Source organism: Eufriesea mexicana, unplaced genomic scaffold (genome assembly GCF_001483705.2).
Source record: "Eufriesea mexicana isolate 0111107269 unplaced genomic scaffold, ASM148370v2 scaffold278, whole genome shotgun sequence".
In the NCBI taxonomy this organism is placed as follows: Eukaryota; Metazoa; Arthropoda; class Insecta; order Hymenoptera; family Apidae; genus Eufriesea; species Eufriesea mexicana.
Genome location: NW_016908433.1, coordinates 196,059 through 265,828, shown reverse-complemented (window position 1 = coordinate 265,828; position 69,770 = coordinate 196,059). Strand labels below are relative to the sequence as shown.

General features: G+C 40.9%; 1 protein-coding gene and 4 non-coding genes across 5 annotated transcripts; 4 read left to right on the top strand and 1 right to left on the bottom strand.

The window, feature by feature from the left end:
• Nucleotides 1–19,078: 19,078 nt before the first annotated feature.
• On the top strand, nucleotides 19,079–19,176 carry TRNAY-GUA (transfer RNA tyrosine (anticodon GUA)). Its single transcript has 2 exons — nucleotides 19,079–19,115; nucleotides 19,141–19,176. It is a non-coding gene; the product is annotated as a tRNA-Tyr (tRNA).
• Nucleotides 19,177–19,262: 86 nt separating this feature from the next.
• On the top strand, nucleotides 19,263–19,360 carry TRNAY-GUA (transfer RNA tyrosine (anticodon GUA)). Its single transcript has 2 exons — nucleotides 19,263–19,299; nucleotides 19,325–19,360. It is a non-coding gene; the product is annotated as a tRNA-Tyr (tRNA).
• A 93-nt stretch (nucleotides 19,361–19,453) lies between these two features.
• TRNAY-GUA (transfer RNA tyrosine (anticodon GUA)) lies at nucleotides 19,454–19,554 on the top strand. The gene is made up of 2 exons: nucleotides 19,454–19,490; nucleotides 19,519–19,554. It is a non-coding gene; the product is annotated as a tRNA-Tyr (tRNA).
• Nucleotides 19,555–19,767: 213 nt separating this feature from the next.
• Nucleotides 19,768–19,860, top strand: TRNAY-GUA (transfer RNA tyrosine (anticodon GUA)). Its single transcript has 2 exons — nucleotides 19,768–19,804; nucleotides 19,825–19,860. It is a non-coding gene; the product is annotated as a tRNA-Tyr (tRNA).
• Nucleotides 19,861–26,777: 6,917 nt separating this feature from the next.
• On the bottom strand, nucleotides 26,778–33,896 carry serp (chitin deacetylase-like protein serp). Its single transcript, XM_017911502.1, has 5 exons — nucleotides 33,848–33,896; nucleotides 29,561–29,959; nucleotides 28,863–29,184; nucleotides 28,412–28,711; nucleotides 26,778–28,098 (listed from the first exon to the last, which is right to left on the bottom strand). The coding sequence occupies exons 1-5, from the start codon at nucleotides 33,894–33,896 to the stop codon at nucleotides 27,570–27,572; spliced, it is 1,599 nt and encodes a 532-aa protein (XP_017766991.1). The 3' UTR covers nucleotides 26,778–27,569.
• Between the last annotated feature and the right edge of the window lie 35,874 nt (nucleotides 33,897–69,770).

Genomic DNA, 69,770 nt, shown 5'->3' with positions numbered 1-69,770 from the left:
ATATATATTATTTATTATAAGTACATATTATGTAAATGTATATATATATATATTGAAATTTGGAATTTTGTTAAATTCAAGAGTCGATGAATTTTTTGATATTCATAGTAAATTTGTATTCTTAAATTGAGAAAGAAGTCTACTGCTGATCCTGAGATAGAGATCTATATATTAATGTATATAAGAGTTAAGAACTCGAATGTTACTGTCGTTCGAATTCTGTAAGATAAATTTCTTAGAACAATAACGTGATCTCCACGGTGTGGTGTGCATAGCAATTGAAGGTTGCACAAGGATCGGAACAACTATTACAACGAGTATTAGCTGATAGTTTCACTGACCAATAACGAAGGGGAAGTCGTGATCCTAAAAAGAACGAAACCAGTATACCTTTCTAATTATTGATCATGAATATAACACGGTTCTTCAGTGCCATGATACACAGGCTTCGAAAATCTGCTAATTGGCCTAATGCAAGTCAGTTATTGAAATTTTCAACTAGTATTTATTGATATTTATTGATATTTTCGACTAGTTGATATTAAAATAGGAAAAGAAAATTGGTGCTGTTTGCAATTATTTTCCATTGAATTTCAGGAATTTTTCATTTATCGTTGAATAAGTGAGAATAATTGGATGTTGTTGCTAATAAAAATATATTAGGGAAGGGCCATAACACATGGGATTCAAAAATTTACTAATCAACCCAGTGCAGATCAGTTATAGGTCTACTATTAAATAAAAAGAAAATAGTGGTTAATGAAAACTCAGTGAAAAATCAGTGGTTAATGAAAAATTCAATTAAAGAGTTAATTTAGTAGAACTTAAAACTTTTTATTTAATATATGAGCTTCGTTTTGCAATTAAAGACTTTCATATAAGTTTCATTAAGCACTTATTAATTTATCATTTTCGTAACAAAAACATATTTGTATATGCATTTTCGTTGATAATAAATATAAGAGACGTCGTTTGATACGATACATCGATACCTTTACACATAGCTATTTCAAAGATAAAGTATCTTCCCGCGTCAACAATGCAAAGCTTAGACAACCGTCGCCACCTTCTAGTCGATGCCGCAACGAACGTATCGGTAACGAATGGCGGAATATTTTCGCGCGTAAAAGTGAAGCTTTCTATGTCTCGACGAAACGTTTCGCGAAGTCGTGTTAATATGATAGACGTTTTAATTGTTGCAACCAGTGAAATATTTATTCAAGAGCAATAATGCTCAGTGTTAGCTGTTATTTCGGAATATCGGAACTGTAGGTTACGTTCGTAACATTGTCCAAATATTTACCAATGGGCTACAGATCAAGTTCAAGGAATTGTGATAAATTTATCAAGATCAAGATATCTAACTATGAACATGTGTTTGGTGGTAATATACCACTTGTGAAAAGAAGTGAATTTATACAGTGGAAAACGTATAACGATACATGTGCGGCGTAAAGTGGTGTGAGTGCATCTCGTGAAATGACACATGTGCAGCATAAAGTGGTGTGAGTGCATCTCGTGAAACGATACCCGGGCGGAATAATGTGGTGTGAGTGGGACTCGTGTATTAGGGACAGCATAGGACCATATTAACGATTGTAGATTATAGGTTTCGATTGTTTATTAGGAAATTCGGGAAACATTGCTCGCAATAGACAGTATTTTAGTGGCGTTCCTAATTTTTCACAAATATACACGACTCAATTATGAAATATACTGACGAAAATACAAGTGGTCGTCAAAACGTGCTGCAAGGATACACACTATCATTTATATCATCTAAATCTCGATCGTAGAATAGCATTTTTCGGTTTATTACACTGAATAGGCTGTGGTCACATTACTCTATCAATCTTTTTCCAATTTTAATTATTCTTCTTCTAAAAATAGTGCCGAAGGTCCGAGCACATGACGGATCGTCCGACAGATGAGGATACTTCGGCAAATGGATCCTAGATTTCGAGTGTCGGCTCGAAAAACTTCCACCTATCCTATTAGAGTAGGATGTTTTCTATACGGTGAATAAATTTTTTTTCAATTTCGTTCATTCGTTTTCGAAAAATAGTGCCGATAGTGCGGGTGTGTGACAGGTCGTACTGCGCAATTAAATATTCTGCCTTAGCTCTCTTAGATTTCGTGTCTGGCCTAAAAAATTTTCATCTATCCTGTTAGAGTGGAATATTTTCTATACGGTGAACAAATTTTTTTTCAATTTCGCTCATTCGTTTTCGCAAAATAGTGCCGAAAGTGCGGGCGTGTGACAGGTCGTATTGCGCAATCAAATATTCTGCCTTAGCTCTCTTAGATTTCGAGTCTGGTCTAAAAAATTTACAGCTATCCTGTTAGAGTGGAATGTTTTCTGTAGGGTGAACAAATTTTTTTTCAATTTCGTCCATTCGTTTTCGAAAAATAGTGCCGAAAGTGCGAGCGTGTAAGAGGTGGTCCGTCGGATTAGGATACTCTGGCTAATCTATCCTAAGTTTCGAGTGTCGCGTGGAAAATTGTTATCTATCCTGTTAGAGTAGGATGTTTTTTATCAGGTGAATGAATTTTTTTTCAATTTCGTTCATTCGTTTTCGAAAAATAGTGCCGATAGTGCGGGCGTGTGACAGGTCGTACTGCGCAATTAAATATTCTGTCTTAGCTCTCTTAGATTTCGTGTCCGGCCTAAAAAATTTTCATCTATCCTGTTAGAGTGGAATGTTTTCTATACGGTGAACAAATTTTTTTTCACTTTCGTTCATTCGTTTACGAAAAATAGTGCCGAAAGTGCGGGGGTGTGACAGGTCGTACTGCGCAATTAAATATTCTGCCTTAGCTTTCTTAGATTTCGTGTCCGGCCTAAAAAATTTTCATCTATCCTGTTAGAGTGGAATGTTTTCTATACGGTGAACAAATTTTTTTTCACCTTCGTTCATTCGTTTTCGATAAATAATGCCGAATGTGCGGGGGTGTGGCAGGTCGTACTGCGCAATTAAATATTCTGCTTTAGCTCTCTTAGATTTCGAGTCTGGCCAAAAAAATTTTCATCTATCCTGTTAGAGTGGAATGTTTTCTATACGGAGAACAAATTTTTTTTCAATTTCGCTCGTTCGTTATCGATAAATAGTGCCGAAAGTGCGGGCGTGTGACAGGTCGTCCGTCGGATTAGGATACTCTGGCTAATCTATCCTAAGTTTCGAGTGTCGCGTGGAAAATTGTTATCTATCCTGTTAGAGTAGGATGTTTTTTATCAGGTGAATGAATTTTTTTTCAATTTCGTTCATTCGTTTTCGAAAAATAGTGCCGATAGTGCGGGCGTGTGACAGGTCGTACTGCGCAATTAAATATTCTGTCTTAGCTCTCTTAGATTTCGTGTCCGGCCTAAAAAATTTTCATCTATCCTGTTAGAGTGGAATGTTTTCTATACGGTGAACAAATTTTTTTTCACTTTCGTTCATTCGTTTTCGATAAATAATGCCGAAAGTGCGGGGGTGTGGCCGGTCGTACTGCGCAATTAAATATTCTGCTTTAGCTCTCTTAGATTTCGAGTCTGGCCAAAAAAATTTTCATCTATCCTGTTAGAGTGGAATGTTTTCTATACGGTGAACAAATTTTTTTTCACTTTCGTTCATTCGTTTACGAAAAATAGTGCCGAAAGTGCGGGCGTGTGACAGGTCGTCCGTCGGATTAGGATAATCTGGCTAATCTATCCTAAATTTCGAGTGTCGCCTAGAAAATTGACATCTATCCTGTTAGAGTGGAATGTTTTCTATACGGAGAACAAATTTTTTTTCACTTTCGTTCATTCGTTTTCGATAAATAATGCCGAATGTGCGGGGGTGTGGCAGGGCGTACTGCGCAATTAAATATTCTGCCTTAGCTCTCTTAGATTTCGTGTTTGGCCTAAAAAATTTTACAGCTATCCGGTTAGAGTGGAATGTTTTCTATACGGAGAACAAATTTTTTTTCACTTTCGTTCATTCGTTTTCGATAAATAATGCCGAATGTGCGGGGGTGTGGCAGGGCGTACTGCGCAATTAAATATTCTGCCTTAGCTCTCTTAGATTTCGTGTTTGGCCTAAAAAATTTTACAGCTATCCGGTTAGAGTGGAATGTTTTCTATACGGAGAACAAATTTTTTTTCACTTTCGTTCATTCGTTTTCGATAAATAATGCCGAATGTGCGGGGGTGTGGCAGGGCGTACTGCGCAATTAAATATTCTGCCTTAGCTCTCTTAGATTTCGTGTTTGGCCTAAAAAATTTTACAGCTATCCGGTTAGAGTGGAATGTTTTCTATACGGAGAACAAATTTTTTTTCACTTTCGTTCATTCGTTTTCGATAAATAATGCCGAATGTGCGGGGGTGTGGCAGGGCGTACTGCGCAATTAAATATTCTGCCTTAGCTCTCTTAGATTTCGTGTTTGGCCTAAAAAATTTTACAGCTATCCGGTTAGAGTGGAATGTTTTCTATACGGAGAACAAATTTTTTTTCACTTTCGTTCATTCGTTTTCGATAAATAATGCCGAATGTGCGGGGGTGTGGCAGGGCGTACTGCGCAATTAAATATTCTGCCTTAGCTCTCTTAGATTTCGTGTTTGGCCTAAAAAATTTTACAGCTATCCGGTTAGAGTGGAATGTTTTCTATACGGAGAACAAATTTTTTTTCACTTTCGTTCATTCGTTTTCGATAAATAATGCCGAATGTGCGGGGGTGTGGCAGGGCGTACTGCGCAATTAAATATTCTGCCTTAGCTCTCTTAGATTTCGTGTTTGGCCTAAAAAATTTTACAGCTATCCGGTTAGAGTGGAATGTTTTCTATACGGAGAACAAATTTTTTTTCACTTTCGTTCATTCGTTTTCGATAAATAATGCCGAATGTGCGGGGGTGTGGCAGGGCGTACTGCGCAATTAAATATTCTGCCTTAGCTCTCTTAGATTTCGTGTTTGGCCTAAAAAATTTTACAGCTATCCGGTTAGAGTGGAATGTTTTCTATACGGAGAACAAATTTTTTTTCACTTTCGTTCATTCGTTTTCGATAAATAATGCCGAATGTGCGGGGGTGTGGCAGGGCGTACTGCGCAATTAAATATTCTGCCTTAGCTCTCTTAGATTTCGTGTTTGGCCTAAAAAATTTTACAGCTATCCGGTTAGAGTGGAATGTTTTCTATACGGAGAACAAATTTTTTTTCACTTTCGTTCATTCGTTTTCGATAAATAATGCCGAATGTGCGGGGGTGTGGCAGGGCGTACTGCGCAATTAAATATTCTGCCTTAGCTCTCTTAGATTTCGTGTTTGGCCTAAAAAATTTTACAGCTATCCGGTTAGAGTGGAATGTTTTCTATACGGAGAACAAATTTTTTTTCACTTTCGTTCATTCGTTTTCGATAAATAATGCCGAATGTGCGGGGGTGTGGCAGGGCGTACTGCGCAATTAAATATTCTGCCTTAGCTCTCTTAGATTTCGTGTTTGGCCTAAAAAATTTTACAGCTATCCGGTTAGAGTGGAATGTTTTCTATACGGAGAACAAATTTTTTTTCACTTTCGTTCATTCGTTTTCGATAAATAATGCCGAATGTGCGGGGGTGTGGCAGGGCGTACTGCGCAATTAAATATTCTGCCTTAGCTCTCTTAGATTTCGTGTTTGGCCTAAAAAATTTTACAGCTATCCGGTTAGAGTGGAATGTTTTCTATACGGAGAACAAATTTTTTTTCACTTTCGTTCATTCGTTTTCGATAAATAATGCCGAATGTGCGGGGGTGTGGCAGGGCGTACTGCGCAATTAAATATTCTGCCTTAGCTCTCTTAGATTTCGTGTTTGGCCTAAAAAATTTTACAGCTATCCGGTTAGAGTGGAATGTTTTCTATACGGAGAACAAATTTTTTTTCACTTTCGTTCATTCGTTTTCGATAAATAATGCCGAATGTGCGGGGGTGTGGCAGGGCGTACTGCGCAATTAAATATTCTGCCTTAGCTCTCTTAGATTTCGTGTTTGGCCTAAAAAATTTTACAGCTATCCGGTTAGAGTGGAATGTTTTCTATACGGAGAACAAATTTTTTTTCACTTTCGTTCATTCGTTTTCGATAAATAATGCCGAATGTGCGGGGGTGTGGCAGGGCGTACTGCGCAATTAAATATTCTGCCTTAGCTCTCTTAGATTTCGTGTTTGGCCTAAAAAATTTTACAGCTATCCGGTTAGAGTGGAATGTTTTCTATACGGAGAACAAATTTTTTTTCACTTTCGTTCATTCGTTTTCGATAAATAATGCCGAATGTGCGGGGGTGTGGCAGGGCGTACTGCGCAATTAAATATTCTGCCTTAGCTCTCTTAGATTTCGTGTTTGGCCTAAAAAATTTTACAGCTATCCGGTTAGAGTGGAATGTTTTCTATACGGAGAACAAATTTTTTTTCACTTTCGTTCATTCGTTTTCGATAAATAATGCCGAATGTGCGGGGGTGTGGCAGGGCGTACTGCGCAATTAAATATTCTGCCTTAGCTCTCTTAGATTTCGTGTTTGGCCTAAAAAATTTTACAGCTATCCGGTTAGAGTGGAATGTTTTCTATACGGAGAACAAATTTTTTTTCACTTTCGTTCATTCGTTTTCGATAAATAATGCCGAATGTGCGGGGGTGTGGCAGGGCGTACTGCGCAATTAAATATTCTGCCTTAGCTCTCTTAGATTTCGTGTTTGGCCTAAAAAATTTTACAGCTATCCGGTTAGAGTGGAATGTTTTCTATACGGAGAACAAATTTTTTTTCACTTTCGTTCATTCGTTTTCGATAAATAATGCCGAATGTGCGGGGGTGTGGCAGGGCGTACTGCGCAATTAAATATTCTGCCTTAGCTCTCTTAGATTTCGTGTTTGGCCTAAAAAATTTTACAGCTATCCGGTTAGAGTGGAATGTTTTCTATACGGAGAACAAATTTTTTTTCACTTTCGTTCATTCGTTTTCGATAAATAATGCCGAATGTGCGGGGGTGTGGCAGGGCGTACTGCGCAATTAAATATTCTGCCTTAGCTCTCTTAGATTTCGTGTTTGGCCTAAAAAATTTTACAGCTATCCGGTTAGAGTGGAATGTTTTCTATACGGAGAACAAATTTTTTTTCACTTTCGTTCATTCGTTTACGAAAAATAGTGCCGAAAGTGCGGGCGTGTGAGAGGTCGTCCGTCGGATTAGGATACTCTGGCTAATCTATCCTAAATTTCGAGTGTCGCCTCGAAAATTGTTATCTATCCTGTTAGAGTAGCATGTTTTTTTTCAAGTGAACAGATTTTTTTTCAATTCCGTTCATTCGTTTTCGAAAAATAGTGCCGATAGTGCGGGGATGTGACAGGTCGTACAGCGCAATTAAATATTCTGCCTTAGCTCTCTTAGATTTCGTGTTTGGCCTAAAAAATTTTCATCTATCCTGTTAGAGTGGAGTATTTTCTATACGGTGAACAAATTTTTTTTCAATTTCGCTCATTCGTTTCCGAAAAATAGTGCCGAAAGTGCGGGCGTGTGACAGATCGTCCGTCGCATTCGGATACTCTGGCTAATCTATCCTAAATTTCGAGTGTCGCCTAGAAAATTGACATCTATCCTGTTAGAGTGGAATGTTTTCTATTGGGTGAACAAATTTTTTTTCAATTTCGCCCATTTGTTTTCGAAAAATAGTGCGGAAAGTGCGGGGGTATTACAGCTCCTACTGCGCAATTACATATTCCGTCTTAGCTCTCTTGGATTTCGAGTGTGGCCTAAGAAATTTACATGTATTCCGTTAGAGTAGGATGTTTTGTATAGAGTGGCGTAATTTCTTTTCTATGTGGACTATTCTGTTTCGAAATATAGTGGTGAAAACCCAAATACATACATCCCGCGATGTTCTTGGATGTTCCGCGACGTGCAGGTATGACCAAGGATGCCCTAGGATGACTAAGGTTGTCCATGGATATTCAAGGATATCCCGGAGTGGCCAATGGTTTCCCAGGGTGGCCAAGGGTGTCCCAGAGTGTCCAGTAGTGACCCAGAGTGTCGAAGTGTGTTCCAGAGTATCCCAGGATGACCAGGTATGTCCCACGTTTCTCTATGCTGGATGTCAAAACAGTGGCACTCGCGATTCCTGACTGGATTTCAAGGTACAAGGAGGTAACCTTTAAGAGTCTTGACTGGATTGCGAGTACTGCGTAGCTCTTGGCTTGGCATCGTTTGTCAAGGAGGAATTATTTTGGAATATCTATAGATACTTTGATTGCATTCATTGAGGTAGGTCGCAAAATGTTCGTCTTGGACAAACGATACCAATTTCCAGGTCTCACCACGTGGAGGTGGCTACGCAGTCGAGACCCATGCCTATGTACATTATTAAAATATAGTATAAATGATTACAGAAGGTTACAGAAGGTTACAGAAAACAATTTTAAAAGGCAGTATAGATTATAATACAAAATTTGTTGCAAAATACGTTGCATAGAAAATTAAAAAGTATAGCGTGTAGAACATCTGCAACAAAGGAAGAGCAATTAATAGTGAAACAGAAATAAAAGATGGGAGGAAGAATTGATAGTTGCATGTAATTATGGTGCTATAAAGTACGAAATAATTGTTTAAAAGCGGGATACGGTTACCACTTATGGCGTTTTACAAGTCACGACAATATTGAAGAAAAGCACGCAAATAGCCACATATGGCACTATGTTTTTTTTTACTTTGGTTTCTTCTATCTTATATTAAAACGTGATAACTTTTACTATGCATAGTATGCACAGTATGCACAATATGTACAGTATGCACAGTAATACTGCATAATTAAGCAAAAATAAAAAATTCCTTCAAATTATAATGAAGTAAAGTAGCGAGCATAGTGACAGAAAGACTATTGAAAATAATATGAAACATACCGAGGTCCTCTTGCTGAAAATCCTAAATAAATTTCGAGATTAGTGATAGCTGAGGTGCTGGGGTGATTCTATTTTTCAAATGACTGAACAAAAATTCATGTCAAGAAAGGCTCTAGCCTGATCCAAGAAATATACCACAGAAATATATTATTGCACGAGTGCTATTATACATTAGTACATTAGCACTCGCGGTCACTATGCTCGCTATGAGAATAATAAAATACAACCAGTCACCTGTGCCGTTTCGGACCTTTCGTCCTACGACATGATGGGTAACCAGAGGAATCGTAAACATGCGACTTACCGGTCGTTGATCTCTTCTTCATATCAAAGCAGCTCTGGATAGACTGTCGCCTTTGTCCTGGCACCAGCGTCACTGTGTCCTTCCCTTGCCACGTCGTCAATGTAGCAATGTCAACATTGCTAATTCCTTCTCCTCTTCTTGGAACAGTTTCACAATACACACGCGATGTCGCGCACACGTACGAACTTGCTTCGGCCGGTATCGAGGAAAGATATCGCGTGTTAACTCATACGAACGAAAACGATTTAGTCGGATTAGGTTATTATTTAATTGTTATAAAAGTATTTAATCTTCACTGACACTAATGAAATTAAAAAAAAAAGACGTAGAATATTTATTTCATATTTTATTATTTTATTTCTTGATTTAATATTTATTTTTATATGGATAATTGGAATTAAAAAATGAATGAAATAACTAAACGAGTAATTAAAAATTTAAATAAATGAATTAAGTAACTAAATTATTTAATGTTAAAAGTAAATAAATGAAATAAATGAATTGGATGATTAAGAATTAAAAATAAACAAATAAAGAAATTAAATTAATTGTTAAAAAATAAATAAATCTAACGAATCATTAAAAATTAAAAATAAAGAAATAAATAAACGAAATAAATTAAATAAATGATTAAAAATTAACAATAAACAAATAAATAAAGTAAATGAATTGTCGAAAAACAAATAACAAATAAATAAATGAAATTAATTGTTAAGAAGTAAATAAATAAGTGGAATGAATTATTAAAAATTGAAAATAAATTAATATATAAGTGAAATAAATTATTAAAAGTAAAAATTAAACAAACAAATAAATGAAATTAATTGTTAAAATGTAAATAAATAAATAAATGGAATGAATCATTAAAAATTAAAAGTTAAGAAGTAAATAAACGAAATAAATTAAATAAATTATTAATAATTAACAATAAACACATAAATAAATTAAATGAATTGTTAAAAATATAAATAAATAAATAAAATTAATTGTTAGAGAGTAAATAAGTAAATAAATGAAATAAATTATTAAAAATAAAAATTAAACAAATAAATAAATGACATTTATTGCCAAAATGTGAATAAATAAATAAATGGAATGAATTATTAATAATTAAAAATAAATAAATGAAATGAATTAGTTATTAGGAGTTAAAAATAAAAAATAAATGAATTGAACGAATTAATTAAATAAATTATATAAAGACAGGAATTAATAAATAAATATTTAAAATAAATTATTAACATTTTTAAATAATTGAATTATTTAAATGACTAATAAATAAAGTTATTGGAAAGTAATTATTATATAAATCATTAATTATGCTATTATTAATATGAAATTATTTTAAAAGTTGTTTACTATTTTATTTATATTTGTTTACGCGGTTCAAGTGTCGATGTATATGTCACGACGGCCGCGGAGCAACTGACGTGGCTCTGACCGCCGAGTACATATATGAACCGAGTATATCCTTGGCCGAGGTCAAACGGAAATTCTCGAACTTCACCGATTTTCCAAAGATTCGTGAACTGTGTATGATATTTATTACAGTTCATTGCAAATATATGCTTCCTATAATTCGCAGTAACAGTATGTAGACCAATTTACATATGTACAACTACTTATATATATAAAAACGCCATTTTCTTCCTGGTAACAATAGTTTTTAAGGTATAAGTTTTTAAAATAATATTTTAAAGTTAAAAGAAGAAAAATAATTGCTAAAAATTATATTAACCAAAGAGATCCTATACGCTATACCTATGACCCATCCTAATTTTTGGCTTATCTATCCTAGATTTCAAGTGTGGATCAGAAAATTTCGATCTGTTATGTTAGAGTAGGCTATTTTCTAACTAGTGTAGAAAATATTGTACGAGAAATTTGAATCTTGGCTCAATTTTACGGTATACTAGGTAGATTTCATTTTATCGTTCATCCTTCAATTACCGTAACATTTACCCTTCGATTGAAGCACCATTGATAAGACAGGATGATTTCACTTAACCTGCAACTCGACTTCTTCAAAATCTCGTAATGATCTTAAAAATGGACGAATGTCAACAAAAATGGTACTATATTATGATCCATAATCCCAATTAACTATCGAAAACAGATTTGTTTCAAAATCAAGCTTCTCTAAAATGTCTTTCTGCCGTTTTTTGGGACAAGGGCCCCACGGTGCGTCGATTTCTATCGTGGATTCGAGAACAAGGCAATCTTCCAAGCCTCCAATGACTGTCGTTTAATATTCCCGGTTCATCCGGCTGGTTCATCCCGCGGAGAGGTCGAGAGACAAGAGTTCTCGTATTGCATGGCACCCTGGGGCCAGCCATGGCTAACTTTCGCTGTCAAACGTCACGTAATCCAGGGCCGTGGCGGCTGGAGACGCGAGTGGCCAGCGGATTATCCGTGCACGGATCCGCTGGCACGCGTAAAACATGAGAATGATCCCGGCATTATGGCACGGCCACGATTTTGCAACGTGTTCCGTTACACGCAGCTCACGAGGGATCCTCGTAAAGTCGCCTGTGGTCTTTCAGGACTCGCGGACAGGCCAATGATAAATTGCCCCCGGCTTCGTGGAAAACCTCTCCCCCAGCTGAGAAAGAATCTCCTTTAGGAATCGGAAAGGTAATCAAGAGAACGAGTAGGTTCCGTGGAAATAGCTCTCCGATGAGTCGATGCATCTGCTTGTTTTCGCTGTGTGCAGGTCACGTGCTCTCTGCGGTTGCGTATTTTTATCGGTAGTCAGCCACCATCTTGACTCGTCAGCGGTGAAGGATGATGGATGTCACAAGAGATGGAAAATATCGAATATTAACCACCAAATTACAATTAAAAGAGTTTCGATTTTAGACAAAATTATTTAACGCCACCTACCAGGGCCCAAATTATCGATTAAAAATTTGTAATTCAAAATTTTGCATTCGACGTTGTCATTTTGGTCATTTATTTTTCCCATTCTTCTTTGAATACATTATACTTATAATTCATTTTTCGATATCTCTACGTGTTTCATTCTTTTTTTTTGCATTTCCATTTTTCCATTTTAGGTTTAGTGTCAAATGCAAGAGATTCTTTGTGTAAAAATAAGTCGAAGAAATCTTCTTTACTTGTTTCGCCAATTATTAGGTACCCCATACGATATTCCTAAATAATATTAATTAAAATAACACGAGTACTTTGCGGTCTTAACAAAAATCAGTATTAATTCTATAACCACTTATTTTCATCAATTTCATATTTTCAATATTAATCTTTGCAAGCTATACTAACATCTACGAAATTCGAAGAATTTCCAAAAATTTGTATCCAATTCCATCGTGGATGGGACAAACTGGTTAACCAAAATACCTCTTCGGTGTGCAGTTCTTCATAATTAAATCGTAGCCAATCTCTCAATCAAAGAAGCTCTTCTCCCGCCTCTATCTCCAGGCTATACGATTCCTGAACACAATCGGCTGGTGCACATTGTTCCTATAATGATGCAGGAGATAGCCTGACAGCTTCGACAAGTCAAAACGCTTTGTGTAACTTTTAGAAAGTCCTATCTACCATTTCATCGAAGCAGACGTCGCTTCATCGACTCTATTTGGATACAAAATAACCAAGCTTCGAGGCCTGATCTTCGAAACGCAGAGGGAACATCGATCCTCATCCTTGTTTCGAGCTCTCGAAGCAACGAAAGCAATCGAAGGTACACGAAAGCCATACAGTTTCCAGTGAAAGTATCGAAGTGGCCACGAGGTCGCATAATTAATCTGCTACAATTACGTACGACCGCGAGATAACTCCTCGACTATCGGCCTTGCCGCCATTTTGTCTTCTCTATCAGCGAGGTTACGCGGTGAAAGTGATAATAAATATCTCGGTTTCTCGATAACGAGATCGCGTCGTTCTTGTTTCTTCATTTTCTGATCAGTCTTATCGCCACGGTGCTATAAATGAATATAATAATTAAAATAATATCGAACGAAGAAAATGGAGACGCTATGGGATCGCTCGGTTGCTTCCGTTTCGCAACTTTCACGCCGAGCAGCGATTCACGCACTTGCGCAATCCGCTTTTCGTTATTCAATTTATACGAATTAGAGAATTACGCGTTTCCAGATGCCTTCGAGGATAATCGCGCGTGTCGTAACGCACGTGGGTATCCCGTTTAATCTTCGGCGTGCAGGAGAAAAGATTGTGAATCCTCGGATCACGGTTACGGATGAGAGTTGAAAGTTGAAAGCGACACTGACTGGGAATAGAGAAACGAAGTGTCGATTGCCTTCCATTCCGTTTTGGTATCCGATGCTCGAAACTCATAGAGACGTATCGGATAGTCAAACGCTGATTTCCACCCGGAGAATTATGGGTTTATCGATTTTCTGGATCCAAACATTTAGTAGTGGACTTGGAGCAAGGAGTTTTGGTATTTTAAAATATTATTTATTATTATTTATAATAAATAAGGAATAGTAGTAGTATTTAAATAAGAAATAATAAATAATAAAGAATAATAAAATAATAAGAATAAATAAGAAATAGTATCAGTGATCTTTGATACGTTTTATGATCGAAAATATTAAAGGATGTTTGATGCACAGTTTATTTTAGCCTATAAGTGTGAACCTGAACTTCAAGTTCAATGCAATTTCGTGATTTAAATAATTATAGATAGTGGTTACACTTTTGGCTATGTTTTGTTTGGCTATTGATGTTTAAATTGTCCCGCGCTACGCTACGTACCCTAGCGGTCACGTGACGTAAGATGGCGCGCTAGGAAAGAGGTTATATCTTGCTGAAACTTAACCTTAGTGATCCAAAGTAATTTAATTTATTTACGTGTTCTATGACTGCGAATAATTAAGACGCAATTGCTACGCTAATTATGACAGATCTATAGACTCGTATTACTTTTAACTAAGGATGAGGTTAAGTTTGATAAATAATAATATAATCGGAATAGAAAAGGTTTAGCTTTCGCTATACGTGATCTAACATTCGCTGACTTAGTTTTCACCATTTTAACACTGATTCTTACACTACTGACTTATTCCATTGCTCACTGTTTCCAGGTTATCCCTTACACTCGCTGTCTTCCAACTGACTTTACTCTACCATTCCTTGTTTCATCCCGAAACATTCTACATCATTCTAACTGTAAATTATCACCCTAACTGGAAAAATGCTCCTAGTCGCGAATGTGAGTCATCTAGCTTACGACTGAACGTTCAATGAACCACGGATATCGTATCTCCTCGATCTCCGAGTACCCCTTGCATCTTCTCGCAGCGGAGAGTTTCATTTATGGCGCCGCATATTTGAAATACTCCGTCGTGCGAATGTAAACGCAATTACACCACTTCCTGCGACAGCTTCGATCCCTTTCACCGTGGCTGTTACGGCCTGTAGCGGCGCGAAATGTCTGCGGATAACAAAAAGACGGTTAGAAGCAGGGAACTGGCCGCCTTGTCCCTCTTTTCGCGTCCCCATGATCCTGACAGTGAAGGTATCTCGAGGACGAGACCTTATTCGATCGATCACGCGATCCTCGAGGCTGTCGCGGGCTAAGGACGACCAGAACTTCGTAACCGGAAACGTCGCGGATCGACGATGGATCCTTGTCGTTCCGCCGCGATCGTTCCACGATCGAAGCTTCCAGCTCGCGGCCGCAGGCGGAGGAATGCGCGTGCGCGTTTCACCGAGGCGTGGTGCATACCTCGAGGACAATGCAACGTGAATTCGAGCGGGTCGATCCCGGTGAACGATACCTGGAAATGGGTCAGAGGGTTTTTCGTTCACCGGACCGGCTGCGATTTTCCTCTGCAGCCCCTTCCAGCCGCACGGGGTCGTCGACTTTTCACGTTCCGCGGTCGCGAATCGGGATCGAAGGACGGCTCGATCGTTCTTTTGTTCCACCGCCGTTCAAACTCGCTCACCTCACCACGGCAAACCTTGATCGACCATTACTTTTACCGATTTCGCGCGGAAAAAACGCGATGACGCGACGTGGCGGCTCGAGCATTCTCCGTGAGCGCGATATGGATCGAGAATCGAGAGGTTTCGAGGTTATGTTGCTGCCAGGAAGGTCCCAGTAGTTGATCCAGATGAAATTTGGGGAAAGAGAGCAAGTGGAAGGGCGAATCTTAAATTTAATATTTCAATTTCGGGTATTTTAATTTATCGTGCACTAGTAAATCGGATAATTCGATTACCGGAAGTATAGTCGATTGACAATGAGTTTCGAAGATGCAAATCTTGTCCACGAAGCTGATTAAGGAAGTTTTTGCTATTATAGAATAGTATAGAATAGCTTCTATATAGAATAGAAAAGTATTATATACAATAAATAAAGAATAGATAGTAATCAGGTTAGGTTAGGTTATATCTTAGTGGACAAAGCAACACATATTATACTATTTTAACATAAACAATCGATTAAGTGGAACTGAAATTAATGAAGTATTTGTATTCGGAAAATTCGAGTCCTGTCTGTGAAACTAACAAAAGAATTTTTGTGCACTATGTACAATAATAATTAGGTTATGTTAGATTACATTTTATCGAATGAGTCTGCGAGAGCCTGCCTACACCATTTTATTATAAACAATTGCCTAATCGAAACGGAATAAGTAAAATATTTCTTTGTCTATAAAGAATCTTGTGCATAAAACCAATGAAAGAATGTTTCTATATTACGTACAATAATAATTAGGTTATGTTAGGTTACATTTCATTGAACGAGCCTGCATACACTATTTTAATACAAACAGTCGACAGAATCGAAGTGAAATTAATAAAATATTCCTTTTCAAAGTACGAATCCTATCCATGAAGTTAATAAAAGAACTTTTCACTGGGACATAGAATAGTACCTAGAGTACGTTAGGTTATATCTTATTGAACGAGGTTGCATATACTATTGCGGTATAGCGAGTTGGGAATGACTCTAGCAAAGAAAATAGTATTAAGAGCGGTATCGGGTTTAGGGTGACATCTGGAGTGCAGACGGATGAACAAACGACCACGTGCAAGGATTCTATAGATGAGATATTTATGACCAGGTCGAGTGCAAACAATGAACGAAAGTCTAGGAATGTGTCCAAGTGTCTAAAGTACCTGGCCCACCGAGGACGAGGTCGCGTGGGAAATGAATGATCAACGAAGAGAGCTTGTATATAGAAAAGAGACAGCGTTAGATTATAGGGTGCAAGGGCCCGGGCGAGGCAGAGTGCGTACAATCGTCATAGTGAGTAGAGAATCGTGTGTTTGAGAGTTAGAATTGAGGGAAACAGTGTAATATCTTAGTTTCGTTATAGCATATAGTGTAGTATAATTTAATATCTTAATTTAATTTGTTATTAAAAGGTAGTCGTTGTTTATTAACACTAGAACTACCGATCTTTAATGGGTACCTAACTATAACGTGCACAGATTATAGTAATTATCAGCGATACGATGAATATAAGTGAATATATTGATTACACTTCTTTCTTAATACGAGTTGATACCAATTTTATTCTTAAAGCAGGTGTACGTGTTCAGTGATTGCAAAAAGGAAAATTCTGGGACCAGTCATTTTGACCGGGTTGGTAGTTCTAGTGTTAAATGTGCAGATATCTGTGTGCATAAATTTACCTAGCATTAATCCTGCAATTTTAATAGAAACAACCGAGTGATTCGAAGTGAAATTAATAATTTCAAAACGCGAACCTTGTGAATAAAGTCAGTGAAAGAATTTTTATATATCACGTAGAACAGTGCTGAAATGAGGTTAGGTTGCTGCAAAAGGTGAACGAAGCTGCAAGAGCCACTGTATTTTCCCGGAACTTTATCCGATTTCGAGTCGTACATAGTCTGTACAAGAACCCATTTACACGCTTCTGTGGCCAGCACAAAAAGACGAAACCACTGCGAACCACAGGTGCCATGACTGGCCAATCCCGGAACCAGAATCTCTTACATAGTCGAGCGCAAGGTGTGCCAGGAAATTTATTAACTTCCCGTGCAGACCCGGCCAATTCTCCATACCGATTCTACTCGACAATCGAACCGTGACGGCGCAACGATCGCGATCGATCGATCAGGCTATCTCGGGGCCCCGATGACAGATCGGAAACGCGGGAAAACGCGCGATTCAAACGCGATCGAGAGGTGGGTCTTTCAGCGCGGGGAAAACGCCTATCTGCATAATCACTTTCCACTGACTGAGTTTTCCCTGCTCGGGCGCGTCGATCGCCAATGTTTCAGCGATTTATTCCTCGTTAAACCGCGGGACGACGGGGATGGGAATTTTTGCTCGGCGGGCCGTAACGATCCCGTAACGCCGGTAGCGGAATACGCGGTTTATTATTATGCGTTACGTCGTCGGGCTTCCATTAAACGCGTCCCGCACCGGAACGCGGCGAAGAAACCGCGTTAACGGGCCTGCCGATTTCCGCCAGCGCGATGCCTGCGGAATAACGCGACCCCCTCGACGCCATTTTTCCTACCTCGCTGCGAAAGTCAGCCTCATAATTGAAAGCGGAGATCATATTTTTAGTTTATTTCTTTGCTTTTACAGCCGGATAACGCGATGAAAGGCGAGCATGCTGGATGTGGACTCCGTGATCGTTGGATTGGAGATTTCAGATCAGGATAAATGAAAGTGAAGCAAGAAACTGAAGTCAGAAAGAATCGTTTGCTGTTGGGTAAATCGGCAGCTCGGGTGAGTAGTTGAAAGTAGATTTGAGGAATATTATGTTTTTGTTGCACGATATTTAATTAAGTTGGTTTAATATGTTTTTTGGGGAAAAATTTTGCTAATACGACTCGGTGTATGAAGGAAAATTTGATTTTAATATTCGACGGGTTTGCATGCGCGTGAAATTCATTTTACAAATTATTTAGAAAGATGTTTTATTATTCAGCAGGGATTATTTGCCTCGGCCCATTTTTCTGCTGGAAAATGAAGCAATTCGCGAGTATAATGCGATAATTTATTGCATTATGTATTACAAATGAAATTTAATATTCGATCTCGTATTGTACTGTCTTTTTATTCCGTTCTGGGAATAAATGTGTATGCTTCCTGCAATTGCGAAGGTCACGGTCTGAAATAAAATATTCCATGTTGTATGGAACTTTTCTTTTATTTCATTTCGCATTTAAATGTGTATACATGTTAGCCTTTTGAACATCGATTATACATCTGACAGTTTACGTCATTTTCTAAAAGAATTAAAATTTAGCAAATTCCTATTTTGCTATAGTGTACAGTGTCAAAGTAGACATAGACATAGACATAGTCTATTAATTCCATAACAGAAACTATAGAAAATAAAATAAAAATAAATAGCAATTAATAACAAAATAAAGTAAATGCAATTAACAACTGGACCTTAACTATGGTACACCATATCAAAGTAGGATACTTCCTTCCAACGGATATCATCCACCATTAACCCCTTGCACTATGATCTAATTACAAAAATCTTTTCATTCTAAAATTGTTCAATTTTAATTATCTGTTACATACATACTCCGTTCACGATAAAATTCCCCAAAATTCTTAAGACTTATTCAAATTTCGCGCCAATTTTAAATACAACTTTAATCATGGCGTTTAGAAAAATTGAAAGACTCGCTAGTTAGACCCATCGTTGTGGTACAAGGGGGTTAAAAACGTAATCGGAGAAGAATGATCTCATTAGGTTTTTTCCCGCGATCATCGAGCGAGAATAAATCCCATTAGCATAGGACAGATCGCAGCGGCTGAGTCTCGTGCCTGAGAAAAGACATCCATAGGTCAAATCCGGCTCGAAGGGGTTTTCACCTTGTCGAACAGTGCGAGAGGCTCCTTTCTCTTTGACGCTTCGGTAGCAAACGGTTCGACTTATATATGTCGCTGAAGACACGACGATTACCAGCCTTCGATAGCTCAGTTGGTAGAGCGGTGGACTGTAGTGGTCGGAGAGGCTCCAAAAGAGACATCCATAGGTCGCTGGTTCGAATCCGGCTCGAAGGAAATATTTTTGTACAGTCTCGTCTCTTTCGCTAACGATCCGAGCACGCGCCGCTCGACTACAGTTCCAATCGAAAATGTTGCCAAGACCTTCGATAGCTCAGTTGGTAGAGCGGTGGACTGTAGTCGGTTTTTAAAGTTCGGAGAAGACATCCATAGGTCGCTGGTTCGAATCCGGCTCGAAGGAATTATTTTTACAAAATTATTTTATTTATCTCGGCTTGTGCGACACTCGTTCCTAAAAGATTCTGTATGAAAAGGAAGTAAAGGGTTGCAGGCACCTTCGATAGCTCAGTTGGTAGAGCGGTGGACTGTAGTTGGTTTGATTAACGTAGTCAGAGAGACATCCATAGGTCGCTGGTTCAAATCCGGCTCGAAGGAATTCCCTATTTTGTCGGTGGGAATTAACCACATTATTTTTTCACGAAAATCGTGGATTTTTTATTTTTTTTCGATATATTCATGCACGGTAGTATAGCAATCGACGTTATTATTCAATTATCCTTACTGCACTTCAAGGGGTGGATCAGTTTAAATCATTAATACACGCAATATGGAAGTTATTACAAACTTTTAAGCACGTATCATCAAGAACCTTCGATAGCTCAGTTGGTAGAGCGGTGGACTGTAGAGGTTATGTTCATGAGAGTCATCCATAGGTCGCTGGTTCGAATCCGGCTCGAAGGAAATTTTTTTTTTCTTTCAAAATAAATCATTTTCCAATTATAATTCACCATTGTGACAATTTATCGATTCCTATTATTAAATTATCTTTTATAATTAATTTAAAATAAAAGTTTGCGCTTAAAAATTGAGTAAACGATTTTTAGGTTAGGATCGGCTTTTCGAGGAATTTAAACGTTGTAAATCAATCGATTTTCAGATTCCTTCAATTCTTGCTGGTTTTATTTCGTCATTATACACCCACAGGATGGGATTACGAGTAAAATTTCGGATACCTGATACTCAGACCAGGTGTAGTCCGATTCCGATTTGGATTTCGAGATTGCGTGCCAATTAGTGGCAAGTGAAACGGCACGTCGAGAAAATTCAATCGTTTTCGATCGACATCCCTCATCTCGCCCCTCCCCTCTCTCGCTTTTTCTCTCTCTCTCTCGGAGAATTTCAATTAGCGCCTCACGGACTGCGTCGCAGAGTAGGGAGAGGCATCGAGACGAATAACCGAGCGATAGTATTCGGCTACCATCGCCCACTGACCTAATAGCAGCGAATTTCACCGGGTTCCATTTCTTCGAAGGCGCGGCGTGCGAACGACAGTGAAAAGTTTCCGACGTGGAATTCCTGATATCGTTGTCGTCGACTTTCAAATGGCGGACACCGGGCGCCAACCGATCCGATCGCTCAAGGAAATTTAATTATGGGATCAGTCGCGGAAGAACCTCGCTCATGATCATCGACGATAGACGCGCGATGCTTATCGGTGAAATTAACGGCGCGATGTCTCAGGGTCGAGCGGTCCCCCGGCCGCCATTGTGCCCGTGAATACTAGCGCCGCGTATCGATCAGATAAGATATCGTGGACGGATCCGCGGAGAAATCGGGTCGAAATCGAAATGTCAAGGTGATTCTGCGCTTCGAAGTCGTTCGTGGAACCTCGGGTCCTTGTCTCTCCGTGCCTTTGCACTTTTCACTTTCGTCCGACCCTTTCCACTTCCTCGACCCGGCTCTCCGGTATGGGCAGATAAATCGATACATCGCTCGAAAAAATTCGCGTTTAATCGCGTGGTAGAGTGGTAGAATATATCTCAACGGAAAGAACGAAGTATATTTACAGGAAAGATAATAACAATGAGCGTAAAATGTTATATCGATATCATAAATCAGTCCTCTCTTTTATCTCTAGCTCTATACTAGGTTCAACTAGAACTGGCAAAAAATACGAACTATACAGGGTGTCCCAGTAATAGGAAGAGGGTGATTCTGCATCCAGAAACGAATCGAAAGAGAAGAATAAAATTTTTTGATTTCGAGAAAATCGATTTTGAATAGTCACATCGGTTCTAACTCTATGCTCTATACTTGGTTCAACTAAAACTAGCAGAAAGTACAAGTAACTATACAGGGTCTCCTAGTAACAGAAGCAAATCGAAAAGGAAGAATAACATTTTTTGATTTCGATAAAATCAATTTTGAATAATTACATTGGTTCTAACTCTGCTCTATACTTGGTTCAACTACAATTATCAGAAAGTACAAGTAACTATATAGGGTGTCCCAGTAATAGGAAGGGGGTGATTCTGTACCCAGAAACGAATCGAAAAAGGAGAATAAAATTTTTTGATTTCGAGAAAATCGATTTTGAGTAGTCACATCAGTTCTAACTCTATGCCTTATACTTGGTTCAACTAGAACCAGCAAAAAATACAAGTAATTATACAGGGTGTCCTAGTAACAGCAACGAGTCGAAAAAGAGGAATAACATTTTTTGATTTCGATAAAATCAATTTTGAATAATTACATCGGTTCTAACTCTGCTCTATACTTGGTTCAAGTAGAATTATCAGAAAGTACAAGTAACTATATAGGGTGTCCCAATAACAAGAAAGGGCTGATTTTGCATCCAGAAACAAATCGAAAAAGAAGAATAAAATTTGTTGATTTCGAGAAAATCGATTTTGAACAGTTACATCTATTCTAACTCTCTGCTCCATACTTAGTTCAACTAGAACTAACTAAAAGTACAAGTAACTATATAGGGTGTCCCAGTAACAGGAAGGGGGTGATTCTGTATCCAGAAACGAATCGAAAGAGAAGAACAAAATTTTTCGATCGACTCTTCTTATCTGCATTCCCATTTTCGTAAAGTCAACAACTTTCCATCGATTCTCACGTAACCTCCGTCTCCCCAATGACAATGTTTAAGATGTTTTTACGCGCACGCGTTCTTGCACAATTTCGAGACATCTCTATCTACACCGTTTCTATTTATGTTTCCAATTGTACACGGTGTTCAGAAACGGCGTGGAAGAATGCTAACGAGATTCCTGCATGATCCGACCGGCATCCTGTGGAAGGAGCCCGAGCCAGGGACGGCCTTGCCACGGCACCGGGATACACAGCTTTCTCTACTTTCGCTTACGCGAGATTTTCAGACTGCTACCGGCCAACTCGTGGCGATTCTTAACGGTGTTTATCGCCTTGGCTCGCGTGCATTCCACCGGAGGAGGCCTGTCCCGGAGTCAATGGAAGAGGAAACGGCTGGAAGGTCCTCCATCGTGGAATCCATCGCCAACGTACGTCCAACGTATCGTCGAGTTATGATCGAAAGCGTAGACGATACGATAGTAATAATGAGATACGATTTGAATAGACTTTGAATTGGAATTTTTGATTTGCGACGATTATTTCTAGTGAAATGATCGTTATTTGGAATTAAATTTGATTTACAACGGTGTAGAGAAATTTTTGTAAGTTTGGAATCTGTTATGTAATGACAGTAGGTGATGATATAATAATTATTCTTTTATCCTTTATCGACTTATGATAGTGAGTAAACGATGAGAAGATTTTTATTTTTATTTTATGAGTGAATTTGTATATTTTTGATTGGAGGCATTATTATTTTGAAATAATTTTGGTACGCGATGATTGATAGAAATTTTGGTAAATTTGGAATCTGTTATGTAATGACAGTAGGTGATGATATAATAATTATTCTTTTATCCTTGATCAAGTTATGATAGTGAATAAACGATGAGAATTATGGGCGAATTTGCATATTTTTGATTGGAAGCATTATTATTTTGAATTAATTTTGGTACACGATGATAATAATAAGATAGAATTTTGGAATATTTTTTGCTCGATTATTTCCATCGAAATGATCGTTATGTGGAATTATATTTGATTTGCGACGGTGAAGAGAAATTTTTGTGAGTTTGGAATCTGTTATGACAGTAGGTGATGGTATAATAATTGTTCTTTTATCCTTGATTCAGTTATGATAGTGAACAAATGATAAGAAGCTTTTTATTCTTTTTTATGGGTAAATCTGTATATTTTTGATTGGAAGCACTATTATTTTGAATTAATTTTGGTACACGATGATTGATAGAAATTTTGGTAAATATGGAATCTGTTATATAATGACAGTAGGTGATGGTATAATAATTATTATTTTATCCTTGATCGACTTATAATAGTAAATAGATGATGAGAAGCTTTTTCTTGCTTTATGGGTAAATTTGCATATTTTTAATTCGAAGCATTATTAGTTTGAAATAATTTTGGTTCACGATGATTGATAGAAATTTTGGTAAATTTGGAATGTGTTATATAATGATAGTGGGTGATGGTATAATAATTATTCTTTTATCCTTGATCAAGTTATGATAGTGAATAAACGATGAGAATTATGGGTGAATTTGTATATTTTTGATTGGAAAAATTATTATTTGAAATTAATTTTGGTACACGATGATTAATAAAAATTTTGGTGAGGTTGAAGCCTGTTATGTAATGACAGTAGATGATGGAATAGTATTTACAGATTTTTTATTCTCGGCTATAGTGCATGATCGGTGAGAGCTTTTTACATTCTTTATTTTCGATTAAAATGTTTTTAAATTCGAATAAATTTATATTTACCGAGGATTTTAGTCTCTGTTTGGTCTCCGAGATACCGTCATAGCTAATTTGAAATACATATTATGTAATAAATACATATTCATTAACAGTCTCGAACCTGTTGTATATTAACAACAAAAACGGTGGAAAGAATGCGTAGACTTTGGATCCTCGATCAGAAATTTATCAATTCGAATTTATTATAATACATTAAGAGTCTCGAAAATTTGTAAAATACAATTTGCACCATGCTAAATATTATAAATAGAAATAAATGTCCTCCAGCAAAGCAATTATCAATTTATATAAGTTATACAATGTTCGAAAAATATTTAGACTCTGTCGAATAACACAGAAAAATAAAAATATTACGACACGATTACCAATTTATCTCAATATTAATTTATCAACAATTCCGACAATATTTACAAAATATTTAAACCCTGTTAAATAATCTCCCAGTAAAAATATATACATGTATATATATATATACTGTGTCCCAAAATTCAGGCAAGATTTGAATTTTGTGCCATTTTCTCGATAAAGTATTCCCAACCAAGAAAAAATGACAGTCTAACAGCAGTCAGTTTAGGTTTCCTAAAAATGGAGGCTGCACGAAAGAACAAGGCATCTTCGTTGTTCAGCAATATTTACAATTTTTAATTAAAAACCTGCATTTTCCATCAAAATTACTTCTCGCGTGAATTTTGGGACACTCGTTGCATAGAGTGTTTTCCAGCGAAGCGGTGATGAATACCTGTAAAACTTGATTTATTAAGCCCGTCAGAAATCCCTAGCCGATAGTCTGGACCCCGTCCAAAGATTATTTATCAGATGCGAGATTAACGACGGAGCGAAATAAACGCACACTCTCTGGGAGATTTATGCGACCGAGATACCGGAATTTAATTGCGACACTCTGATTGCCCCCGCAGTACGTGGGTGCGAACGATTCCCCCGATGCGCCTGGAATTAATCGAGGAAATCCCTCATACAGACGCACAGCGTCTTCGCAATCGTCGATAATCTCTGCTCCATCCTACTACGACCCTATTACAGCCTCGCGATTCTCTCTACCGTATTCCCAGTCTCCCCATCCGCAGGCTCCAACCCCAGATCTAGACCCCAGACATGTCTCGCGCCACCGGGTCGTCATCCCTATCGCCACCCGCGGGATAATCGTCGCTCGAGGGCTCATTCTCTGATCAGAGCACGATCTCTGAACGAGCAACACCTTGCAGACTCGTCACGGAATGAAGACTATGCAGAACCGGCGACGAAAGAAAGGCTGCATCGGAATGCAAGCGTCGCCTCGAGCCAGCGATCGTCGTCCGCTTGGTATTTCGCGAGGTTACCGCAGTTTCCCTCTCGCGAAGTGTCTCTTGTCCTCTCTGTTGCACAGGAAAATAACGGAACCGCTTCATCACTCGTCCGACTAATCGCCGGCCATCGTAATTCCGCAGTTGCTCAACGAGCTTTCTTGCTGCCTCACGATCAACCGCCGTTTCGCTTCTGCGGATTGAGTTTCGTGAAAGATGCAGACGCAGGGTTTCTCTCTTTGCCTTGGCTAGGGTTAAGCAAGCTTAGTCTAAGCGATCGTCGTGAATCGACGCGTTACTGCGAATTGGCAGCTATGTTTTCTCTCTTTGCCTTGGCTAGGGTTAATTACGCTCAACCTAAGCGATCGTTGCGAATCTCTTTACGCAAACTTGAATTCCACAGAGATGGTCGTAAATCCAAGTTTTCCGGAAGGTCGTTCTGTGGTTGTATTTCGTTCGCCCAAGGAGACATGTCTCTTTCAGGAATCCAAAATTTCCGGGTCGAATTGACAGCGAGTAGGAGACCTCGGTCGTTTATTATCAGGGATATCGCGAGGAAACAGGTTCCAAAGGTCTGTGGGGTACCTGGAGAGACAGGAGACAGGGTACCCACTGGTCTCTTGGACTTTTGATCGATTCCAAGTTCTTTGGACGGCGACAGACTTAGCCGGAGCCGCCGAACGGTCCCAAGTGGCGGACCTTGAGCGGCCATTATGGGCGTCAGGCCGCGAGCTGAGAATTTCGCGGCGCTAGCTGGATGGAAAGGTCCTTTCTCGCGACCGACCTACAAGCCAGAAGAATGCAGTCGCCGTTTTCTCGGCCACAGCGTTTAAACCTGTCACCTCGCCGCGATGCGGGCCACGTACGCGCCGTTCCAATTTCCAGTGACGAAAAGCTGCCAGCAGGATTTCGTAATTCACCCGGCGAATTCGCCCGAGACAGGCCGGCCTTGATCTTAACCACCCTGGATGACCCCGATTTCGCCCGACCCGAACTGCCTGGCAATTTTCACCTCGACCGACGCGATCCATCCGTCGCGTACCAATGACCGAACTGGCCCAGTACGTTCCTTATGCTTCGAAATTTTTAATCGATCGCGACCTTTGATCGTGACAGGACCTTCGTCGAGTGATTCGCGACTCGTCGAACGCAGGAAGACAGATTTGAAGGGAGACAGAGATGACAGGAGACGTGAGAGAGCTACTTTCTGTCAATCCTTACATAGTTGCGATGATCTATGGTCGATGGGAACTTCTTCCAGTGAGTCGTAATTTGTTACACGTCGAAAGGTACCGACAGGACTCTTTGGCCCGAGTGAAGGATGAAAGGAGAGCGATCTGAGAGTAGCTGGGAGACCAAAGGGTACAGAGGGAGCGGGGTAGCCTAACTCGTTTGACGCGCCAGAGACGGATCTGGAGTAAGACGTAGTCGGAAAAACGGGTCGGAAGAAGGTCTCCGAACTTGACAACGAACCTGTTCCACTTTCCTGGAAGCGGAATGAGGGATGGGGAGTGAATGAGACACGCTGGCGTTCCGCTGGTTTCTCTTTTATTAAAGGTTCCATCGAGAACGGTAAAACTGATAGTATCACTTAGCTTTAAAAATATACATACACGATATTTTATATTTATATATATATATTTATTTATTTATATATATATATAAAAGGTTTGGCTGACCCTTAGAAAAATAAGGGTGTCCGCCCTCTGTGACAGGGGAGTGTTTTGGCGGTCGCTGAGGGATCGTCGATTTTCCGCAGCCCGACCTTCCAGCCAAATCCGTCGTGTCCTCTGTCGAGGTGCCAGGGATTCGTTTCTCTCAGGGACAGGCTGGCACACGCGTTTATATTACACACGATAGAATCCGGACCTTTCATTACCGTTTTCCATTTTCTTTTTGCTTCTTCCGTTCCGTCGCGTTGCGATCGCGTCGTTTCTCTCCAGGTCAGGTTCCAGGGGCCAGGGAGAAATCGTCGTGGGCTGGGGAAAGAGAGAGACAGAGAGGAAAAGATAGCGAGAGAGAGAGAGAGAGAGAGAAAGAGAAGAGAAAAGAAGGTGGCTGTCTCGTCGTCGTCGCGTCCTCGAGCTACTCGAAACTTATCACAGATCGTTGGTGACGTGATGGACGGTGTTCGTCGGCGAACCGATCAGCAGAATCCTCGTTTTCGTCGACAATCGTGTTTTCCAGGCTTCTCTCCTCCTGGTCCAAGTTCTCAGCTATTCGAAAAGCTGCCAAGGGCTCCGTTCTCCCGTCGAATCGGCTACCCTGTACCGCGAAGGAGCTAGCCGCTGTCAACGCTCCCGATCGAAACCGACGACCCCGGGTCCACCGTGAAACTCGCGAAGGCTGATCGACCAATTGCAGGACGAGCAGGGAAGAAGATAGACAGAGAGAGGGGAGAGAGGGTGAAAGGTGAACGCCCAAGACGACAAGGCAAGAGGAGAATCATAGGGTTTGACTTAGACGAGAAGGAGGAACGCGACTCTGGGCCTAGAAGAACCCGTCACCGGTTGGATCGTTCACCCATGGGTAGTTGTTAGGGCAACGTACGCAGGACTGGAGGTTAATGGTCTCTCCAGGCACCTCTTTCGAGGTGAGCTTGCAGGTGTGAGGCACCCAGCAAGCCGGAGGTCCGTCAACCACGCACTTCTCCTTCCAGGGCTCGAAGCTCTTCGACTCCGTTATCGTGCGTGGGTTCTGGATCCATTGGATCACCTGGGTCATCGTCACGAAGTAGACGTCGTTGTGATTAGCCAGGATCTCGTCGATCCAGTAGAGGAACGCGTCAAGGAACTCGGGGTTGTTCTTCAGCCAGGCAGCGTGGAAGTAGAGACCCAGTGGGGCGCGATTCTGCTCGTAATGGCGGTCGAAGTTGTGGTTCAGGAAGTTGTAGAATTGGTCCCCTGTCAGGATGTTGCTGCACGAGTCCACCATGGCGCAGCCTGGCAGGTACTCGTCGTTCTGCGGGTCCTCGCGCCGGTCCAGCTCGTTCATCACCATCTCCCAGACGGCGTGAGACCTGGACAGGAAAATTCGTCGTTCGATAGCCCAAGGTACAGACCAATTCTCTGCCAACTCTCCTTCACGATTCACCGCTGTCAACGTGGCTCCCCGGTGCCTATTTTCTGTCAAATACCTCGAATCGACGGCTCAAGCAAACAGCTAGACTGTAAGCGTTCTTGGAATAAAGCGTGACGGCAATTGGGTCGATTATTTCGAGATACCGACCGGTAATTGAATTAAATTAGCGTGGCCGTCGAAGCGAGAAGTTCTTAATCCGATTAAATCGATTCATAAAAAACGCCGGTCTTTCTACGTCGAAATTAGGTTACCTCGTGGGACAGTGCTGAAGGTTCCCGTGGCAACGGTGAGGCATTCTGAAGTACATCGTGTAAGGCCACAGAGGTGGGTTGTTCAAGGCCGCAGTGATGGTAGAGTCGTAGAGGAACGCCTGTTCCTCCATCATCGTGAACTGATTGTTGCCGCCGACTCTCAGGTAGGGCGCTCTCACGCCGACCACGCTGTTGTCTGTCAAGTTGGCGAACTTCTCGGCGATGATCCTCATGCCGGCCATCTCCTTCGCCCAGTCGTCCACCGTGGCGTCTGACCAGAAGCGTTCGTCGTCGTTGTGACTTGAAACACGAGCGATTTATCCCGCGATTAACATAACACTCCACGTGATCCGACACGGATCCTCCGTGCTCAGCGACTCGAGCAAGGCCGAGGAACGCGCTGGGAGGAGCGGTGGGAAAAATGGGATCTTTTTCAACGGTGTTTTCTTACGAGATAGAGTGAACGGCGATCTCGTGTCCTTTCCTGTGCATTTCCTGGACAGCCGAGTAGTTGGTGTACTTGTGGGAGACGAAGAAGGTGGCCTTGATCTCGCAACTGTTCGGGTTCTTGCGTTTCCCGTTGAAGATCTCTTTGTACAGGCCGATGTTATTGTTGTTGATGGCGTCATCGAACGTGATCGTGATCATCTGAGGCACGTCCTTGCCCGGCAGGTCGCCCGGGATCAATGTGCCGTCCTCTGAGCAGAAGCAGTCAGGGAGCACGCACACGACAGGGTCGCAGGGTGGCGCTCTGTTCGGGTCGTTGTCCATGTCTGCAATTTTTCGTCCACCCACCCTTCGTCACCTCTTTCCTCGTCAATCGTCGTTTAGGAATCAACAACGCGATCAGGAAGTGAGAACATCAACGAGTCTTGACATCTCTTAGGATTACAGAGTGAAAATTGGCTAGCAAATTCGATATACGGGGTCGAGAAATGAATAAAATCCTTGATTGACGTGCCAAGGAATGCATATTAATCGGATGTTAAATCAGAACTAGAATCGAACCTCGATAATTCAATTTCCACCTGAAAGATTCGATAGAGCGAGAGAGACCAAGTGGGGAGAAAAATGTACAATACCGTGATTTCAGCGCGAAGCTGGTCGAACGAGATTCTATATTAGGAAGTTTCGTCATGGCAGACTCACCGCAAATGTTTTCGTCAGACCCATCGGCGCAATCCTTCTCCCCGTTACAGAAGAGGCCTCTCTCGATGCAAGAGCCGTCGCCGCAAGCGAGGAAGCCATCTTGGCAGAGCGGCTCCTCGGTGTAGAGCAGCGGCTTGGCCTTCCTTTCCTTGTTCTTCAGCTTGCAGTTATTCACCGAGTCCTTCCAGTCGCAGGTCTGCTTGTCGATGTCGAAGTACAGCCCCGCGGGACACCTGATGGCCTGCAGGCCCGAGCTGGTGCACTGGATCACGTCGCGACAGTTGTCACCCTCTCCTGCCACTAATCTGAACCACTCGCCTGCATCCTTGTCCTTGCAGATCTCGCTCTCGAAGCTCTCTTCCTTCTTATCTTCCTGTCGCTTCACTCGGTTCGATCCCTCTAGAATTACAGCGGTTTTGACAGCAGTTTTGACAGCGTTTAGGGGTGGATCTCGATCGGGGGGTTCGAGAGAGACGGAGATCGTAGATCCTGTTCGAGGAGCTTGTTACAGATAGATCTAGAAGTCGCTCTACTAGCGAGGGAGTTATTAATAGGTCACTTGAGTCGAAGGGATAGCAGACTCGATGCGGTTTTGACAGCGTTTAGAGGTGGATATCGATCGGGGGGTTCGAGAGAGACGGAGATCGTGTATCCTGTTCGAGGAGCTTGTTACAGATAGATCTAGAAGTCGTTCTACTAGCAAGGGAGTTATTAATAGGTCACTCGAGTCGAAGGGATAGCAGACTCGATGCGGTTTTGACAGCGTTTAGAGGTGGATATCGATCGGGGGGTTCGAGAGAGACGGAGATCGTGTATCCTGTTCGAGGAGCTTGTTACAGATAGATCTAGAAGTCGTTCTACTAGCGAGGGAGTCATTAGTAGGTCACTGGAGTCGAAGGGATAGCAGAGTTGATGCGCCAAGGTTTCGCAAGAGACGTGTATAGACACGTGGTGCCTAACTGGTAGACGGGTGATCTATCTAGTCGGTATCGTCTCGTGGATCTCGCGGAGCGAGCGCTTCGTGCGAGATTCTATTTATTTCCAAAGCTGTTTACATAAAACTCGCCGACGACAAGTTTGCAAGTGGGATTTCTTCGGTGAAATTTCGAGGCAGCGCGATTGCGTAACCGCAAGGATATCAGCCACGAGATTATGGAAAGTGCGAAATTAGCGCCGGCACGAGGCACGGGCTGACGGTTATTTATTCTCCGACTGATAGATCCTCGTCTTCTGTCAGATGGATCGCAGACGAGCGTAATTTGCATAAAACCGAAACTTCCCTTTCCTCTTCGACTATAGCGCTTCCAGCGATTGGGCAAGCTTCCAAATGCACGCACGATTCTTCGGGATTTCTAAAAGTATCCGGTTTGCCAACCAGTGGTGTCGAATTATTACTAGTATACTTGACAATTCTTTCTTTTCCTAGTAATACTTTATCCACGTTGAAATCATTCATATATTTAATTCAATAAAATTAATTTTTTCGTTTAATTATTTTTTCAAATGTAGATAAAGGGGATGGAGTAATTGCGAAGATGCCAATGATCGATTTTTAAAATAATTTAATTAAAATTTGTTATTTCGATATATTATTCGATTACGTTCTTTTGTTAAATTAAACTTCGAATGGAATTACTTTTTCGTCGGTGAATTGGATGTTTGAAATGTAGAAACGGTGAATGGAATTATTATTAATTAACGAAGTAATTTGTTACGTGGGAGCCGAGGAGGAAGCGAAAATCGGTAGCGTAATAGTTTACCTAACAGGTGGGAACATTCGATTCTCGATCCAGTCGATTTTCCAATATTTGTCTCGCTTACGCAACCGAAACGCTGTTCCCCGTTCTCGTTGATCAGCATTCCGCTCGAAGCAGCTTCGGAAATTCGCGACACGTGGCATTGTTTTCGTTTTCGAGCTGGCTCACGGTCGGACAGGCGGAAACGCTCTGCTCGAGAAAGTGGAAGCACGAACGGCTCATTTTTAACGCGCCGGGAAACACGTGTTGCTTTCCTCTATTTGCAGTTTCGGCCTCTGGTTAATTTTACATCGACGCGGCGAACGGAGAAAGCTGTTTCACGCCTTTCCAACGACAATGTCCTGCGATCCTGGACTCGCAGCGCCAGCTCGCGTTTGCTTCCCCGTGGATCGTTAGAGAAGAGACGTCGCTGGTTCGACCTGTTGCGCCAACGATCGCTACCTTTTCGAGAGAAAGTCGAATCCTGCCGAAGAGGATCGGCGCTGAAAGGCGATTCGATCGGTTCTGCCGAGCAGGAAGCGCGTCGGAGTCACGCGAGGATCGGGAAGAATTCGGAGGAAGAGGAGTTCGGGGGAGAGAATCGGAGAAATACCTATCCGAAGATCGGTTTGGTTCGAAGCGAGACGTAGGAAAGTGAAATTGCGGTGGAATTTTAAAAAGCGGTATGTCAGCTCGAGAAGACGAAGAAAGTGAGAAGCCAACGGGTCGCGGAGACGTCTAATCACCGGATCTCCTTGAGAGCCGTCGAGTCTACAGGTCGACTCAAATTCGAAGGTCGACCGATCGATAACGATCTCTTCCTTGGTTTCGTAGACTTTCCATCACGCGTTAACGCTTGCCCGACTCGCTTCGCGGATAAATCGTTCCTCGAGGTCCGTTTCAAAGTTGGTGGCAAACGGTTGTTACGTGGACATTCAAATGGGACCGAGAGTGGAGCGAGCAACCGGTTCGCAGCATGCATCGAGAATGTAAGCCACTGGTTCATTCGGATCGAAAGCGAGCATCTTACAGGTGCTTTCAAAACCAACGGTCGACAGAAAAAGACTCGATTCACGGTCAAATATAGCGGCACGAATAAACTCTACGAGATTTTGCAAACACGCTACAGGCCCTTCCAGAACTAACTATACACCCCACTGAGTCATTCAAATTCGAGTGTTCACTGTTACTCGATCTACGGGAATTTTAAGAACGGAGAAACTAATTTTAACACGGTTCTACGATGACGATATAGATTTCTACGTGGGCCTTGGGCCCCAACTACACTGCCCAAGGCCCGAATAGTCTCCAGGAACTTCCAAGACTAAAAACAGAGACATTGAGTAGCGATTTAAAATTAAACACGACGATAGTTGCTATCCGAAATTGCGAGAAAATTGTATAGAAGAACCGACCATTCTACAGGCCCATTCAAAAATGGAGATAGACACTGATCAGCCGTTTGAGCAATTTTGCACGAGACAACGCGAGGCTGGAGAGCGAAATACCATACAGGCGAGTTCAAAAGCGAAGGCGAACCAGAAGAACGGGCTGAAACGGAATATCAATGGTCGAGATCGATCCGGACAGGCCTCTGAGTCCCATTGGACCCGCGGGCTGGCGTCGGCCGCGCGCAGCGCCGCGACAAACGGGGAAAGTTGCGCCCCCCACCCCGCTTATTTTCCAGGGCACGGCAGTGACGTCACCCATCCGGGACCGGCCCGAACCAGAGGCTTTCACGCTCTAATCTCTTATGCAACCTGTCGTCCCTGTCGACCGTCAGAATCCGATATTCCATCCGATAATTTTCTCCCGTCCTCCGAACCATCCTCTCCCGAAAACTCGTCGTCCATTGTCACCGTGCCACCTCCACGATCCGAACCACGGAAATATTCTAAAAGAACCATAGCTCCCTACGTCACTAGCCATTTCTAGCCTCACGTGCTCGAGCTCTCGCAGCCTTAATTCCGAATTTCACGCGGTGATTCAGCCCAGCTTTTTCCTCGCACTGTCTACTCTAACGTTGGTCAAAGGAGCGAGGTAATCGGAGAACAGTTTCGGTGAGCAACGAGTCCATTGTTCGCGTCTGCGTAGCCCGTGAGGTCTATGGTGCAACGTTCCGGGGAGCTAACCAGCTAGGAGGCCTCTGACGCGGAGCAACGTGGTCTGTCCGGACGTTATGTGTCGCTCGTACGCAGTCCCCAGACGATTTTCAGGAAAATATTCCCGCTGGAAAAGCGACGTGCCTTTATACGATAGCCAGGGGACCGAGCACCGACTCCCACCGCGCGCGGCAGACGGCGAAATTCGACTCCATATTGGAAATTCCCGCACGAATTCGAATCACGACTGCCACCATGTTCCCACTCGCTGCCATGTTCCATAACAGACTACCCTACTCCGGCACTCGCCTGGTACCTCGGCAACGATATCGGCGTGATCTTTCGACGAAGCACCAACCCCTTCCCGTCATCCCTAACTCATCGGACCCCTCGTAGTCGACGCATCGATCTGTCCATCGCCATCGAGAGCCATCGAATCCCTTACTCACCGGCGAGAACGATGGCTGCCAGGAACAGCAGCACCAGCGAGGACCTCATCCTCGTGCTGACGCAAGGAACGGCTCTTCCGGTTCCCAATCTCGAGGTTCCCGGTGGTGGTCTCGAGTCACGGGCCTGCTGTATCCACGCGTGTACCCGTCTCACTCGAAAAGAGGATCCGATCTGTCCAACAGAGGATCAGCTCGCGAAGTTGCACTTCCGGAAAAGGACGATAATCGAGGAACCAGCGCTCGCGGGCGCCCTGGGACCCTTGGCTGCGCTCTCGGGTAGATCGAGGACGTGTCTCGCTTCAAGGACGCGGACCTTGAAGGCGTAGGTATCGCTCACGGACTGACTCAGGCCCGCCACTCGTCGGGCTTTATATTTCCACCACCACGATGGGCCCCCCCTTTCCTGTTCTTCGCCCGTGGCTGCTCTCTGCCGATCCGACGAGCGCTGCCTCGCTCCTGCTCCCGGACCCAATGGCGTAGGAGTGTATAGTCCGCGCGAGGAACACTGGGAACCCTCGAATAGGCATATTCGGGTCCGTGTCGGTCCCAAAAATCTACCTCGGGACAAATGGTGGCACGGCTGACGATTACTATCATTTTCTCTGCATTTGAATCACGGTGTACAGTGGACTTTTCGCAATCATTTGATCTTGGGCTTAGAAGATTCGTGTTAAATGGAATTTGGTAGCTGTAAATTGGTAGATAGAGACTTGGATTAGGTGATTGCAACGGTTTAGTGGTGATTTTTGAACTAGTTAGGATTATTGAATAACGAGGTTGCGTACAAGTCCACTGTACTTCTCACGCCGGCTATACGTTCGGTGACAATGGGCGCAACGAGCCTACTCCGCCCGTGGGATGTGTCGCCTTGCTTTTCAGAGAGCACTGCACGACGTGTTGGAGGATTGGGAGTAGGTACACGGGACGTGGGGGGAAGGTTGTAGGAAGGATGGTCCTTTCGGGATTTTATTTCTCCAAGAAGGTAATACGTGGGTGGTGGCTTTTGTTGTCATAGGTGGTGCACTTCGGACGCTGGTTTCTTTCTGTCTGCATCGTCAAAATAGTAGCTCTCGTGGTTCGTTAAAAAGGGACCAACCTGTTCTTTTTATTACTAGAGGAAAGTAAGGTACATTCGTAATTTAAAGATAAATTAAAAAATTAAATTTAATATATTTCGAAAAATTAGAAAATGACCATTTTATTTTGCATCGAGAAAATTTATTTCCTGGTATGAGAAAATTTATTTTTCATAGATATTTGACTACAATCGTTTGCAAAGAATTAAAATTAAAAACGGACATTGTGCTTGGAACGATAAAATTATTTTGTTTCCTATCTTTTGCTATCTATCATTATCTTATGAAAATAGTAGCTCTCGTGGTTCATTAAAAAGAGACCAACCTGTTCTTTTTATTATTAGAGAAAGTCGTGGTACATATGCAATTTAAAGGAAAATTAGGAAATTAAATCTAATACATTTCGACAAATTAGAAACCAGAAAACCATTTTATTTTGCACCGAGAAAATTTATTTCCTGGTATAAGAAAATTTATTCTTCATAGATATTTGACTACAGTCGTTTGCAGAGAATTAAAATTAAGGTTAGACATTGTGTTTGGACGATAAAATTATTTTGTTTTCTATCTTTTGCCAGTAGGTGATATATAATATTGTATACTAGTGAACGTTATATGCTTAATTTGAAAATTTTTTCTGTAATTGGCTATTTAACAATCGTCTGCCAATATTTGATAATATTCTTATAATATTTGATATATCATATTTAGAAAATATTTACTCGATATTTACTTTTAAAATGGCGCTCGAATTAAAGAGAAACTAAACGTGTGCACGTCAAAGTGTACGTACGTAAATATCTCCGAACAAAGATCGTTAGAATGGAAGTTAGAGCTGGGAAACTCTCGTAAAAGTTTCGTCCCGTTCATATCAAACGTACATATGACTGGTGGATGCAACGGTATCTCAGAGGAACTGTCTAAAAAGCCGAGAAATTATTTATAACTCGGGACTTTCTTCCATATTTCACGAGTCGAAAGTCTCGGAATCGGCGTTTGATCGGTTCGAATTCACGGTCGCGATTTCCTGCCGCGAGTTGCCGCAACTGCTCGACGATTCCGGGCGATAAAATCGGCCGTTGCATCGATACTCGTGCTCACGAGCTCGGAACGATCGTTGCAGAACGAGGTTCCAGGGAAAATCAGAGTCGATCGGGTCTTCGTCGATGTAAATACGTCCGCGCGAGTTTTCCGGGCGCCATTTTTCAACAATGGCGGAGGAATAGCGACGAGTACGATTCGCCGGATTTTTCGCAACGAAGGTTTTTGCGTAACGGAGAAAATGCGAGTTTTCCGTTGCGTCGGAAACGCGAGCGCGCACAACGTGGAAAGTGAAACGAGCTCGGATGCAACTGCACTCGTTCAGCCGTAGATGCAACGTGGCTGCGATTCCAGGAGCTGTTGCGGTCATTTGTCTTCCTAATTCGATCCTGCAGTCGTTAGGCGCCTCGGCAAGCAGGCGTCTTAATGATCTACCTGCTCGAGGCTCGAACCAATGTGCAAACACGCTTCTCGAAACCCCTTTCGCTTATCTCTCTCGTTTGCCACGGAACTTGGTAGAGCTTTGGAATATTCCTCTGGGCGAATCCCGAGCGAAGGTACCAGGTCTTGGAATAAAGAGGCGAGATTTGGGGTATGGGAGTAGTGAATGGGCTCTGAAGATAATGGGTTTAAGAGGAATAGTTCTGTTGGATCGTTAGAAGTGGAAGATAACGATGCTCGAAGCTTCTGATCCTTGAGTTCGCGAGGGAAATGACGAACAGCGTGTCAGAAGACATGTCTGGCTGTCAGATGGTTCTCGTGGAGTGAGTCCAGGTGAGCGAATCTTGGTACCCGCGTCTTTATTTTGGATTCCATCTTGGAATTGTTGGAAATGATTCTTGGAGTTCGTAGAAGGGAATGTCGACAAAGTGTAACGTGTCTTGATGTTTTTGGGGAGTTTAGATAGTTTGATTGGAGGAAGGTTGAGGTTAGGAAGCTTCTAGGAAGACTTGGTCTAACCGGTACATTCGATAAATCTCATCGTTGTTCTATGTAATTTGGTGTAAATTTAGAACTCGAGCTTGGAATAATAGTAGCTGGCCTGACATGTCTTTGGAAACCTATGTTCAGCTTAATGTAGAATGGGGAATGATCCTTTCATGAAAAAGACACAGTCATTCTTTAATTGGCTAAGTTGTTAGAGTCTTCGCCCCTAACGAATCACGAAAGTATTCATACCTATTTAATAAGACATTTTAATCGTTACTATGTTACATCAAATGAGAAATATTGAGACTAGACTCAAGAACATCCTAATTTTTGCAAGTGACTACTCATTTGTTCAATCTTCCAAGTCGAAACTAAACTAACAACTCTAGTAGTCTTTTCACTAATCCTAAATCGACGTCTGGCTACTTATGATTCACAGATCCATCAGCATCGTCCACCTCTATTCGGCATATCGTTAGATCCACAATGTTCATCTCTATTTCTACAGGCATTAGATCCAGAGTATTCTTCACTTGTGATACTCCAATATTTGTCAGATCCAGGTCGTTCTCCACGTCCATTTCTCCAGAAATCATTACATTCAGCGTGTGCACATCTATTTCTCAAATGATAGTTGGATTTGGAATGCTCTTCAAGCCTATCTCTCCATAAAATTGACAGATCCAGAGTATTCATGCCTATTCCTCCAACAATCGTCAGATCTGGGATATCTTCCACCTCTGTTCCCCCAAAAATCGTCAGATCCAGAGTGTTCATCTCTATTCCTCCAACAATCGTCACATCTGGAGTATCCTCTACCTATGTTCTGTCACAAATAATAAGATTCAGAGTATCTTCCACGTCTATCTCTCCAAAAATCGTTAGATCCAGGGTGTTCACCCCTATTCCTCCAACAATCGTCAGATCTGGAGTCTCCTGCACCTAAGTCCTGCCAACAATCGTCAGATCTAGAGTCTTATCCACCCATGTTCTGCCAATAATCGTCAGATCTGGAGTCTCCTCCACCTCTGTACCCCCAACAACAGTCAGATTCACAGTGTCTTTTACGTCTGTCTCTCCAAAAATCATCAGATCCAGAGTGTTCACCCCTATTTCTCTAACAATCGTCAGATCTAGAGTCTCCTCCACCCATGTTCTGCCAACAATCGTCAGATCTGGAGTCTCCTCCACCTTTATTCCTTCAACAATCGTCAGATCCAAAGCGTCCTTCGCGTGTATGTCTCCAACGATCGTGAGATCCGTAGTGTTCTCGAAGCGCAGGGTTCCCGGCTGAAAATGTCAAAGCGGGGAAGGGCCCGCGTGGCATTTTGGGGCTGGTGACGAACGCCTGGTAGGAAGTCTGTGCACGCGCCTATTGCACCATCCTCGTCCGTCTGTGGAATCGCGACGCGAGCCGGCACGTAAATGCCAAACGCTCTCGAATCTTTCGACCGTTCCGCAGGCAGGTTGCCAGGCGAATCGATGACTCGCGTCGCGAGATGATCGCGGGCCCTGCCGCATGGAATTTACCCTTTCGCGAGGCTATTCGATCGTAATAATCGACCTCTATCTCGTTCTCTCCTCCGGCCTCGGCTTTCTCGCGATCGAACCCTCTCTCGCGGTGTAATTCCACGTCGTGTGACGAACAGATGAATGGATTCGATTGTTTCGTTGCCTCGTCTGCTCTGCAATTAGGCGAGCGTGGCCCGTCGCGGCTGCAGATCCATGGACGCTTGATCCGCCGCGACGTTGATGGAATTATTAGGGTGATTGGCAGCTTCCTGAGACCGAGCACGAGGATTCCATACACGTCGTTTGATCGACTGTTTCCCGTGACAGCGTTTTGGCAATTACGTCCTTCGACCTGATCGCGATCGGACTTGTAATGGAACGTGATCGATCGATCCTTGGTATCGGTGAAACGATCATTTTCAGGGTAATAACAGTGACACCAACGACAACTAGAAAGGTGTAAAGAAGATCTAATTTAACACTGGATCTGCCAAGAAAATTTTTTTGACAGTTTACATGGGATATACTAATTTCCAAATTTAATCTTTACCTTACACAGTTTGCGAATGTATCGCAAGCTCAAGGTCACTCGAAGGTCACTGATATGAGACACCTGATTGACCTTGATCTCGTATCTCGTTACACCAATGGAAAGAAATAGCCAGCGACCTTGAAACAAATTTCGGTACATATCGTGACATTTATATTCACCGAACTGAAAAAGTAAGGTTATCAGGTATCACATTCACCTTCAGTCTCTATGAAAATCGTTAACGATCCGACACAGGGATCACTGTCGTTACCTAGAAACTCGCAGGTAAATCGCACGCATCACTCACAAACGCCCGCGCGGTCGATTGGATGGGAAGAAAAATGGAAGAAAGAAAAAAAAAGTGAAATCGTCTATGTCACTTTTACGCTCGGCTCATGTTGGCACATCGGTTCTGCGAACAAGCACGTCACGGAGCCGTGTATTCGTATCGAAATTTCATTGTGAAACGACGCGAACCGGCTCCAGCCGCCGTGGCGTTTATCGTTAAATTCAGCCGCAGGAATTTGCCCTTTGCGAGGCGGAGGAGCTGTGCAGAAGCGACGTCGAGAAATCGTGTGTGCGTGCACAACAATTCTATTATTCGATTATTCAAATGGTACTGGCACGGGTACGAGCGAAGCCATTTCCTTCTGGAAAAGAACGGCGGGGAAAGAATGGCGGATCAACGAGCGGATCGAGAGCTCGGTGAAGGTCGAGGGTTTAGGAAATTCTGCTCCCTTCCAAGAATTCCAAATAATTCGTCGAATAAAATCGACCAGCTAACTGGGAAGAACGTTCGCAGGTTACCCATCAAAAGAATCCGATTCCCAGAGATCGCGACTATCTGTGCATCCGATCTTCGTTACTTCCTCGTGAGATCTATGGATCTATAGATCCCGCAAGCGAATGGTTATTCAAATCGGCTGCGAGGAAGTGCACGTTCCTCGTTCGATGATTCGCGTGATTGAAAGCAGGTCTGTTATTCATCGGTGTCGTGGGGTGCATTTAGAAAGCGATCAGAGACAACGATCTGCATTATGAGTCACGAAACGCGTGATGGCACGTTCCGTCGAATGGACGCCTGCGTTTCGTGGAATATCCCATTGAATGAAGCGCGGTACTAGCACTCGTGTTCCCCGGGAAGGGGTACGAGATAGCATCCGTGTTCTTTGTATCCTCGTTCAACCGCGGAAAGAACACACGTAAGTATCGGTGCTGAAATATCCATGAAAACCGTAAAGTTCACGGATGAATGTCCAATCCCTGCGAAAGCGAAAGGTAGACAGATGCCACGAAAACGAAACTCCCCGATTAGCGTAACGAATTATGTAACCGCTGCTCCCATCGCGTCGATCGCGAGACACCCTGACGATCTCGTGGAATAATTAATCCGCGTCAGTGAGCAAAATCGGTAGCCGGAAAACGGTCGAGTACCGTCCTTCGAATCGCGAGCCTTTTTATTTTTATCTCGTGACGAGGATCGCCGCGACAGGGAAGAAAATCGGAGGAAAGAACGAGGTCTGTTATCCTTCGCGCGGCTTCTATTTAAAGGAATGATCGCGCGGAATGCTAATGAACGTCGATCGAAAAGTGCACGCGTGTGCACGCGCATGCACACTGCGCGAGTGAACCGTTAAATCCGCTCCGAACGACGATATTCTGCTCGGCGACGCGCTAATTCGGCGCCACGAGTCCACCGCGCGCTAGTACCCCGGTCCGCCGCATCATGGCGGCGCGTGCCGGTGGCGCCACGGTCGCTCGCCACCGCGGATCCATCTTTCCACGCGAATTACGCGGTTCGACGTGTATTTCATCCTGCGAGGAGAACGAGATCTCGAAGTTGATGAATTTTAACATCCCTCGATGATAATTGCGGGTTATTAAATCGGATTCTAAGATTAATTCTCGACGAGTAGCCGTCGCGAGACTTTCTTAGGAGCGCACTCGACGATGTCTAATGCAATTTAACGAGCGTTCCATCATGACTGTGTGATTTAAACGGATCCCGAATAGTTTCTTAAATTCCCCCGATTCTATTTCTCGTATTTAAATTACCGGCTACTGGGATAAGAGTCCGTTCCCATATCCAAGTTAATTAATCGGGATTTCGGTTGATAGAAGCGTGACATTGAAAGATCGATCGATCGGAGAGGCCAGTCGGAAGGCCTACAGCAATTTCCCGAGATATCTTGCCAATTCCCCGTGAACCTAAATTCGCAACCCTATTCCCGAGGCCGTGTTTAGCTTCCCTTTGCAAAAGGCTCGCTCTGTTTCCAACGCAAGAACTCTTCTTTCCGATGATGAAACGCGCGTTTAATTATGCATATTTCCCGCGACTCCAGTGGAACTCTCTACTTGCACGGAACAAAGAGCTCATCCTCGAGCGAGTTTCGAGATGATGCATTCGGAATAAATTCCCGTTTCTACGGAGAAATAGGCGAGATCGAAGGCGGCGTGGGTCGCGAGGAGCGTCGACGATTCCCTCGGATGATCTTTGAGGTCGCCACGTGAAACCGTCTCGATCGTTATCAGGGCACGAGGCACGATTCCACTGGAAATCGTGCGGCCCTGGCGTGACATATGCGCCGCGACGGTGAAAGGAAAAGAAGAAGAGGCGACCATATCAGCTGAAGCCTTCGAGGCTGCCTCGGGCTTTCTCTGCCTGCTACCAAAGCGAGCGGAAACCTCGACGAGCCTCGAGCCTCGTACACTGGGCTCCATCTGGCGTGTTTCTCCCGATCCATCGTCTTCCACGATCCACGATCCACGCTTATTTAACGATCGAGCTGAGAGATCGGTATGCTTTATGATTAATGGAAGGAGTAGCTCTTTAATTAATCTTTTTTAATTAACTTTTAATTCAATTAACGTTCGTTATCCTCTGTGGTCCTTTGACAGGGTGCGCTCGGAAAAGTGAAAGAAAAATTTATTACCGAGAAACTGGTATATTCCTGGAATTAAAAAATGAAGAGAACGTTGTTTTGAGCAGTGTATATTTATTTATTATTAATTACTCGAACGAGTCATTTTTAAATTCATTATTAACCCTTTCCACTCGACGATTTTTTGAATAAAGGAGAGTAGGGGGTCAAAGATTTTCTGTTTTACAAATGACGATTTTTTTTTCAGTAGTAAATAAGATATAATAATTAACACGTAGGATTATTTGATTTCGATATCTTTCATATCGTTACGTTATCTTAAACTTCATATATTAATTAATATCGAGCTTCGAAATTTCATCAAATGGCGACTGAAGGCCGAGTGCAAAGGGTTAATTGTATTCCGTTATCCTTCGTGATCCTTTGTCGAGCTGCACTCGGAAGAAATAAAAGAAAAATTTATTATCGAGGAACTGGTATATTTCCTTGATTAAGAAGAAGGAAAACGTGGTTTTGATCTTGATCTGGTATGTTTTGTAATTAACAAAGGAATTAATCGAACGATTAGGTTGGCAGATAGAACGAGTAATTTTGAAATTAATCTCTCGCATTATGATTTAACTATGAAGAAAGTATACGTTAATTTAGTATTTAATTATAGTTAATCTCTATATATAAATTCCATTTACGATGAAATTAGGAAATTAGGAAAATTTTGGAAATTTTTCGAATTTTGTGCGTGTTAAAACGTGTGAAGTATAATTAATTATAATTGTCATATAATGGATCAAATTGGACTTGGAAAAAGTAGGAAAGAATATTATCACTAAGGAACTAGTACATCCCCCGAATTAAAAGAAGAAAGAAAATATTTTAATTCGAATGTACGAGGCTCATGCTTTTGATAATTAATCAAAATTAATTAATTCAATTTGGCATAATTATATCATCGTAGATATATTATTAATTACAATAACGTAGAAATAGAGCCAAGATTTGATTACTTTTCGAAGCATCTGTAGTTCATTTAAAATGCCGAATATTAATTCTCCTCATCATCATAAATTGAACAAATACACGAATCGTAATTACAAAATAAGCTAGAATTTTTTGAAATTGCGAAATAAATAAATTCAACTATGGATCAGTTAAAATAAAACCTCGAATAGTATTCGTGCTACGAGGTATTAAATAAATAATTCTTAATTTTCCGGAACACTGTGTACATAAATTCCCGTCGAATAAATCACTTTTCGCAAAAGTATGCTCGGTTGCTTATTTTAAAATTATGATCACCAATTATAATTATTCAGAAGCACGAATAATTACGGACTTTGAGAAACTCGGGATACTCTCACCTAACTTTCAAGATGAGAATGAATCGCCTAACTTTCCGTTTTTCCTTTCCCCTATTACTCCATTTTACCCCAAAAATCGTGCGTTTCTAGGGAAACTCGCATTTTTCGAAAACCGAGACTAACGAAGCAATTTCGTTCACGGATTTCTATTTCAGAAAAATAAACGAGGCGAGTATATTAGAATCACCTGATGGATATTAAAAATTATAAAAGAAAATTAAAATTCGTTATGTAGTATCGCAAGTTTTCCACTGTGTATACTTACACGTAGCTTTAGCTTAGAAAGTCACCGAGGGTTCGAACGCCAGGTCATTCGGACAAACCCTGGATGATTCGTCAGGATCATTAACCCGACCATATTTGGGCATGTTGGGGAGGCATGGGAAAATGCGTGTAGGGTGTGCATGATGGGAAAAAGAATATAAAAGGATAAGGACGTTCTGAGTTAAGGGGTTGTCGAGAAAGCAGAATTGTCGAGTTTTTATTTTATATTGACTTCACGAATTTTACAATCAATTCCTCGAATGGGAATTATAAGTAAAAATGATAGTGTTATACGGGACATGAAAAGCAAATACGTAAATCGTTGCATCAGTTGATTACTTACAGTATGTACACTACAATGATGGAGTTTGAGCTATTACGAGAATCGACGTACCAGGTTTAGGAGAGTGAATCTTCTTAGCTTAAATGGAGATTTATTTGAGTTTGGAGTTGTCGATTAGGGAGTTGCTAAGTCAGTGGAGAGTTGTCGATTAGAGGGTTGTAACAGAAGAGTTGATTATTGCCAGAATTGTTGTTGTTGCTAGTTGTGAGTTGTAATAGGAGAGCTGCTGCAGAAGTGTAGGTTAAGTATTGTGATAAGTTGTAATAATTCGTACCCTTATCGTTACTCACCTACTCCATCACTGTTCATTTATTATTAAATAAATAAATATATATATACCATCACCAAAGTCGACTCTATAGTTATAATAAAAAATAATCAGGATAGAAAATTCCGTCTGACTCGGAACTCAATGGAACACCACGTTCACATACTCTATCACTGTTAATTTATTATTAAATAAATAAATATATATATATACCATCACCAAAGTCGTCTCCACAGTTATAATCAGAAATAATCAGGATAGAAAATTCTCTCTGACCAAGAACTCAATGGGGCACCACGTTCACATACTCTATCACTGTTAATTTATTATTAAATAAATAAATATATATACCATCACCGAAGTCGTCTCCACAGTTATAATCAGAAATAATCAGGATAGAAAATTCTCTCTGACCAAGAACTCAATGGGGCACCACGTTCACATACTCTAACACTGTTAATTTATTATTAACCCTTTGCACTCGAGAGGTGAGCTTGAGTCACCATTTCATAAAATTTGGAAGGTCGATATTAATTAATATATCAAATTTAACGTAATGTAACAATATACGAGGTATCGAAATCAAATAATTCTACAATTCTATTATTATACAATTCTTTATTTACCGCTCAAAAAAGTATCGTGAGTTTTTTAGTAGAGAATCTTTGAATTTCTATTCTTTTCTAGCTAAAAAATCGTCGAGTGCAAAGGGTTAAATAAATACATATATATATACCGTCAGCAAAATCGTCTCCACAGTTATAATCAGAAATAATCAGGATAGAAAATTCTCTTTGACCCGGAACTCAATGGAGCACCACGTTCACATACTCTATCACTGTTAATTTATTATTAAATAAATAAATATATATACCATCACCAAAGTCGTCTCCACAGTTATAATCAGAAATAATCAGGATAGAAAATTCTCTCTGACCAAGAACTCAATGGGGCACCACGTTCACATACTCTATCACTGTTAATTTATTATTAAATAAATAAATATATATATATACCATCACCAAAGTCGTCTCCACAGTTATAATCAGAAATAATCAGGATAGAAAATTCTCTCTGACCAAGAACTCAATGGGGCACCACGTTCACATACTCTAACACTGTTAATTTATTATTAAATAAATAAATATATATATATATATATACCAAGGATAGAAAATTCCGTCTGACTCGGAACTCAATGGAGCACCACGATCTCGGGTTTGGCTTTTGCCGGAACAATGCCGCGTTCGTTAAATCATCCATTCCCAGCAAACAATAACGCGGAGAAAAAAGGTCTGCAAATGAAAACTCGTTCCTCCGGAACCCCCTGTTTCCGATCTCAATTATTCCGCGGCATCAAACGCGCCATTAATTAAACCATCAATTAGAGAGGTGGCCGGAACAATAGGAATATTCGGGGAGAGCGAAAAACCAGGGGGAATACAGACCCTCCGGCTCGTTAATTCGCTTTCTGTAATCCACCCGACGCTGCCGCCGCCATTTATTCACCCGAAGCCGGAATCCAGGGATTCTGCGGCGGCGATCCGAACAGAAAATCGAACCAGCCTCTTTCCTTCCTTCCACCACCACCCCCGGTGTCAAGCAACGTATAGCCGAAGCTATCTGTTGCATCCCGAGGACTTGACCCCGCTTGTCCTTGGCCCAATGGTCCTGGAACCACCCTCCGACCATCCTCGAACCACCTTTCAGCCACCCCTCTGCTCTAATGGCGTCAGCGTTTGTTCCCGACACTGTTTTATTTAGTACAACCTGTCCCGACGTAATTGACACGTTTTCTCACTACCCTCTCTATGGCTTCGTACTTTTTCCGGCCACCCTGTACGTAGGCGCTACGTTGAAATCGCGTCCAATTATTCGCAGCACGGGGGTCGGTGTTATCGAGGAATTTCGCTAGAAAAATGGCACCGGTAACGCGTTTTGGTATATTGACAACGCGCGAAATTTTATTGAGACAGTTAATACACGTTTTTATCGTAGCGCCGGATAAATGTACGTTGTTGGAGCAGCGATTATTGGCTCGCCGAATCGTTTGAATAATTATGAGCAGCCGCGTGTGTATAGCGGAGAGCGTGACTGTCAATTACCACGGGGTTCGAATAAATTGCTTTTTATTGCCGGCGATGTTAATAAGCAGAGAAAATAAACGTATCGGGAGTGCGTTCTATAATTAAACAATTTTTCTAAGTCCACCGATAAAGCGGCCATTTGCGAATTTTTCCCTGTTCCCTATTTTCCCCGGGAATTTTATTATACCTCGCGAAGGTGTTCCAACGTTGTGCAAATTTTCAGAGTACTCTCGAAAATTCCGGTTTTAATGGAAGCGTGCGTGCAGGTAAAGAGTAACGAGTTACGCGTCGATCGATATTTTATTATTCGCGGATACCGTGGTGGCTGAAGTCATCCCTCGAATCTGCAATCCTATTTCTGCTTTTTTAAACGTAATCGCGTAATTATGCGACATAGAACGAAGTTTTGTGAATAAAAAATGTTCAATTTTTCGCGCTCTGACGGCCCATAGTAAAAATTTTTCCCTGCGAAATCCCGTTTGAGAAATAAAAAATTATTAAAATGTCATTTTCTGTGGATAAATAAATCACTCCACGTGTAATTCGTTATGCTCTATATACACGCGAATTTTTGTTAAAATCGGAATTTCTAGGTTAGAATCCCAGCTCTGCTTTTTTAAACGTAATCGCGTAATTATGCGACATAGAGCGAAGTTTTACAAATAAAACTTTGAACATTTTTCAATTTTCAGCGCTCTGTCAGACTATAGTAAAAATTCCTCAATGCAAGACTCCAATGGGAGAGAAAAAAATGATTAAAATATCATTTTCTGCCGATAAATAATTCACTTCATGTGTATTTCTATATATAATCTCTATAATTCTCTATATAATATTTGTAATGCTCTATATACACGCGAATTTTTATTAAAATTGGTATTTCTAGGTTAGAATTCCAGCTCTGCTTTTTTAAACGTAATCGCGTAATTATGCGACATAGAGCGAAGTTTTACGAATAAAAAATGTTCAATTTTCAGCGCTCTGACAGCCCATAGTAAAAATTTCTCCCTGATAGATCCCGTTTTAGAAATAAGAAATTATTAAAATGTCAATTTCTGCCGATAAATAAATCACTCCACGTGTAATTCGTGATAATCTATATACACGCAAATTTTCGTTAAAATTGGAATTTCTAGGTTTGAGCATTCCTCAGTCGAATACATTTTTGGTATTATTCTTGATTTTACATTTTTACCGATAGATAGCTACAGGTACGCAGGTGTACGGAGAAATAAATAAACGAATAAACTAGTTTAATTTCGTCGGCTGAAGAAATAGTTAATTATGGCAGCTGTTGCGATGAATTAATGACAATTCGTGAGGCCACCGGGGAGCTCGACAGCGAGTCAGTTCGTTAATTGATGTTTGCAACGCGCAATCAACGAGTCGCTAAATAATCGAGCAAATAATTACCGCTGTAGGTGCGTGTAATTTAAATCATGGCAAAATAATCACAGCCAAGTCCTAAGTCCCCTGCACAGTTTAATCCTGCCTGGAATGAAAAATATCGACTGGGAAAAATCGAGATTGTCTCCCTGGAGAAATTCACCGAGTGGCAGGAACGCAGTTGGAAGATGAAAATCCTCTGGCAGAAGCTTGCCGGCTAATTTTAGCTGTCTTCGTTTGAATATTTAACCCTCGCTCGCGATTCTTTGGCACGGCGAACCTCCCCCCGGCGAGATCGTCCTCGGGTCTCGTTTGAACACGAGCAGATAGAGAGGAGATGGAATTTTAATCGGTGCTTTAGCGTCATCCAGCGACTTTACGATTCCTTAAAAAATTCGCAACGTGCGGCAATTACTGTTACCAGACGTTACATATTGCACAGGGAACGACGCCATTCTTGGCACTTTGGCCAGTTTCAACTGGGTTATTACGCGATCTGTCTTTAAGTGACCAACGAATAGCCTGGAAAAGATCTCTCACGAGTTTGAGACATTCTCAAAGCGATATTCGTAATCTGGAACGTTTATAATCCCAAAGTGACCATAAATGGGCTCGTGAGAGACTTGGAAATCACCTTAGTGACACTTGGTAGACTGCCAAATGACTCGGAAATGATATTAAAGAGGCCTCGAGGTAACCTAATCTAAAGATGACAGCTTGAAATGATAGCTTAAACCGACAGCTTCGAAGTGTCCTCAAAAATCGCTTTGACAGGTCTTTGAAATGATTTTAAAATTGTGCTTCAGGTGACAGTATTGTAGTAACAAACTAAATACCAAAATAAACTCTAGATCATAGAGATGTGGGGTGAACCCTTGGTAGACTGACAAATGACTCGGAAATGATATTAAAGAGACCTCGAGGTAGTTAATATAAAGATGACAGCTTAAAGTGACAGCTTCAAAGTGTCCTCAAAAATCGCTTTGACAGGTCTTTGAAATGATTTTGAAAATGCGCCTCAGCTGACAGTGTTGTAGTAACAAACTAAATACTAAAATAAACTCTACATCATAGAGATGTGAGGTGATCCCTTCCCCTGCGTTTTGTCTTTTGTCTCCCGTTTTCTGGAGACGTTTTTGACTTGTGTGGCACCAAACAGGCAGGCTAATTGTAACTGTTCGTTTAGTAAATATCTATCTAATTTTTCCACTGGCTACTATTTCTTTGCATTATAATCCCTCAACAGATACCATGATCAGAAGTCCTCGATAGTCATCGAGGAGACCTCGGTTGATCTTAAAACGCGACCAAAATGGCGTCCTCGAGGACCTCAGACGCGCATGGTTGCTCTAACCTCTTCGCCTATACACGATATCGTGTGAGAGACTCGTGGCAAGGAAATCGACCAAAACAGGAGCCTCATAGGTGAGAGGCGTACTTTGTACATCAAGTTCAACGTAAACATCACAGGTCAGGCTCTTAGTCAATTTTCGCCCATGTCTTTCCGCCTCAATTGCTTGTTATTCTTCGCCACGTTAGGAGGAACTGGCTCGACGCGTGACCGATTTTGTTGTTGATCCTGCCACGCCCTGTATGGACTTGGACGGTCTTCGAAGGAGACTAGGACTCGTTTGTGTCCCAAGCAGCGTGATCGCGCTGTTCACATTTCATGTCGAGAAAACCCAGCACATTTCGAGCGTTCTCGACAGCTGACGGTGCGTCACTGACTGTCGAAGTCGAAGTGCTATCACGCCACTTGGCATTCATCGACATAAAATAAACGAAGCGCTATCGCGCCGCCTGGGATTTCCGTCATAAAATAGAAGAAGCGCTATCGCGTTGCTTGGGTCTTGTCGTATTCACTTAAAGAAAGCGCGGTCGCGCTGTTTGGGATACTCTGATAGTATTTTTTCAAAACCCTCTGGGACTCGAAGGGTTAATTTACATCCTTGCAATTTTGTCACCGTTCTGAGAAAAATTTACAGTGGGCTATGGAGCTGTCATTGACCGATGGTAGAGGAATCGGTTCGTATTTATGGTATTTATCTTATCGAGGAAACTGGTGATTTAGGAAACTAGGGAAATAGTAATTTAAACGTGCTTCTGCAACGTTTGATGGTTATTTTCGTTGGTCAAGCTCGTGATTAATTTTTACCCATGACTTTCTGCCTCGGTTACGTGATATTTCCTTTGTCTCATTAAGAAATGAGTCCGTCGTTGATTATGGTCCATGCCATTGGAAATTGAGTCTTAGGGAAAATGGTTAAAACCCAGAGCTCAAAGTCGCGAGAAGTTTCGAGGTAATCTGCAATAACCGGGCGTACGAACGGCACGAGGTACCTGAAATTCGACAAACGAGACGCCGTTAGTCGATAGCACTGCGGAACAATGCGGGTGAAGCTACACGTAGCATCTCCCTTTTGCATAATACTCTTATCGTAGCGTAAGCAAGAGGATTAAAGACTAACGAGTCGCCGCATCAAAGGAAAAATTCTCTCCGAGATCGATGAGACACCTCCATGGTTGAAGCACCTGTCTCTCCATTGGGGAGCATTATCTACTTAATTATAACTGTTGGGGAGTATTTTCGGTTCAGAGCAGACATCGATTTTATATCGGGAGTAAAAATTAATTCGGTTGTGTATTGTAAGTATACAGTATTGCAGGGTATTGTAAAAATAACGTAGAAAATAATTCAGAAACGATTTCAGACATTGTCAGTTAGCAGCATGATGAGAATAGAGTATAATATAGAGTAATGTAGAGTAATATAGAGTAATATTGAGTAGAATAAAGTAGAATAGAGTATGCTAGAATGGAGTAGAATAGAGTATACGTTGTCGGTCATCAACACGACAAGAATAAAGTATAATATAGAGTAACATAGAGTAGAATAAAGTAGAATAGAGTACACCGGAATAGAGTAGAATAGAGCATACATTGTTGGTTATTAACACAACAAGAATAGAGTATAATATAGGGTAATATAGAGTAGACTAAAATAGAATAGAGTGTACTAGAATAGGGTAGAATAGAGTATACGTTGTTGATCATCAGCACAACAAGAATAGAATGTAATATAGAGTAATATAGAGTAATATAGAGTAATATAGAGCAAAATAAAATAGAATAGAGTATAATATAGAGTGGAATAAAATAGAATGGAGTGTACTAGAATGGAGCAGAGTAGAGTATACGTTATTGGTCATCAACACAACAAGAATAGAGTGTAATATAGAGTAATATAGAGTAATATAGTGATATAGACCAGAATAGAGTAGAATGGAGTATAATATAGAGTGGAATAAAATAGAATAGAGTGTACTAAAATAGAATGGAATAGAGTATACATTGTATGTCATCAATTCTATAAGGATAGAGTGTAATATAGAGTAATATAGTGATATAGAGCAGACTAAAGTAATATATAGTGGAATAAAATAGAATAGAGGTACTAGGATAGAATATAATAGAGTATACGTTGTATGTCATCAACACATTAAGAGTAGAGTGTAATATAGAGTAATATAGAGTAATATAGTGATATAGAGCAAAATAAAATAGAATAGAGTATAATATAGAGTAGAATAAAATAGAATGGAGTGTACTAGAATGGAGCAGAGTAGAGTATACGTTATTGGTCAACAACACAACAAGAATAGAGTGTAATATAGAGCAATATAGAGTAATATAGTAATATAGAGCAGAATAGAGTAAAATGGAGTATAATATAGAGTGGAATGAAATAGAATAGAGTGTACTAAAATAGAATAGAGTAGAGTATACATTGTATGTCATCAACTCTATAAGAATAGAGTGTAATATAGAGTAATATAGTGATATAGAGCAGACTAAAGTAATATATAGTGGAATAAAATAGAATAGAGGTACTAGGACAGAATATAATAGAGTATACGTTGTATGCCATCAACACATTAAGAGTAGAGTGTAATATAGAGTAATATAGTGATATAGAGTAGAATAAAGTAGAATAGAGTATAATATAGAGTAATACAGAATGGAATAAAATAGAATTGAGTGTACTAGAATAGAGCAGAATAGAGTATACGTTGTATGTCATCAAGACAACAAGAATAGAGTATAATATAGAGTAATATAGTAATATATAGCAGAATAAAGTAGAATAGAGTATGCTAGAATAGAGTAAAATATAGTATACTAGAATAGAGTAGAATAGAGTATACATTATCATCCTTTTATAACAAGCAGAACCAAAATCCCAATAATACCAACTGGGTTGTTCTAATCGTGCATAATTACCGTGAAACCACGGACAAAGAATGATACCACCGCGAACATGCAGCAGATCCGACCAAATACACGTTACCATCCGGTAGTGCGATCTAATGGTACCATAATTGAATAGAACGAGACAACCTTCCTGTTTTCTCGCTCGCACATCGCCATAGTCCTCGTCCCTTTTCCTGCGCAGATTCGCATCCCTTGCACGTACAGTCATCGATTGACTCTATACACGTAGGGATATCTGTCTGGTGGTAGCCGGGGGCCCCAGATGAAAGTTGCTAACGCGAAAATTTAAGAGACAGAGAGTCCTGATCGCTGAAATCCTCTACGCGCGATAGATCTCGCCGTAGAAATATCGGATGTGAGGCGAAATAAAGTCCATGGTGAAAATTTAAAAGAGGGAAGGACTCGATATCGCGACGCGACGTGAATTTTCCAGGAAAATTTTTGCTATTTATTCGAAGGTTATCGAATGTCAAGGATAAATTACTATAAATTGCCGGGTATAATACACGTATATCGTTTCATGCGAGGATTTTTATGCTAGTAGAAATTGAGATTGGGGGATTACGGGGATTTGGATGGAATTTTTGAAATAGAGATGAAGAGGTACTGGAATACCTGAGGAGGATGAAGGAAGAGACAAAGACGGACCGCGATAGAGCTAACAGGCCTCGAATTACGTGATCGACATGTCGTAAAGCCCCAGAGACGGATCGTATAGCGGGTAAATTGAATTTTACCGACACAAGTCTAAAAATTTTCCGGTGCAGCTTCAAGGTCCCCCTGCAGCTTCAACCCCCTCAGAGCCGCGCTTTAGTGCCTACGATTGGCGAGACTCGCGTTCGATCCACGTGGATCAATTTTTGACTTAAAACCACTAGGATAGAGCGAAGCAAGTTTATGGAGAATCATAGAGTCGAGGTTCACGAATTTTATCATTAACCCTTTAAATTACCACGCAATGATATTACGAAAAATAATTAATAATTTCAATCAGCGATTTAATTTACCTAAGAAATAAAATATTTTATTTTCTAATTTATGTATTCTAAATATTGTAGTATTTTACTGCATATATAGTATTGCAGTTTTATAATATTATAGTATTATAGTATTACAATATTATAGTAGAGTAGTGCATAGAAAATAATATTTTTAGTGTTCGAGGGGCGTGTTTTCTGTCTGAGATTTCGACTGTTTCGGAGGCCTAGGGGAAGAAGACGATATATAGGGTGTCCTCGAAAATATTGTACCATTCAACAGTCTGCGACATTGCATGAAAAATTAGTCAAAAAATCGACTGTTTTAATGCCTAGAGGAGGAAGACGATATATAGGGTGTCCTCTAAAATATCGTACCACTCAATAATCTGTGACATTGCATGAAAAATTAGTCGAAAGATCGATTATTTTAAACACCTAGGGGTGGAAGATGATGTACAGGGTGTCCTCTAAAATATTGTACCATTCAACAGTCTGCGACATTGCATGAAAAATTAGTCGAAAAATCGACTGTTTTGAAGGCCTAAGGGAAGAAGACGATATATAGGGTGTTCTCTAAAGTATTGTATCCCACAACAGCATTGCATGAAAAATTAGTCAAAAAATCGACTGTTTTAATGCCTAGGGGAGGAAGACGATATATAGGGTGTCCTCTAAAATATCGTACCACTCAATAATCTGACATTGCATGAAAAATTAGTCGAAAGATCGATTATTTTAAACACCTAGGGGTGGAAGACAATATACAAGGTGTCCTCTAAAATATTGTACTGCTCAACAGTCTGTGACATTGCATGAAAAATTAGTCGAAAGGTCGACTGTTTTAGAGGCCTAAGAGAAGAAGACGATATATAGGGTGTCCTGTAAAATATTGTACCATTCAACAGTCTACGACATTGCATGAAAAATTATTCGAAAGATCGATTTTGGAAACGTAGTAGACACACGTGCACCTATACCCTAGTAATATCTTGATGGCTCGGAATATAGCATACTTCCTCTTCGTGTTTACGTTTACGAGCATAGTTAGCGTTGTAGTTTATTGCCTACCATCCTATTGGTTTGTTATCAACACGAGCCATCAGTATCTACCAGTTTATCGATTTTAGTTTATTGATATCGGAGCTAAATGCGGCCTACTTGAGTACATTTCCAAAATCGATTTCCACCAAAACGGAAATTCCTTTTCTCCATTGTAACAAGTCTTTATTCCCCACATTTATCCTCCATTTTATCTCCCTACAGGGAGCCATACTCCCTCCAAGAATTTTCCCCGAAATCTACAGCGCTGGACAAAATGGCGGCCCAGACAAATTGCAAGATTTCCGCTCTCGAGAAACTTCAAAACGGTATATCTTGGTAAAAAAAAATCGTAGGATGGTAAATCAAATTTCAGTTTACAGAGGAAGGTTAGTACTATATTATAGAGTTGACAAAAATATTAGAAAAAATTCACTGTCTTCGGAATATTTTTTTAAATATCGCAAAAATCAGACTGACCTAAAAATCCCGAATCTAAAGTGTACGAGCAATTTTTGTTATTAAATTTAGATTTACGACAGGGAGATACGTAGAAAATCTCTCCATTCATTTTTAGTACATGGGATATCATTCCGACTCACCTATTTTTCACACGAATAGCTGAAATGTGTAAAAAAAATTACGTAAATCGCGAGTAACCTCTTTCTCGTTATTGACAAAAGGGAATATAAAAAATTCACAAAAGTATATATATTATATACTACTACCCTTATCAAAAATATTCGCCACACACGATAATTACCTAAAATTAACCTTTTATAAGTATAATGATACAAAGTAAGCACGAATCAGAGTACCAAATAATAAAAAGAAAGAAAAATAACGTTTCATTAGTTATTATTCCCAAACTATATACATTATATACTACTACCCCTATCAAAAATATTCGCCACACACTATAATCACCTAAAATTAACTTTCTATAGGTATAACGACATAAAATAAGCACGAATCAGAGTATTAAATCGAAAATAGTACTAGCACTTGTTACAAACGCTATCATATCGTACATCTCACCCCTAACCGAGCCCAAAATTCCTCACGTGCATCGTATTTCTCGATTCGCCGATCGAAGCAACCCCCAACATTGGCTTCGCGTTTCTGGAACGCTATAACAACAAATATCCCAAGCTCGTAACCACAGTCCCCCAGATTACCTTCATTTACAGCGGCAGTTACAGTCCGTTAAATATAATCTGAATTACCTTTTTCGACCAGCAGCTGATAAAGTTTCGACCACTGTCGTTTTAATAAACGCAACAACCTTCGTCATTCTATGACGCGATCGTTAACACTAGAACTACCGATCTTTAATGGGTACCTAACTATAACGAGCACAGATTATAGCAATTTCATATGATGAATATGAGTGAATATATCGATTACAATTCTTTCTTAATACGAGTCGACACCAATTTTATTCTTAAAGCAGGTGTACGTGTTCGGTGATTGCAGAAAGGAAAATTCTGGGACCAGTCGTTTCGACTGGGTTGGTAGTTCTAGTGTTAACGAGCCGAGCTAACAATCGATTCGCAACAAGTGTTTGCACCGATCGGCCATTCGCCGTTCCGCCATTAACGCCTTCCAGCGTAACGCGAGTGTAACCTAGCCCCCCCAATTGGAATATTCGAAATTTAAGATTCGAGACTCGAAGAAGGCACTCGCGTGACATTCTACGAATATTCGTTCTGCCGTGGGAGAGTCGGAAGTCACGGCGGGGGGTCAGATGCTCGTGAAAGTCGCGGGAGATTTATCGCCGGGGCGAGGAAGGTTCAAGAACTCTATTAGCATCGGGAGCTGGTGGACCGATAGCGGGTCAGCCTGGTTTTCTTCGCGAGATCAGGCTTACGCATCGGCTTCCAAGCACGCGAGGCTTCTGTTGGTTCTGTCTGGGACCAGTCGTTTTGACTAGGTTGGTAGTTCTAGTGTTAAAATAATCCCTGGAATCGGCGGTTTCCACGCGGAGAACGTCGTCAGGACGAGGAGTCACGCGAGCGGAACCGTGAGAATTCCGGACGGTTCCGATTCCGAAATACCCGTACAAGGAATAGAGGACCCTCGTCCTTTGCTTCTTTCGCGCCGGTGATTATGTCAGCAGGGAAAAATCTCGTGGAAAACGCCGTGACCGAGTATTCCTCGCCGGAAAATTTCTCGCGGGATAAAGAAATATATTTATAGCGCGTACGCGGCTGCACGAGACGCGTAATCTAAACGGATGCGCGGAGGATCCTGTCTTCCTTGGCACGGATAACAAGGACGTTCATTTTTAGCCGCTCAGCAGCTAAGGAAAAGCATGCTTTCCTACCCCATCGAGCGAAAAATTTCCCTCTTTGTGGATTCTGCAAATTATTCGGAAAATGGAAAGTAGAAAATGTTAGAGAATTTGGATTTAGGGAAATATAGCATGTTAAAATGGTAAATGGGAACAGGTTCTGGTTTGTCAATGGAAAATCTGAAGCATGATTTTGCTACCTCGTTGGGATATAAATTTCCCTTTTTGGGGATTCTTCTAATTATTCAAGAGGGAAATGGAAAATAGAAAATGTTGGATAATTAGAATTTCGCAGGAAATGTAACACGTTAAAAATGGTAAAAGGGAACAGGTTCTGCTTTGTCAATGGAAAATTTGAAGTATATTTTTCCTACCCCATCGAGCGAAAAATTTCCCTTTTCGTGGTTTCTTTAAATTATTCAAGAGGGAAATGGAAAGTAGAAAATGTTGGATAATTAGAATTTCGCAGGAAATGTAACATGTTAAAATGGTGAAAGGGAACAAGTTCTGCTTTGTCAATGGAAAATTTGAAATATATTTTTCCTACCCCATCGAGCGAAAAATTTCCCTCTTTGTGCATTCTACAAATTATTCGGAAAATGGAAAGTAGAAAATGTTAGAGAATTTGGATTTAGGGAAATATAGCATGTTAAAATGGTAAATGGGAACAGGTTCTGGTTTGTCAATGGAAAATCTGAAGCATGATTTTGCTACCTCGTTGGGATATAAATTTCCCTTTTTGGGGATTCTTCTAATTATTCAAGAGGGAAATGGAAAATAGAAAATGTTGGATAATTAGAATTTCGCAGGAAATGTAACACGTTAAAAATGGTAAAAGGGAACAGGTTCTGCTTTGTCAATGGAAAATTTGAAGTATATTTTTCCTACCCCATCGTGCGAAAAATTTCCCTTTTCGTGGTTTCTTTAAATTATTCAAGAGGGAAATGGAAAGTAGAAAATGTTGGATAATTAGAAATTCGTAGGAAATATAACATGTTAAAATAGTAAAAGGAAACAGGTTCTAGTTTGTCAATGGAAAATCTGAAATTTATTTTTCCTACCTCATCGAGAAAAAAATTTCCCTTTTCGTGGATTTTTCAAATTATTCGGAAAATGGAAAATAGGAAATGTTAAATAATTAAAATTTCGTAGGAAATATAACACGTTGAAGATGGTAAAATGGAACAGGTTTTAGTTTGTCATTGAAAAATTTGAAGCATGATTTTTCTACCCTATCAATCGAAAAATTTCCCTTTTTGGGGATTCTTCTAATTATTCAAGAGGGAAATGGAAAGTAGAAAATATTAAATAATTAGAATTTCACAGGAAATATAACACGTTAAAAATGGTAAAAAGGAACAGGTCTTGGTTTGTCAGTGGAAAAGTCTGAAACATGATTTTTCTATCCCATCAATTAAGAAATTTCCCTTTCGTGGATTCTTCAAATTATTCGGAAGGGAAATGGAAAATAGAAAATGTTAAATAATTACGATTTCGAAGGAAATGGTAAAAGGGAACAGGTTCTGGTTTATTAATTGAAAATTTAAATTTCACGTACAAAATAAACTAGTTTTACAGAAAGCAATAAAATAATTATTATTATATTTTGATGGCCTTATATATTAATTTAGAATCGCCACGTTTCACAGCAAATATATAAGTTATAACCTGTCAATGGAAAATCTAAATTTCACGTACAAAATAAAATAGTTTTGCAGAAAGCAACAAAATAATTGTGATTAAAAATGGTGATTATATTTGGTGATTTCCAAATTTTTAATAGAATACTTCTAATTTTTCTATCTTGTATGGTGTATTCTATATTAAATTTTACAGAATATAGGACACCTTTTATAGCATATATGTACGCAATTACGAGTTACAGATCTAAAGTAAACGAATTTTTCATTCATTTTGTATTACATACCTGGTCAACCGTGATTTAATTACGAGAAAACGTGCATTGCAGAATTGTTTATAATTTTAATTAACCACTATAAATAATTATTTCATTCGCGATACCATTGTGCAAATTTCGAAGCATGTTGAAATACTTTATATCCAATCTCTATGGTGTTTACCATGAAAAATTCTATCAATATTTCTAATTTCCATTTTTCCTAATTTCCAAATGAGTGTTTATATTCGAGAAAAGTATAGAACGTTGTATCCTTTCAATACGATGAATTATCATTGTTCGTTGGCGCAGGAGTATAAAATTATGCCAATATATCGACGGCTAAAGTTAATTAATTATTCGACCGAATTTCCGCGCGGAGACGGGTGAACCGTGAAATATGGTGTGAAATATTTGCTAATGAGGCAAAGTGGCGCTCGGGACAAAGCAACATCGCGTTGTATAACAATATTTATTTAATAATGCTCGCAAAAATATAAATAACGTTTGTCATCGACACGTATGTAAGTCGTGTTTCTCCAGTCACGGTCTGCGGCCAGGACAGACATGGATGAACGATTGATTCGTGGTAACAATGTTTGCAGAAGATATCAAAATAGAGGCAGTGCCGTATCGATTTTATTAACCATAGCGGGTCTAATGAATCGCAATTTGCGCAGAAATGCAACACAATTGCGTGTGCACAGGGTGAACGAAAGTCACAGGGTTGCTAAAGACCTGTCAAAAAAGGTACTAAATTTGTTTCAATTGTATTAAATTCACGATGACCTATTTTGTTTTTCAAACAAATAAACAATTTGATTTATTATTCACAACACTCTATAATTTATTAAAAATAATAAGGAAGCCTTGAAAATTTGTTCATTTTTATCTTACATTAAAACACACGATGATCTGAAATATTTTTGGATCGATGGTTGGATTTGGTAGTACATTCATTTTAATTTTCAAACAAATAAACAATTCTATTTATTTTTCACAACACTATATTTTATTAAGAATAATAAAGAAACCTGAATTTGGTAATTTTTATCGTACATTAATACACGATGATCTGGGATATTTCTGCATCGTTAAGGGGTGGTTGAATTTGGTAGTACATTAATTTACCCTTGAAATTATATTCACGTATTATATTCACGACGTCATATTTTACTTTCCAAACAAATAAACCCAATTTTATTTATTTTTCACAACACTATATTTTATTAAGAATGATAAAGAAACCTTGAAAATTTGGTAATTTTTATCGTATATTAATACACACGATAATCTGGAATATTTCTGGATCGATAGGGGTGGTTGAGTTTGGTAGTACGTTAATTTACCCTTGAAATTATATTCACGTGGTCATATTTTACTTTTCAGACAAATAAACAAATATTATTTATTTTTCACAACTCTCCATAATTTATTAAGAATAATAAAGAAACCTGAATTTGGTAATTTTTATCGTACATTAATACACGATAATCTGGAATATATTTCTGGATCGATAGGTGATAATTAGGTTTGGTAGTACATTAATTTACCCTTGAAATTATATTCACGTATTATATTCACGTCGTCATATTTTACTTTTAAAACAAATAAACAATATTATTTATTTGTCACAGCAGTCTATAATTTATTAAGAAAAATAAAGAAGCCTGACATCATAATTTTTATCGTACATAAATACACGATGATATAGGATATTTCTGGATCAATAGTTGGGTTTGGCAGTGCATTAATTTACCCTTGAAATTACTTAGAACAACCGGAAGCCATTTCATCCGGGGTTTCCCGAAAGAACTTTCCGTGTTTCAGAATTGCAAATCACCTTGCGAATGTACGGAGCACAAATCATCTTCAACCCTTCGGTCTTAGTATCCCAAATCCTCTTGAAAAGGTACACGAAGCTGGCGAGCAGCCCTTTAAACTTACCCCTCGATTTAGTCGCTTGATAAATCGAGGAAGGAAATCCCTGTATCGAAGATGGCGAAATATATAACGATTGATTAATCGGGTTCAAAGAATCACTTAACCTTTGACACCCTTTTCACCAAACGATATTGTAGGTGCCACGCTTATTCCATTCCCACATATGTAGGATGGCGAAACTGGCTTTGTGACACCAAAAATTCACGAAAGAACACGATAACGAAAACTCGTAAACTGATTTAACTTAGGAAAAGAACACCGAGATAACGAAAACACTCAAAGACGTACTCTTTTAAAACTCTCTTTCCAACACCAAGCGACTCACGCTTGTGCTGGTCACAACCGATTTCCAAGGACTCTGTTTTGGTCGTCAAGGACCACGCTTTTATGCTTTCCTTAACCTACGCTTCACCTGCCCGTAGAGGAGTCAAGCAACTTAATTTTGTTATATAGAATAACTTTTCGATTTGCTTCTAGAAGATGTCAATCGGTTTACAATTTGTTTTTGTTGGCAATAGCCGATTCGCGATTTCTTTTGGTATACTACAATATTTATGTCGAATGACTAACGATTCGTTGGTCCTTAGTCGCTAGAAGGGCCTGGCTGATAAACGCAGACCAATTTCAGAATCCATAAACAATTGACTCCTTCCTACTTTCACTAAGGGCCAATTCATCCCTTCACCCCACCAAAAACTAACATATAAGCACCCACAAAATTTGCGAAAAGTCAGTTCAGTCAGTTCTAGTTTCAGTTTCAGTTTTGTCTTTTCCTCTTCGCCGACTTGTGTTTTTCCAACGTAGCCCTGTTGCTAGAACCCGTGTCGTATATTGAAATCCGGGTTCCAACATTTATGTTCCACATAAATCGGTCAAAAATAAGAAAAATAAAATAAAATACACTTTCCGGCGTTTTAAATAAACGCTTCCTTTAATCACCCATAATCTCCAACCTCTGAGGAATCCAGAATCAAGTTCAACCAGAAAAGAATGCCTCACCAGATCCCTGATCCAGCCTATCCTCTCTAAACTCTGTCAAATCCTCTCAACGAAGCCAACTAAGCTATCTAAACACTCCTCGAATTCATCTCCTCGATCCCGTCAATCCAGATCCACTAAACCTGCCGAAATCCGACCAGTACAACTCCTCATTATCCGGAGTATTAGCTTTCATAACTCTCTCACGCACCCCACCCAACAGCACCCAGCGCGTGCCCAAGGCAACGACCAAGTGTTAATCCCGAGCACGAGTCCTAGGCTCTAGGACAAACGACCATTCCGAGAACCTCATCGACCGAGCCTAATCCACTCTAACCCAAACACATCGATCCTCGTCCCCCAATCACGCGTCGAACTTGGAGCACTTCGTCCAGGGTTCAGCACGCGAAGGGCCAAGAAGGAGCGGTGGTTCGCGTGAGGAGGAAACGGGGTAACCTTCGCCTCGGGAAAGTCTATTTAGGCGAGTCCAGAGCGGGAAGAAAGAGGCCTGTTTTGCCTGCACACGCGGCAGCCTGAACGAGCTGGCCATATCGATCTTCGGAGAGGCGAAGATCGTCCTGCACGAAGCTTTCTGCCAGCCGAGTGGGGCTTCAGGGCCGTACCACGGGGCTCGACGCCACCTGCCGCGACCTTGACCTACGGGGTTCCTCTCGCGCCGGCGTCGCGTCCTCACCCTACCCCATCGCGGCCCCTTTTCTCTCTCTTCAGCTTCTTCCACGGGGTGTCCTGCGTCTCTTCTCTTCTCGCTCTCGAGTCTCTAGAACCGTGATCCGAAGGTCTCTCCCCACACTTTCTCTCCTGATGTCTGCATCACCCCATTCCGCGTCCCGTTTCATCCCTTCATCGCCTATACTCGATTGGTATCGCATGTGCCATATTTCTCTACCAAGCTTCGATACAATTCGATCTTTGTTCTCTCTTATCACTTTCTCCTCTCTCTCGCTACCCTCTTCCGTGTCCCATTTCATCCCTTTACCTTCTCTACTCCTCCAATAGCTATTATACGAACTCTGTTTCCCAACGACGATAATGGAGGACCTTTGTTCCATCTTATCACTTCCTCCTCGTGTCTTCACTACCTTATTCCTGGTTTAATTTCATCCCTTCGTCTTCCCTTATATCTCCAATCCCTGAAATCGTTGGATCTTCGTTCTCCTTTTTCTCGTCTTCGTGATCCCATTCCAGGCTTAACCCTTATCTAGCGTTTTATACGTTTGATTCTCACTAGGATGTACCTGGTCTAGGTACACATGCGAAAGATTTTTGTCCTGTCATCTACCACGTGGCTCACAATAGCTGCAAGAAAGTACTGTTGTCACGTGACAGGTCACTTACGACCGATAAGGGTTAACTCTTTCATTTTGGCAGTTCAGTCTGTCAAGGTACCGTCACTGAACGAAAGCGCTAGACATGTGCACAGTGCGTGTGGTTTCTGTATATTTCTGTACGTTTTCCTAAGTTCCAAATAACATCTGTGCTGAATAAAAGAGTCGTATACTGATTGCAATTGTATACCTATTATTTGGATGCCGGGTGTACGGGGTACCCGTAGCGTGGATGCCTATGAGCAGCGCAGGAAGCAAAAGGGTTAACGCTTCAGTCGCTATTTGATAAAATTTCGAAGCTTGGTATTAATTAATATATCAAATTTAAAGTAATGTAACAGAGGTATCGAAATTAACGCTTTGAATGTCATATTGGTCATATATGACAGGTCACGGTTTCTCCTGTGACACTACAGTGGTCATTGGTGACCGGAGCGCTGGAACTACTTGAACTACATTGAACTATATTGAATGAAAATTATCAGTTAATGCATTTCGAGTATAACCACTAATTGGGAGATACTTCGAAATAAGAAGTGCCCCATTGAGTAATTAAAAATTTTTATTAGAACATCAAGGAATAGGATAAATCGTGCATCTAGCAGTGCACTTCTGTGGCGTCCTGAGGAAAATGCGTGATTTCGGTGTGGTAGTAAAAGGATTAAATAAATCTACGTGTTAATTATTGTACGATTTGGTATTTACTGCTCAAAAAATATCATCAGCTTTAAAACAGAGAATGTGAGAAGAGCGGCGTGAGTGAGGAGCAGGTAGCAATGATAACCGGGGTCTCAAATCAAAGGTGGCCCGTCCTTAAAAGGGCAGGACGCATACGAGGCAGTTGATAGACAATTCTTAGAATACCGAGACAGTTCTGAGACACTGAGTTGAGAGGAATCATTAAAAGACAGTTATTAGGAAAGAGTATTAGTGGCCAGTTCTTATTGTTAGAATATTATTAGACACCCCCTTACACATATTTGGTCATGTTGGGCGAGGCTTTTGGGGAAGATATAAAGGAAGGCAAAAGTGGTTAGCGGACAGTTCTTGTGTAGAGTTATTTAGGAAGAGTTCTTGGGAACAGTGTGTTGGAACCCGGATTTCGATATACAACACGGGTTCTAGCAACGAGGCTACGTTGGAAAAGTACAAGTCGATGGAGAGGAAAAAAACAAAACAAAAATTGAAACTGGAACTGACTGAACTGACTACTGAACTGAAACTGTGCTGAAACTGACCTTTCGCAAATTTTGTGGGCGCTTATATAATGTTAGTTTTGGGGGGAGCGTGGGGGGTGAAGATGACCATTGGCCTTTAGTGAAAATGGGAATGAGTGAATTGTTTTTGGACTCTGAAATAGTGGCTAAGGGCCAACGAATCGTTAGTCATCCAACAAGTGATCAGAACAGAGTTGTTAGTTGCAGAGTTGTATTTCAGTTGCAACGGGCTGAGTTGTAATTGTGTTGTCGAATCGTGTTGTAATCTTAAGTTGTAGTTGATATATCTATATTCGCAGGCTTAATCGTCACCACATATTGTATTATTATTTCATTATTAATAAATAGTCAGTATTATTTACGACCCCCAAGTCTCTACATATCTATATACCACCACCAATCCCAGTCTCTACAATATTCTTACCAGTCGATGTGTCAGGTCTGTTATTCTCTGGAGTTCCTCGTTACAATTTTCCCCTGTTTGTCCGGTGACCAAGCGTGGATTATCAGGATGGACGAGATTACGTGTGTCGATTCTTTGGTCTCGTTGCTCGTGGTCCTGTCGCCGGGGTGGCTTTGACGCTGGCTGATTAGCGCTCCATCGAGTGGTCGCAGCGTCAGGGTGAGTCGCGTTTGACGGATTTTCTGGCTTGACCCCGGTCTCCTTTTTTCTCACAGCACTGCCTTTGTCGCCATTCTGGTTTCCCGCTTCGTGACTCCGTTCTTTGCTCCCTCTTTGCGCAGCTTCATCGTTCGCTGGACGCTAAAGGATCTTCGATTTGACGTTTCGTGCCAGTGCCACGCTCGACCGTTCTATCGACTCCTTTTTTCCCATACACATCGTGTACCCACCTGCCCCGTTGTTCCACGAAATTTAGCAGACGTTCCTCGTGCTTTTATTCCCGGAGCGTTCGATTTCGTCAGCCTAAGATAGTTTCCGTTCCGTAAGGGTGGTTTCATCGAGAGTGGTTCGGAGGGTTTTGATTCCGGGGTGATATTTCGCGCGGAGTGATGGGATGCTAGGTATTTCTTGGTTCACTTTCTGCTCACTGTTCGATTCGATGGCAATTCGAGTATTCGTTCGAGGAGATTTCTTTCATCTCGATGAATCGACGTCCTGTTTCGCGTGCTTCCGTCTTCGAGCAGCAAATTGCTTCCTCCGCGAGCTGCATTGTCTCCAACCTGCAATTTAAGCAATTTTCTTGGAATTAACGGCTGCGATACAGCCTTTGCTCCAGCGGGCTGCTCGATCGCTCGGAATCTCGCTTAGATGTCGAATTTCTTTTATTCTTCGTCCCTTCCACGAGTTAACCGCGAATTCTCTCGCTGGTATTGTAATTTTTTAATTTCGAGGAAATCTGGGTGAAGCCAGGTTTATTTCACTGAAGAAGCCAAGAAGCTGGATGAAATTCGAATTACTTTACATAGGTACCTGTTATCACTTTTAATTCGTTAATTTTGGCAGAATCTAGATAGACCATTGTTTTTCTTATTGGTACCTGCCGCCATTTTTATTTTATTAATTTTAAGGGAGATAGATGATGGACCTCGAACGAATTTTTTACTGGTATCTATTGCCTTTTTTCATTAATTAATTTAAAAAATACATCTAGAGGAAGCTGGAATTTTTTACTGGCATCTATCACCATTTTTAATTAACTAATTTTCAAGAAAACTTGGAGGAACTTCACCACTACTAATTTATTAATTATAAGATAACCCAGATGAATTTCGAACGTTTTAATCTATCGCCATTTTTAGTTTATTAATTTTTTAAAAATCTAAATAAAATTCGAATTCTCTTACGGGGGTACCTGTCCCCATTTCTAATTCGTTAGTTTCAAAAGAAGCCAGGTGATCCTCGATTATTTTTTACCGAAGATTATCGTCATTTCTAACTTTCGAATTAATTGTAAAAGAACCTGGAATCGAATTAATTGCCCTGAAATCGCAGGAAAATAGGTCGAACCAAGTTTACACCCAGATTCCTGTCAACCCTGTCAAAAATTCCTCTCCTAATCCTTTTCTTACACAAAATTATAACGTATTGACAGGTACCTATCCTCATTTCTAATTCATCAGTTTCAAAAGAAGCCAAGTGATCCTGATTATTTTTCACAGACGCCTATCACCATTCCTAATTTCTAGATTAATTTTGAAAGAACCTAGTCTTGCCCTGAAATATCAGGAAAATAGGTTTAACGAAGTTTACACCCAGATTCCTGTCAACTCTGCCAAAAATTCCTCTCCTTATTCCTCTCTTAGACAAAATAATATCGTATTTACATGTACTTGTCCCATTTCTAATTCACCAATTAGAAAGTAGCCAGGTGATCCTCGATCATTTTTCATCAACGCCTATCACCATTCCAATCTTCCAAATTAATGTCAAAAGCACCTGAACTTGCCCCGAAACCGCAGGAAAATAGGTCGAACGAAGTTCACACCCAGATTCCTGTCAACTCTATCAAAAATTCCTCTACTTATTCCTCTCCTAAAGGAAGTAATAACGTATTTTCACATACTTGTCCCATTTCTAATTCACCAATTAGAAACAAGCCAGGTGAACCTCGATCATTTTTCATCAACGCCTATCACCATTCCAATCTTCCAAATTAATGTCAAAAGCACCTGAACTTGCCCCGAAACCGCAGGAAAATAGGTCGAACGAAGTTCACACCCAGATTCCTGTCAACTCTGTCAAAAATTCCTCTACTTATTCCTCTCCTGAACAAAGTAATAACGTATTTTCACGTACTTGTCCCATTTCTAATTCACCAATTAGAAAGAAGCCAGGTGATCCTCGATCATTTTTCATCAACGCCTATCACCATTCCAATCTTCCAAATTAATGTCAAAAGCACCTGAACATGCCCTGAAACCGCAGGAAAATAGGTCGACCGAAATGTAGGTACACCGGAATTCCCGCCAACCCTGTCAAAAAATCCTCCTGTCATCTCTCTCCCACCCGAACCCTTCCGTCTCCTCGTGCACCCCTATCTCGGACACGTCCCATTAGCCAGTCATATCCAGAGCCAATACCGGTAATTCATCCGGCAACAAGCGTCGAATCGAGCGTAACGATCAGTCTCGCGGCGTAACTACCGTGGTAAATCAAACTCTCGTCGGAGAACTCGCGGTGCTGGACCCTCTCTCCCTCTTTCTCACCCCGAGAAACACCGACCATCCCCACCGGCGCCGAGCTACCGGACCGAGGCAACCCCTCTCCCTGAGCACGCTGCTGTCTCGGCTGTCCTGACGAGCGGAACCAGTCGCAGTTCGAACCCCGAGGAGACCGACCGAGGAGCCCGATATCCTGGACGTCGAGAGCTGGCACGACGCGGACGATCGTGCCGAAACCCTTGGCCATGAGCCCGCCCTCGGAAGCATGCAGGTGGGTGCCATAGTCGTGCACGGTGCTCGGCCACCTTCGCCGGGCTGCTTTCGCGTCGGGGTAGTTCCTCCAGTGACGCGGACGATCGTGCCGAAACCCTTGGCCATGAGCCCGCCCTCGGAAGCATGCAGGTGGGTGTCATAGTCGTGCACGGTGCTCGGCCACCTTCGCCGGGCTGCTTTCGCGTCGGGGTAGTTTCTCCAGCCGCGGCTGCCAGTGCGTTTGCTTCCACGCGAGGGGCGGTAGTGGATAAAAATGGGCACTTCGGATCCCGGGGGTGGTTTCGTAAACACAATGACGTGGCTCATCGTCGCGGGGGTGCACGTTTTGTCCGATCGGTCCTGGTGAAGTGGGGTCGCTTTTCAAATTTCTTGCCGAGCTGCCTCTGTGGCGTAGGCTCGCATTGTGCTGCAAGCATGAATTTTCAGAACCCTAGGGGTGGGTGGGAAGCGAGGGTGAGTTTAAAACTTGTCGGCAGTTAGACGTAGCACAGTGTGCGTGTTTCTTGGCAGTTTTTAGGATACTGTGGTGCTGCTATGAACTTCGGGCTGTGTTGGGGTGAATATAAAATCCGTTGCAGAGGCCATGTGCTATGCTTTGCGCACTTTCCCGAACTTTTACGGATTATTAGCAGGCGACTGTGTTTTATATTACGCAGGGGGTGAATAGGAAATTTGTTGCGCAGTCGAAATGCTGTATCTTGATTATTTGAAGAATTTTGGAGAATTGGAGCAAGTTTAAAATTTGTCAAGCAAACGATGAAATGAAATTCTCCTATTTTTCTTCATTTTTAACACCCTCTGATGGGTTCCTGAGTTTTAAAATGATCAAGAGGTTGTTAGCAAAATTGGGGTGGATTTAAAATTCGTTAAAGAGTCGATGCAGTGTGAGTTTCCTGTGTTTGTTAATTTTTCCAAGTTCCTGTCGGGTGTCTGAATTTTAGAACGAGTAGGGGTTGCTAAAATTCATTCCTGAATTCGTGCACCACTCGCGTGTGTTTATCAGTCAGCATTCCGCGGCGGATGTGTGAATTTGGAAATAGATGCAGTATTGTTGGAGAAATTGGGGTGGGTTTTGTTCGAAATTTATAGAAGAGCTGAATGCGGAGCAGCTTTTGCCTGTTTGGTTAGTTTTTAGGATTCCGTGGACACCGCCTCGATATTCAAATATTCAAGCGTTTTATGAGAGTTTTGTTAAAAATTCATAGAAAAGCTGAATATAATTCTCCTATCTTTTTTCCCCATTGCTGAAAATTCCGTGCAACATTTCTAAATTTAAAAAATGGACAAGCATTCCATACAGAAATTGGCAAAAAATAAAAATTTGCAGAATTAAAACTTTGGCAGAATTTTGCTGAAAATTCACGAGATAATTTAATTTATCCGACTCGCATGTTCCAACTTCCTATTTAGGATTCCGTGATAAACGATGCATTAATTCCACGATGCTAACTGCAATTTCGTGGATTAAAATGTTAATTATTTGCTATTAGATTGGTACGAGCTGTCTCGCGTTGAAGTCGGGTTTCCAGCGTCAAGTTTGCGGACAAAGTTCGGAAGTTTCTTTGAGTTTGCCCGGTATCCTTGTTCGTTTCTCTCCCTCGATTGTGATCTCGTTATCCCGGAGTTTAGGCCGAGTTATCTCCCGTTCAACTGCGAAGCGTCTCATGGCAGGGTCTGCCAAGTTTTTCTCTAAATATTCATTCATCGAACTTCCCTTCTACGAGGTTCACTAAAAACACGCAGATAGCTTGTAACCAGCCTCTATTATTCCTCTGCCCCGCAAATTTCATATTCCCTCGGGATAAACTTGTCGAACAATTCCAGTTTTCAAATTAATTCGAGTACGAGAACTCTCATTCCTCGGATATCAAAATTCTACCACACCAATTTTCGTCTTCTCGAATTCTGCTTCTGAGGGGGGTGGAAAATATAATCTTAATAAAATGGCGACAATTCTTGGTATCAAAGAACTCATCTGATTTCGGATATCAAAGTTACACTCTAATTTTTCCCGAATTCTGCTTCTGAGGGGGGTGGAAAATATAATCTTAATAAAATGGCCACGATTTTTGGTATCAAAAAACTCACGTGATTTCGGATATCAAAGTTACACTCTAATTTTTCCCGAATTCTGCATCTTTGGGGGGTGGAAAATATAATCTTAATAAAATGGCGACAATTCTTGGTATCAAAGAACTCATCTGATTTCGGATATCAAAGTTACACTCTAATTTTTCCCGAATTCTGCATCTTTGGGGGGTGGAAAATATAATCTTAATAAAATGGCGACAATTCTTGGTATCAAAGAACTCATCTGATTTCGGATATCAAAGTTACACTCTAATTTTTCCCGAATTCTGCTTCTGAGGGGGGTGGAAAATATAATCTTAATAAAATGGCCACGATTTTTGGTATCAAAAAACTCACGTGATTTCGGATATCAAAGTTACACTCTAATTTTTCCCGAATTCTGCATATTTGGGGGATGAGAAATATAATTTTAATAAAATGGCGACAACTCTTCGTATCGAAAAATTCGCCTCATTTCGGATATCATAATTTCACTGCATCAATTTTCCCAAATTCTACATCTTCGGGTGATGAAAAATATAATTTTAATAGAATGGTGACATCTCTTGGCATCAAAGAACTCACCTAATTTCAGATATCAAAATTCCACTCTAATTTTTTCCGAATTCTGCATCTTTGGGGGACGAAAAATATAATTTTAATAAAATGCCGACGACTCTTCGTATCAAAGAACTCGCCTAATTTCTGATATAAAAATTTCATTGCACCAATTCTTCCCAAATTCTGCATCTTCGTGGAATGAAAAATATAATTTTAATAAAATGGCGACGACTCTTGGTATCAAAGAAATCG

Excerpts from the sequence above, each read along its gene's own strand:
- serp (XM_017911502.1), bottom strand. The coding sequence starts at position 33,896 with ATGAGGTCCTCGCTGGTGCTGCTGTTCCTGGCAGCCATCGTTCTCGCC. Across the intron at positions 29,960-33,847 it reads GGCAGCCATCGTTCTCGCCG|AGGGATCGAACCGAGTGAAG; the intron begins GTGAGTAAGGGA and ends CTGTAATTCTAG. Across the intron at positions 28,099-28,411 it reads CTTCAGCACTGTCCCACGAG|GTCTCACGCCGTCTGGGAGA; the intron begins GTAACCTAATTT and ends TTTCCTGTCCAG.